General features: G+C 46.0%; 2 protein-coding genes across 6 annotated transcripts; one reads left to right on the top strand and one right to left on the bottom strand.

Annotated features, from left to right (window-relative positions):
- The first annotated feature begins 39269 nt into the window (after window positions 1-39269).
- EPHB6 (EPH receptor B6) lies at window positions 39270-55376 on the top strand. Of its 5 annotated transcripts, XM_079785779.1 has the most exons (18): window positions 39739-39872; window positions 40159-40356; window positions 47249-47447; window positions 47744-47808; window positions 48065-48818; window positions 49756-49911; window positions 50229-50579; window positions 50669-50793; window positions 50960-51122; window positions 51635-51749; window positions 51963-52015; window positions 52198-52317; window positions 52419-52666; window positions 52896-53069; window positions 53564-53713; window positions 54216-54409; window positions 54533-54688; window positions 54794-55376. In XM_079785779.1, exons 3-18 carry the CDS (start codon window positions 47348-47350, stop codon window positions 54900-54902), a joined length of 3033 nt encoding a protein of 1010 aa, XP_079641905.1. In that variant the 5' UTR covers window positions 39739-39872; window positions 40159-40356; window positions 47249-47347; the 3' UTR covers window positions 54903-55376. The 5 variants fall into 5 exon arrangements, with proteins under 5 accessions (XP_079641904.1, XP_079641903.1, XP_079641902.1 ...); XM_079785778.1 differs by lacking the exon at window positions 40159-40356 and having other exon boundaries at window positions 39270-39872; window positions 50681-50793; XM_079785777.1 differs by lacking the exon at window positions 40159-40356 and having other exon boundaries at window positions 39270-39872; window positions 52899-53069.
- A 148-nt stretch (window positions 55377-55524) lies between these two features.
- On the bottom strand, window positions 55525-70438 carry TRPV6 (transient receptor potential cation channel subfamily V member 6). Its single transcript, XM_079785781.1, has 15 exons — window positions 70114-70438; window positions 61893-61990; window positions 61610-61732; window positions 61028-61165; window positions 60677-60775; window positions 60352-60527; window positions 59702-59848; window positions 59406-59618; window positions 58855-58941; window positions 58689-58765; window positions 58289-58454; window positions 57877-57943; window positions 57240-57508; window positions 56117-56223; window positions 55525-55902 (listed from the first exon to the last, which is right to left on the bottom strand). The coding sequence occupies exons 1-15, from the start codon at window positions 70359-70361 to the stop codon at window positions 55626-55628; spliced, it is 2292 nt and encodes a 763-aa protein (XP_079641907.1). The 5' UTR covers window positions 70362-70438; the 3' UTR covers window positions 55525-55625.
- Window positions 70439-70675: the final 237 nt, after the last annotated feature.

Genomic DNA, 70675 nt, shown 5'->3' with positions numbered 1-70675 from the left:
GCTAAGAAAGGGTGGTGAAGATGAAGTCCTTATTGATGCCCTGCCTGGCTTCAGACTTGGGGCTGGTCACTGGCCCATGTGTTGTCCCAGTTTCCCTCACAACAACCCTAAAAGCAGGTATTAGTCTCCCCACTTCACAGGTAAAGAAACCATAGTCCATAGATCAACTGACTGGTAAGCTGGGAAACACTGGCACGTGCTGCTGAAGACGGAAATTCAGGAAACATTTTCAAGTCAAGACCAGGATGGTGTAATAGTCACAGGGTGACACTGGAGCAGCTGCTCCCAAACTCTGGTGCAGGACCCACAGCAAGAGTATGAAGAGACCTTGAGTCCTGCATGTATTTGTTTTCCAGTGCTGCTGTAACAAAGAACCACAACCTTGATGATTTAAAATAAAATTTATTCTCTCATAGCCCTGGAGCCATAAGTCCATAACCAAGGTGTCAGTAGTGCTGCACTCCCTTCAAAAGTTCTAGGGGATCCCAGCCAGTGGCCGGTGTGGCTCAGTGGTTGAGTGTCAACCTTTGAACCAGGAGGTCATGGTTCAATTCCTGGTCAGGGCACATGCCCAGGTTGTAGGCTCGATCCCCAGTGTGGGGTGTGCAGGAGGCAGCTGATCAATGATTCTCTCTCATCATTGATGTTCAACTCTCTCTTATCTCCCTTTCTCTCTGACATCATATATATATATATAATTGTTCCTTGCTTCTTCCCAATCCTACGATTGTGGCAGCCTCATTTCAACCTTCTGTCTGCCTTCATCACTTTCTTCCCTATGTATCTGTGTCTAAGTGTCCCTCTCCTTTTTCTTACTAAGGCAGAAGTTATTGGATTTAGGACACACTCTAACTACAGAAGAATTTCATCCTGAGATCCTTAACATTTATATATGCAAAAACCTTATTTACAAATTAGGTCACATTGGGTTGGCACAAATTAAGGGTGGACACTATTCACCCCACTACACTGAGTATCTAGGAACTGGAGGTGAGAGGGTTATCTGAATCATCTCACATGGGTCAGAAAAGGATGTGGCCCAGGGCAGGGCTGGCCTAGAAAAATCATCACATGACTATAACTTCCCATCAGTCACAATAATCTCTAGATTGCTCTAATTTCAGTACAGTTTTGTTCTTGTTGTTGCTTATTTGTTTTTGTAATAGCTAAAAAAAAGGTCCCAATACAAAGAAGACAGAGTTTAGGTCCTAGACTAGCACCCACAAAAAGCAGCACCTTCCATTCTTTAGACATGTGTGGTGGTTCCTCTCAAGTGTGGGATGGGGAGATGAGCGGCTGAAGGGACAGTCAATGCCTCAGAGAGAACAGGGCATTGCGTGGGCCAGAGGGAATGCACTGAGACAGGGGTGTTGGGAAATGGGGTATTGAGGGATGAGGGCATTGGGGATGGGTTATTGTGGGACTACATGTTGTGGGATAGGGTGTTGGGGATGATGTGTAGGGGGATGGAGTATTGGGGATTGTTGGGGGACAGGGGTTTGTTCCAGCAGATCTGTGAGGAGGGAGCTGAGCAAAAGTAGGGCAAACATCAAGGTGGAGGAGGGTTACCCTCACAGAAGAGAAATGGGGTCTGTGGGCTTGGTGATTGTGATCTTGGGGGTGCTAAAAACAGAGGCATCAGCAGGTGGAAGGATGTGGGAGAAGTTGCTGGTTTGCACCTGGGGTTTGTCAAGGTGAGGAAGGAAGGAATGGCTTCTGGAGGATGAATGACTCAATGCCAGAGACATAATAGAGGTGGAGAAAGTTACAAACTCCATCTGGTCCCCATCCAACATGCCACTTCAACCAGGGAAGGCTCCTTTCTTCAAATCTTTACAGCTTTGGAGAATTGGTATTTGAGACCTCTCTTGAAGCTCATGTGTACAGCAAGGATGTGTCTCAGACAGCACAGCCCCCAACATTCCACCCCCAGGCACTGGGAAGTTAGTTTATTCTGCATCTTCCTCTTTCTCTAGAATCTAAGTGGGTCCTTCTAGACCAATTCTGGGCATGCCGTCCATTCTTCCTCAGGTGAAACTGAGCACAGATAGGTTAGATATAGGGCAGTCATCTCATTTATTGCAAAATGGGGGTACTATTGAGAGGAAAATGGGATGCTGGGATAAAAGGGGTAAATCAGGACGGTCTTCATAAGTGGCCAGGACACATGGACACTCCAGTAAAAGGGAACCCCAGGGGGTTTCTGGGCCCAGACGTATACCTGGAATGAAAGGCATTAAAGCAATTTTTTATCTACTTGGTCGTATCAAGCTGTTCCAACCTCAGGCTGATCTAAGCTTCATCCCATTAAGAAAATCTGTGGGCAGAATGTAGTCTAGGCATAAACTTCACAAGTGACACCCAGTGCAGGAGTAGAACTTGCTTATTGATTGAAGAGACTTGAAGTCAAGCATCTCTAGAAGAATGCCCAGGGTCCCCCAAGTTATCACCATTCCATGGGGCACAGCTGGACTCACCATGGTAGCACCCCAGGAGAGGAACCTCAACCCTGCAGCCTTTAGACATTTATTCAGAAATTAGGAGACAGGAGGAATTCAACTGGTCAAGTAATAATGGGAACATTCTGGTGTGTGTATGTGTGGTGGTGGTGGTGGTGGGGGATTCCTATGGGGAGAGGCTAGTCAAGTCACTGTTACTTGCCCAAAAGAAGAATTTTCCTGTCAGCATCAGTATCTGCCAGAGACCTGCAACTGCAACTCTTCCTACTGCACAGCTCATGGCCAGGATGCATAAGCTTGGGTAGTGGTGATGGTGTTAGAAGAGGTTGGGCCCATCCAGAGACAAAGACTTTTTCTCTCTTAAGTAAGTGATTAAGGAAGAGTGGGTGAGAGAAAGAAAAAAAAAAGGATTTTGATGATTATATAAAGAAGAAGTGGTACATATATACAATGGAATATGACTCAACCATAAAAAAGAATGAAATCTTACCATTTGTGACAACATGGCAACATGGATGGATGTAGAGGGTATTCTGTTAAGAAAAATTTTTCAGACAGAGAAAGACAAATGCTGTAGAATTTCACTTATATGTGGAATAAAAAAAAAAACACACATGAAATAAATTAACAAATAAAATAGAAACAAACTAACAGAAACAGAGAGCAAACTGATTATCTCCAGATGGGAGGAGCATTGGAGGTGTGGGTGAAAACAAAAGTTGAAAAGGATTAAGAAGTACAAATCACCAGTTATAAAAATAGTCATGGGGATGTAAAGTACAATATAGGGAATATAGTCAATAATACTGTAATAACTGTGTATGGGGTCAGATGGGTATGAGACTTCTCGTGGTGATCACTTCATAAGTTATATAAATGTATAATCACCGTGAAACTAATTTAATATTGTATGTCAATTATAATTGAAAAAATAAATTTAGAAGAAAGAAAAAGGATTCTGGAACAAGAGAGGTTGGGATAAGAGTAAGGGATCCTGATAGAGATAGTAATATCTCCATTTTCTGCCCTGAGCCATTTCCCCATCTTCCTCCTCCCATGTGCCGCAAAGAATGGCAGCCCGGTGACCTCAGCCCAAGCAGTTTATGTAACACACAGCTTCGAATGTCCCATATAGGAGAAACTTCATGAGGTCTTTTTTCTTAGGGATGGATAACTTGTATTTGAGACCTCCCTTAAAACTGTATGTGCACAACAAAAACATGCTCATACCTAGATGTATTACATTTAAGGCTGTTAAGAGATGTTGATGGAGATCTCTGGAATGGCTAAGCACCCCAGGTCAGTTTTAGCATTGTCACTGACCCATAGATGACTCTGTCATCTGCAACCCCACTGACCTCTGCTTAAACTTTCATCACCAAGTTCCCTTTTACCATGTTCAGGTGGAAATCACCCTATGCCATATAAGACTGACAGTATAGAAGGCCACCACGCCTGGGCAATTTTAATTACAATTAATTCTTATTATTTGTGGCAAACTCCCATCCTTTCAAAAAGGTAATTTCTGGGCCCTGACACCCCACAATGTGAGACATTATCCATCCCATCTGGGCTGGGAGCACAAAGCACTTCCTGCCTTAATCTAGGGTCAAACATCCTCCCCTTCTATCTGGAGGACTTTCTTCTCTTGCACTGTGTTTATGGACCTGAAGTTCCTGGATTCTTAACATGCCCTTCCCCTCTGCCTCTCCTTAAGATGTACTGTGACAGTATTTGGCCATGCCCTAAATCGCTTCTCCCCCATCTCCATCCACAGTCTTTACCTCTGCAGCACTTGTACTTCTTGAGAGTTTCTTGGGGAAGATGAGGTCCCAGAGATGAGTGGATGGGTCTGTACATCAGCAATAAGGGCTTGAAAATGAGCGTCCAACTGTGACTATTCCCACAGAAGTTTCATCAGCCTGCTCTACCTTATCTCTCCTCTGTGAGTATGAGAAGTGGTCTTGATAGGAAGACGGCATTCCAGGGCTTCCTGTGGACCCCCTGCATCCTGGCCAGACTCACTGACATAAAGAAGTGGCTTTTAGCCTAGTCGGTGTGGCTCAGTGGTTGAACATTGACCTATGAAACAGGAGGTCACGGTTCAATTCCCTGTCAGGGCACATGCCCGGTTGCAGGCTCCATCCCTAGTGTGCGGCATGCAGGAGGTAGCCAATCAATAATTCTCTCTCATCATTGATGTTTCTATCTCTCTCTCCCTCTCCCTCTCCCTTCCCCTCTGTGGCTTTTAAAATAGTGACTTGATAGTGATCCTGGACATGACCCCTTCAGACCAGGACAAGGCCAGTCCAGCAATTACACCTCGGTCCTCTGCACCCCCACTACCATGGTGGTGCTTGATCTTAACTGGATGTTGAGTGGTAAAAAAAAACATGAGTTTCTGTCTTGAATCCCTCCCCAGTTATGCTCAACTTGCCCTTGGAGAGAAAACTCGACTTGTCTGGGTAGGCCATTTCATCACTGGACAGCTTTATGAAGAATTTTGCCCTAATTGGGTGTCCATAAAACTCTTTGTAGTGGCCCTCATTGGTCACAATTTTACTCCTATGAGAGCCCTTCCTAAGACACCTCCAGCCAAGGGTCCACAAATCTATGAGAGACAGAATCAGCAGAAGCTTCAAAAGCTTGAGTTTTGAAAAAGCAGGCAGTAGATAGATGAGAACACTATATAAAGAATATGGACTTTATTAAAGACTCATTTCAAAGAATGAGAACAATTCACTCATTACTAATTCACTCATTAGTAAAATTAGAGTAGGCCATTAGATTTCCAAATAACACCCTGAACTATGCCAGATTATCTTTTTTAAGATAAACCTATAATAATGTTGTACATAGTATAATAAAGCAAATTTGTGAATCTTACAGAAACCTAACAAAATGCATGTTAGCATTACTATCAATCAAAATAAAATCATATATTTTCCTGTAATCCTATAAAAGAAGAGAAAGAGATGCAATCAGGCTTACATAAGTGGCATTGTGGTCTGTTTGGATTCTACACTGGTCTTTTAATTGTAATTATGCCTTTATGTTTGAAACTATGTAAAAGAAATCAAATTGGCCCTACTATATTATTTACCAAGTAAGTTAGAAAAATTTGAATTTCAACAACATTTACAACAAATAAATAGAACTGTAGCATTCAAAAATTATATATATATAATGCCAAAGAAACCTAGGCTCAAACCTTAGATCCACCACTTATTAGCTATGTGGGCCTGGGGCAAGTGAGCTGCTCTGAAACCCAGCCTTCCTTCCTACAAAATGGCCTCAATCACAAGCTCAACATCACAATAAGTGATTTGATCTTATTTAATCCACACAACATGTAAAGCTGTTATAACAGCATCAATAAACATCTGCTGCTATTATTACAATTAGTATTAGCCTAAAGATTATTTTCAAGCCAAACTTGTCCAGTTCTCTCACTTTTTGTTTCATATGGCATGGTTTTGAGGACTCCCAGCTCCCACAGCCCAGCCACTCTGTTCTGAAAACATTTTCTAAAAGTCCAGACAGGAGACTCTGACACAGAGGGCAAGAAGGAGCTTAACCTTCTTATCCTCAGTATCTTCTACATTGGGTCCAAGTTAGGGCAGCTTTTCCATGTCTGTACTCACATCACCCCATTGACTCACAGGGCTCACTTTTCACTCCAACCCTGATCATTTTTACATGCACTGCAATGTGTTCAATACGTGAGCAACATGGGCCCCTTCCGGTGTTTAGAAGGTTGGTTTTCTCTCTTTGGGAGGGTGGCTGGGGTGGGGAGGGCTTGTTTAATTTTATCATATTTCTTCAGCTCATCTCTCCAACCTATCTCATTTTTGCAGGATTCTGATTCTGTGGTTCATCGTATTTACCCCCCAGCCTCATGCCTCCTCATATATGCTTGACATGACTTATTTATTCTTATACAAGTAGTCCCTAAAATTTATAGGAAGATCTCAACTTCACGTTTCCTAAATGTTGTCTGAGACCCAAGAGCTGCTGAAACTCAGAGAACAGTTTCTGGTCCTCAGTTGCATGGCCCTGGACAGCTCACTTTTCTTCTCTGGGCTTCTAGAGTCCCCTCTGTAAAGTGAGGAGGTGGGCAAAGTGATCTCTAAGGAATCGTGTAGTTCTGCTCTTCAGATTCAGTGATGCAACATCTGCAGGCCTTAAAGCCCCATAAGGGAGGCTACTCAACTGGGACTCTAAGCTCTTCCCCAAGACAAATCATTCACAGCCTCAGAGAATGGCAATAAAGGGACAGTGCGGACCCCACCAGATCCCACAGCTAGGAAAGAGATCCAGGGCCATGGATGAGTAGACAAAAACCATGTTTAAAGGAGAATGGCCTTGAATCAAAGGCCAAGAAGCAAGGAGCTGCATGTTGGGTTCTTCAGGGGACAACCAGGGAAGGGATGGGGTGTCTGAGCCCAGTGCTGAGTGCTGGGCTGCTTATCTCTGAGTAACATCAGCATAGAGAATAACAGCCACCCACCTGCCCTTAGTGCCATCTCGGGAACTCACAACAGGATGTGGTTTGGCATTTACCAGGTCCTGCCTCTGGAGTGCCTGTGAAAGTCCCTCCCGCCCCAACCCCCTCCTGAGCAGCCTGAGAACCACATGACCACATCCTGCCCGACCTCTTCCGTGCTGCTCTCTTTACTGGGGCCCTGGTGAGCCCTGCAATGGAAGGAGAGGAGAGGGTCTCTCTCTCTCAAGAGGGATCTGGGCAGACCACCCCACCCCCAACTTAACTTCTACACCTGCTGGAGGTCACACTGAGATCTGAGGCTGCAGCGACACCTTGGAGATAATGAGGAGTGCAAAACAGCTGCAGAAACTGCTCTGACCCAGTTGAGGTCCCTTCAGGCCCCAATCATTCAGGCACCTCCCTTCTCCCATCTGCCCCCTAAATGCCTCGCCCCCCCCCCACTCACCCTCCCACTTCCTTCCACTCATCTAGTGAGAGCTGCTAATGAGTCACCCACAGGAACCGCTAGATAATGAACAGAATGACAATCGGACAGTCCCCCCTGGATATCTGAGCTATGTCTGTGTGCTGTACTGACTGGGTTTCTTTCAGTGTCACCCATGCTAAGGCCTGGTGGATGTTCTGTGCCATCGGGGTGAGAGGAGGAGAAGACATAATGCAGGAGAGAATGGAAAACCAGAGTCTGAACATCCCAAAGAGGGAGAGGGAATAACATGATATATATAACCTGCCATGCCTGCTTTGTGCAGCTCACAATCTGTCTCACACTCAACCCAAAGCTTAGAATCCCAGTCAAAACTATGAAGTAGCCAATTGCTGTGTCACTGGCTTCCCAGCCTGGGGCATTTCCATCTTCCCCAAGCTGTCCAGAAGCCCAGGGTTTCTCTCTCTAAGTGGCTGAAATCCAGGCAAGATGGCCTGAAGGAGTTTGTTCCAGCATGTAGCCCTGGATCCCATGTGTGGGACTAGTTGTCTGGGCTCACCTACAAAGTCAGAGCCAAGGGCCAGTGCAGTAAGATCTCCTAACCTAAAGCGACGCCTCAGCTGCCCAAAGGGGCAAGTGAGATTGACAAGTTCCTGGCCAGACAGATCATATCTGAGTGGCATGAGTCATCCTGAGCTGCTTTCCTTTGTTTCCCGAAAGGATGAGGACTATAGATGTTTTCTGGGTCATCAGCACCATGGAAACCATAAGAGAACAGGACTCATGAACAGAGCAGGCAACATTGAGAATATTAGCTTGTCCTGATGAACTTAGATGGCTTTAGGCCTTTCCTTGCCTAGCTCTCCTTACCTAGTATTGTCCTGTGTCTCCGTCACCCTGTTTCATGACCAGGACTATTTCTGGACTGCTTTTTTTTTTTTGAACTTAGGATATTCACGGGACCTCGGTTTGAGTTTGAGATTAAACTCAAACCGACTTTCCTGCAGAGATCATTTTGTTTTAAAGCTAGCCTCCCAAAAGACTAAACCTTGCTAAAATTCTCTCTCCTTAGTGAAGTTTTCCAGAACTTTGCTGAATTTCTTACAGAATGAAAAATCTGTTTTAACTCTCCTGTCAACCCCACTTGAATAGTGGAGATTACCTGGACCATCTCTCTCTGTTCAGAAGGACTCTGAGGCTGCATGAAATCCCCCGAGAAAGACCAGTGGCCAATATCTGAATGGGCACAACACACGGTACAAGTTTCATGGGTTTGCCACCCAAGTGTATTTAGCGTTTTAAAATATTTACTGCATACTTTAAATTTAAATTTTTAAAAATATAAGCCTTTCTTTTGGGTGAGTTGTAATTAAATTATTTTGTAAACTCAAAGAGAAGAAAGTAATATCTAGCTGTTGAAAATTAGACCCTGTAATAGGGCTTTATAAGGTGAACACCATCTTATTTAATACACTGAACAATCCAATAAGGGAAGTTAGACAGATGAAGAAAATGAGGCCTAGAGAGATTAGATAATTAGCCCAATGTTAAAACTTCTAGTAAATTTAGACTAAAAAACCCGGTGCCTTAAAAATACAGAGATGAAAAAGCCAGCAAGGTTTTTAGGGGGAGAATAGAGAAATTAGCAGATGAAGCATAAGGAACTATCCTTCCACTACCCCTAATGCCAATAATAAGGGAGGCCTGGGAAGTAAAGGGACATATATGAGAACTTTCTCTATTACCCACTCAATTTTTATGTTAATCTAAAACTCTTTGAAATACCGAAGTCTATTAACTAAAAGTAATCAGACAGCATTGTTTCCAGGAGGGATCTGTCTCTGCTAATGTTCAAAAATCAGCTAATACTAAACCTTAGCTTGAGGCATTGCTTACTATTCAATGAGTTGTAAATTACTTCTGTGATCACAGCACTACAGAGAGGGGGGAAAAAGGTAAGCCAAATGCCTTGATGAAACCATGCTGTGGCCATGCCCAGCACAGCTTGAATTACTTCATTTTCCTTTTTAATCCTTGTGATGGCTCAGAGTGCCCACTACACAATGGCTGCTTAATACATAGTTGATCCTGATGGCGCAATAGGAACCCTTGGGCACTGTTAAATATTGTCTTGATCACTTTGTGTCTCTGTCTCAGACTTTCCTCCGCAGAGTAAATGATATTGGAAGTAAACAGGTCTGAATTGTCCTAATGAAGTGATGCCAGAAACAAGAGTATTTTAAGCCTTTTGTGCCCCCTCGTGGAGCAGAAGTGACATTATGAAAGAAAACCTTTTTGAGAAGAATGAGGACAATGACTGAGGGATGAGGAAGGAAGCTCTGTTGCCAAGGTAACCGCGGCATCTCTTTCCAGTCATCTTCATAAGCCTTTTCTCTCCTTCGTTCCTACCCAAGTAATTTCTCCTTTTTAGGGCTTTGCCATCACACAGGCCTGCCTCTCCTTTAGCCTCTCTTTGATCACTATCTGCTTCTCTGCTCCTTCCTTTGCTAAAGGAGAAGGGATGAGAAACAATAGAATGGGAATATTTAAAAAGCCTGAAATGCAAAACAATAATAAAAATCTCTAAGTGCATGTTCCTGATACTGACAGAAGCACACTTGTAGACGCATGAGAACAGTCCACGAACACGTTGCCCTTCCCTGGCTCAGGTCTCATCCAAGCTTCCACAAGATACTGTCCAGGTGATGAAAATTAACCAAATGAGTCACCTGAATTGGCATCCTCCTATTTGTTCACCAGTCCACCACAACACCACATCCAGTTACAGGTATATGCTTCCTCTCTCACCTGCATGTGCACCAGCTCACTCCCCAGTGCAGACCAACAGCAGCCAGGGAGAATAGCATGCTCTTAGGACTGCAGTATGGCAGCCACAGGCTAGACATCCCCACATTGGGAACTTGACTGTGTGGATGAAATTCTGCACATGTAAATCATTTTGTTCTCCCTGAGAACTTAGTAATGTTCTTTTGGGGAACCTGCCTTGATTCAGTTGCTCCCACATTGGCTGACCATCAGAAATCCAGTGACAAATACTCTCCATCCAGTCCCCGAGTGAGGGCTTCCGGAGAGTGTGGTGAGGACTCAGGGGAGGGTGGGGTTTTTGCACAGAGGTCTGCCCCACTCAGCTCAGTGTGATACTCCAAGCACAGAGATAGAAGCCAGAGTCGCTGAGGAGGAGCTTCTTAGAACGCAGGACGAAGTGGCCATCCTGGGGTCTGGAGGCCTCGAAGTTCTCAGATGCCTGAGAGTCTACCTGGCCAATAACGGTGGAGTAGAAGAGCATCTGGAGGCCCCCTCCTTCAGTCTGCCGGTACCAGTATAGGTTGGGGTTTGATGTCCCCTTCACTGTGCACTCCAGGGAGAGTGGGCTCCCCATAAGCTGCACCTTGGTAGATGGCCATTGATGGATGGTCTGCGCTCTGACACCTGTGGGGAGTGGAAAAGGCCATTGGGAGTGAAGAATCCAGCCCAGCTTGCTTTCCATCCAGACAGAGGGGTGGCTCAAGCCCTTCCATGGCTCAGGCATACAGTATCAATCACAGGGAGTCGGTTGGGAGGGCCAAGGGGGCAGAGGGTCACTGGGCAAGGGGACACTAGAGAGCAAATGCCTTTCCAGTAGACAGAGGTAACCAAGATCCAGCACACCAGCCGTAAAGTCCCATATTCATTCCAGACAATTAAAGGAATGTACTAAAGAGAATCAAACCAATAGCTGAGGCTCTGGATTCATGGGGTTGGGTGAGAGTGAGGACTTAAAGGGAGGCTTACCAGAGAGGCGAGTACCCCCTAAGAAAGTGCCCAAGAGAAGGGCAAGGAGAGAGCAGAGCATGGTTCAAGCCAGCCTTCAGTTGAACAAGCCTGGTAGACAGGGCCAGACAGGTGGCCAGGCCCCTCCCTCTTGGAGATCTGTGACCACAGAGCAGAGGGATCATTTCCCCTCAAGCTGGGGAGGAAATGAGGCCAGTCTCCTTTTAAGTGTGTGATGAATCACCCCCACCCTCCCTGGGAACCAGCTTTACCCTGCACTGGTATCTGTATTAAAATCTTGCTGAAGTCCTGGTATGTAAATAGATTTAATGACTCAATAGTTACCTGTAAATAAGAAATTACTCTCAGGCTCCCCCAGGAGACCACCAAGACTAACCACCAGAGAAACTGATTCTGGCAGGATGGTGAAAAGTGATTTTAGTCTATCTAAAGTTGGAAACCAGATATAGGACATGTCCACTGGGTAGCTGGAAAAAAAGCAAATCAAGGCTCAAGGGATTTAGGTCTTCAGGTTTTCAAAGCAAAAGAGCTCAGCTCTGAGGGAAGGAGGAGAGCTGCTGTAACATCCAACCAAAGGATCTGCGTGCTCTTCATCCTGGCAGACAGGATCTGAGACCTGGATGGCTAGATCAACTCCTGAACTGATCAAAGCTGGACTCTATGTTCCTTGTGCCTCTGATTTATCCTCTTAATGCAACGTGAGGTAGAGACACATCCTGGGGCCTTGGAACCAAATAGATCTGGGTTCTAACCATAACTCTGCTTCTTGCTGGTTAGGAACCCTCAGCAAACACTGATCTTCAATTTTCTCATCTGTGAAATTAATATAAGGATTATAATACCTATAGATGGTTGAAAGGTGCACTTTGCTTGGTGCACTGTATGCACTCATAAATGTTGGCTGTTTTTTAGACTCCAGGGAAAGCCTGTGCTTACAGCAAAGAGTAGAAGGTTTATAATGGGATAGGGTGGAGGGTGGGACTGAGGGGATGGCAGAGACACCAGAATCATTGCCAGGCCATCAGTTTATAACAGCTAAGGATGAGAATCTGCTAGGCAGCTGGTATAACTTCATGCTGTTGAAATGAGACATAAGAACCCAAGATGCCTGGAGGACAGCCAACATGTCCCTGGGAACTTACCCTTCTCTCTGCCTTTGCCATGCTCTGTCCTCTGAGGATTCCTTTTCAAAACAATTACTCAGTGTGTGTTGGACATGGTGAAGTGGTGTGAGGTGAGTACCTGGGAAAGAGTCTCAGTAGAAGTGATCTAACAAGGAGAATGAGCCTAAAGCAAGCCAGGAGTTTGTGGTGCATTCCCATTTCATCAGTGCCTGGTGATGTATTTGTTATTGTTGCTGATGCTAACAATTCAAAGTTAGTGTTGGGGTTCTTGCTGCCAACAGAGTTTGCACTGGAGCACTTCTTTTGTTTGCATTTGAATGCACTATATTTGTAGGAGAGTGTTTTATTTTTTTTCCAAATTTAATGAATCCTCTTATAATATTTACTTAAAAGATGACAAAGCAAGTGGCAAGCATAGTATGCATCCCCTGAGCATTTAGAACATAGGATGAAAAATAGCTTTTGGCAGTTTTTCAGTCTCAGTTTTTAGAAATCTGCTAATAGGACTCATTATAATATCTATATATGTATGACTAGAGGGAGTCAGCCTAAGATGATAGGTGCCCACATACACACACACAATCTCTTTTCTCATTTTCTTTCCCTTTCTATCTGTCCTCCTTTCTCTTTGCTCCTGGAATTTTTGTTGACTTAGTCCTGAGCAGGAATGGGGGTGGAGGGAGGGTAGATAGGAGATGGCAGCAGATACAAGGAGGAGGGAATTGCTCTTGCTCTTGATGGAACCATGCCATGCTTCCATTGGGCTGGCAGATTTTCACACCAGCAAAGGCCATGTGGGTCTTGCATAGCCTAGGAGAGCTGATGTCACTCATCAGCTGCATTGGCCAGTGTCATCACCAAGCAGAGAGTACAATACAATCTTCCTCTCTAGAGATGGCTCAGCAGATTAGAGGGTGAAGAAAAATATCAGACAGATCAGAATAGCCAGCTGGCTCCTGACTCCCTGATCACTGTCACAACTCAATAGCTTGGAGCTCCTTCCATGTGGCTGATGCCTTAGAAAATACCTCCTCATTCTCCATCCCTATCTGCTGCTTATTCATTTAATACGTTCAAGTCACTCATATATTGAAATGTTAGGCTCTGATCCCTCTGCTTTGTGGCAGCAGACCTCCAAGAGGGAAGAATCCAGCCATAGGTCTGGCCAGGTGAGTAGGTGGCAGCCAGACAAGTGGAACTGAAGGCTGGTTTGAACTATGCTCTGCTCCCTTCTTGCCCTTCTCCTGGTCACTTTCTTAGGTGAGTGTCCACATCTCAAGCAATTTTTTTATTACCATGTTGGGCTTCTCTCTCCATCCTAGATTCATATATATATATATATATATATATATATATATATATATATATACTAGAGGCCCAGTGCACGAAAATCGTGCACGGAGGGGGGGGGGGTGTCCCTCAGCCCAGCCTACATCCTCTCCAATCTGGGACCCCTTGAGAGATGTCCGACTGCCCGTTTAGGCCCGATCCCCAGTGGGATCGGGCCTAAACGGGTAGTCAGACATCCCTCTCACAATCCAGGACTGCTGGCTCCCAATTGCTCGCCTGCCTGCCTTCCTGATTGCCCCTAAATTGCTTCTGCCTGCCAGCCTGATCACCCCCTAACCACTCCCAGGCCAGCCTGATTGATGTCTAACTGCTCCCCTGCCAGCCTGTTTGCCCCCAACTTCCCTCCTCTGCCAGCCTAGTCACCCCTAACTGCCATTCCCTGCAGGTTTGATTGCCTCCAACTGCCCTCCCTTGCAGGCCTGGTGCCTCCCAACTGCCCTCCCCTGCTGGCCATCTTGTGATGGCCATCTTATGTCCACATAGGGACAGGATCTTTGACCACATGGGGGCATCCATATTGTGTGTTGGATTGATGGTCAATCTGCATATTACTCTTTTATTAGATAGGAAGATAGAGGCCTGGTTCGTGGGTGGGGGCCAGCTGGTTTGCCCTGAAGGGTGTCCTGGATCAGGGTGGGGTTCCCTTGGGTCGTGGAGAGGCCTGAGCAAGGGGCCTATGGTGTTTTGCAGGCCAGCCAAGCTGCTGGTGACCCAAGCAGAGGCCCTGGTATCTGGAATTTATTTACCTTCTACAATTGAAACTTTGTAGCCTGGAGCAGAGCCAAGCCTCCTGCTGGATCCGTGGCTGCCTCTTGGATTTGTTTACCTTCTATAATTGAAACTTTGTATCCTTGAGTGGAGGCCTGGGCCGGCCAGAGTGTGTGGAAAGCTTAGCTTCTTCTGTTGCCGGGGAAACCCAATGGTAGCCATCTTAGCCGGGATTAATTTGCATACTCGCCCTGATTGGCTGGTGGGTGTGGCTTGGCTGGTGGGTGGGGCTTATGTAGCGGAGTGATGGTTAATTTGCATATTATCCTTTTATTAGAGAGGATATATATATATTTCAGAGAGGAATGGAGAGGGAGAGAGAGATAGAAACATCAATGATGAGAGAGAATCATTGATCAGCTGCACATCCCCCGCTGGGGATGGAGCCTGCAACCCAAGCATCATCCCTGACCAGGAATCGAACCTTGACCTCCTGGTTCATAGGTCGATGCTTAACTGAGCCATGCCAGCTGGGCCATCCTAGATTCTTAATGAATCACAACTGACAAGATAAAGCTTCATCTATAAAGAGAATAGAGCACTATGTGGTACTATGGAAATATTCCCAAAATATGCTGTTAAGCAAAACAAACAAGCTGCCAATAATATGTATAAAGCAATGTGATTTATATCAAAACACGCATGCAAAACAGTTTATATGTCTACTTATACACACACACACAGATATACACATTCATTTATTCAACCAGTAGTAATTGGGCGCTATCCATTCCCATATAGCTTATTTTAGTAAAAAATGCAAACGTATAGAGAAAAAAGGACTGGAAAAATGAACACCAGATTGATGGCAATGGTTATTTCTAAGAAATAAAGCAGGAGAGGGAAGTAACAAGAGAACCTTTGTTTGATTTTCAGTGTTTTTTTGGGTAGACACAAATAGTATAATGTATACTGAGTACCCTTGACTGAGCCTCAGTCTCACCCCCCTTCACTTATTTGAGCTGGTGAGTACAGTCATTAGACTCAAACTCCATCTTCCTTCCTCCCGTCCATAATAAATATATATTGAGAACAGCATCAAAGAAAGTTGCAGAGTAGTACAGAGACAAAGATCAGAATGTCCAGTGAAAGATGAATAAGTGAGATAAACAGAAGACATGATCCCAGAGAGGAAGAGAGAATATGTGAATTGGAAATGCTGACAGAAAAGATGTTGAGAAAGAACTGTCTTGTAAGATAAAGGCATTCAGTGCTTGGCCCAAGTGGTGTAAGATCTGGACTCCTGAGGGCTCCTCAACAGATAGCCTGAGCTCATAAATAAATGCCAGGAGGGGGACTAGAGAAAAGAACAAGAATTGGTTATTGAATCATCTTAGGATGTGAAAATGGGTCAGCAGAGGATGTTAAGCTATAGATTTCAAGAGGGCTGTGGACATAAAAGGCAAAGACTTCAAATAATGACGAGCAGAGGAAGGGTGGCAGAAATGGCCCAAAGTACAGTTGGGCCCACCACCACCCACCAAGGCCCCCCCTCTGGTGTTAGTTTTGGAGAAATCTCAGATAAATCCAAAAGCGGAAGGAGGAATTTCTAAAGAGGAGGGCTAGATAGGGCAAGGATGTGAAGCTAAAAATAAAAGTTGTGAAAACAGTATGTACACTAACTGCATAATAGCAACAATTGTGGTGATGAGACTGGATACTGCCAACAGGGTGCCTAGGGTGAAAGGGTGGTGCTCTGGGCTCTGGGTGTGGTTAATTGGGAACATTTGGGCAGATGGCAAAAAGGAGAGCCATTGAGGGAAAAGTCAGAATGAGAACCGGGGTATCGGGTTGCTGTCGCTCCCAGATCAAGGGGTTTCAAAGTGGGAAAATCAAGTTGAAGAGGGTAGAGGTCAATGAACCTGCACAATCACACTTTCCTATGCACATCCGGAGATTCCAAATGGGAGGCTGGTAATGAGTCATATCAATAGCAGCAATTATTTGACAGGTAAGGTATGTTTATTCTTGACTATGTTACTAAGAGCAGTGAGGATGTGAGAAAGCATCATTTACATCTTTGTTTAAAATCTTGCTGTGCTCTGTTAAAAGCTGTGTGCTAGACTATAACTGAGTTCTCTCTTACTAAAGGAAGTTGAGACAGAATCAGTTTGGAAGGTTTCCTAAAAGTCGACAGTTGCTAAAGAAAGTGTCTCATGAAAAGAAAACAATAAATTTCCTATGAAAATTTAAGAAATTCTCAAAAGAAGCTTAAAAATTAATGGACTAGGCCCTGCACACTGGAAGGTCAAGGGTTTGAGCCCTAGTCAAGGGCATATACATGGGTTACAGGTCCGGTCCCCACCCCAGTTTGGGGTATGTGTGGGAGGCAACCCATCGATATGTCTCTGAAACATTGATATTTCTCTTTCTCTCTCCCAAATCCTCTCCTCCTCCCCCCTCACTTCCAATCTCTCTAAAACAATGGGAAAAAATACCCTCACTCCTTAGGTGAGGATTAAAAAAAATAATAAAATAAATAATAATAATGAACTAAAGAGATGCAGGGAATGGGCAATTTCTTTTTCCTAAGAGATAACATATTATGAATACTTGAGTCCAGGTGCAATTTAGTTGTTTTCATATATTATCACCCTTAAAGTAAAGCTGAGAGGTAGTTGGTATTCGTCCCATTTAACAAATGAGGGCATTGAGGCTTAGAGCAGCTAAATCACTTGCCCAAGGTCACACAACACAGGCAACATCTGGGCTTCATGTCATGTGGACCGACTACAAAGCTCATGAGTTTAATGTGCTCCACTCCATTACTTTTCGTCCTAGAGGGAGAACAGCCAGGATCTGCATGGCTGCTGTGCAGACCCTGGCATTTCCCCCTAATGTCTATCAGTGTGATCCTTTCTCAGACACTGTGCTTGGTGTTGAAATGTTTAACAGCTTTATCCTGACAAAGACCTCATAGTGTAGATGCTTTCATTATTACCTCTATTCCACAGATAAGAAAGCACAGATGGGTTAGACAATTCTGCCCAGGGTCACAAGATTAGTAAGTAGTTAGTTGAGCCGAGATACCAACCCAGGCAGTCTGGCTCCAAAACTCTTAATGATGATGTTGTGTCATATCAGGGAAAATGGTTGGTTTTACTTCCCCCATGGATAGACAAACAATAGAAAGCTGGGCTCAGAGGAAAGAGATGAAATGTAAAAAATTTTTTCCTCTTCATAAGACTGTTGAGTAGACAAAAGAACAACCTGAGGTTTCTGTTAGTATGTACATTTGCAGTCTCAAGAATTTCAAATATTTAAAAGACAATGAGGATTTCACAGAAATTGAGAATTTTAGGACTCCCTAAGTGGCTTTCAAAACAAAGGGCCTGGAAGCAAGGCCAACTATGGTCAAAGGAAAAGTTGTGAAGGAATCAGGAAAAAAGAGAAGAGAAAAAAATCAAGTAAGTTGACTCAAAGTACAAAAATAGTATTAATAATAATCAACTTTTATTGAGTGTTTATCATTACCGGACATTGTTGTAGACAGCATGTTCCCCTGATCCAGAATGATTAGCAATGTGATCAGAATATCCCCCAGAACATGTTAGAAGACCTCTTTAAATGGCATTCATTTTTAAAACCTAATTAACTAAATAAAGGCTTATTCTTTGAATGATTCTAGGAATAAAACAAGATTCCAAGAACATAGCCAGAGAAACAAATGGTTTGGAGAACTGTTATAGCAAAACAAGACAAGCAAAGACACAACACACACACACACACACACACACACACACACACACACACACACACACACAGGAGTTGGCTCCTGAATGTTTCATAAAAGCCCAAGATGTGGCCACTACCTTTAGGTTTAATGAAGCTATAATTATGAAAAAAATCAGAAGAAGCCCATATTATGGTATTTTCACTAATAGCAGTGGCTTGTCCATGTTAGGTGAACTTCTTAACAATGTCCCAAGTCTGAGGAAAGTAGAAAATAAGAAGATAGAAGCTTAAAGAAAGAAGCTGGTACAGAACAACTGGTCTACACTTACAAAATTTCAATATCATGAAAAACCAAGAGAGAAGGAATTCAAAGATATTGTCACTTGTACATGCCATATCATTTATATATGGCATATATTTGACATTTATGTATGTTACATATCTAACATTATGAAAAAATTAAAATCTGTTATAGAGACAAGAAAGCAAATAAAGAGGGTAAGAAACTAAGTGTAGAGGCAAAAACTTGTGAGACAGGCAGCATTCATAAGGTGTGCTAAATTCAGATAAGTTAGTAATCTTTGAGACACATATAACTAGATAAAACCCAGCCTGAATGTGCCAAACATAGATAGAGATGGATGGGGGCAGGGGAGGGAGGTAAAGGAAAGAAGAGAGGGAGGGAATGAAAGGAAGGAAGGAAGGAAGGAAGGAAGGAAGGAAGGAAGGAAGGAAGGAAGGAAGGAAGGAAGGAAAGAAGGGAAGGAGGGAGGGAGGGAGGGAGGGAAGGAGGGAGGAAAGTTGTTTTGAGTGCTGGTCATTATGCAGATTCTGCAACTGCCCTGAACTGCTTACATTCAGGCTTTTATGTGAAAGAGAAATAAACTTCTATCTCATCAAAAAACACCCTGCAGTCTTTTTACCAGCTCTAGATTGCTTCACTCAGGGCTTCTTTTATGTAAATGGAAAAAACTCCACTCTTTTTGTTTGTTTGTTTTAAGCCATGATTATTGAACATCTCTTACCAGCCGAAGAATGCATAACCTTATTGATATAAGCTCAAAAGGGACATCTTGTTTTGGATACTTTGGTCATTGGCTTCCTAAGGCAGCACATGGAAGATGCCCAGAGTTTATTTCAGGGCATAGATGAAGGAAACAAAGCAGGACACAGGATGCAGGACTGCGTGAGTGGATCTGGTGATACTTATTCCTAATCAAACGTATTTTAGACCGGAATGTGATGTAAAACAATGGCTTCATTTCCCTGACTAGGGTGTTCTCCAGGACAGGAAAAGCAGAGGGAAAGGGAAAAAATAGGAAAAAGAAAATAAGACTCTTAATGTAAAATGCTTCATGTAGCCAACATGTTATCCAAATGATCATAAATTTACAGAAAAAGTCAAGGCAGAGGCACATCCCGACACCTATTCCACCTGTTCAACCCAAGTTCTCTCTTTTTTTTTAAAAAAAAAAAATATTTTATTGATTTTTTACAGAGAGGAAGGGAGAGGGACAGAGAGTTAGAAACATCGATGAGAGAAAAACATTGATCAGCTGCCTCCTGCACACCTTCTACTGGGGATGTGCCCACAACCAAGGTACATGCCCTTGACCAGAATCGAATCTAAGACCCTTCAATCTGCATGCCGACGCTCTATCCACTGAGCCAAACCTGTTAGGGCCCAAGTTCTCTTTATCTTATCATTTCTGGACCTAATTTTCCAAGTCTATATAATAAAAGGCTAATATTCAAATTGACCGAATGGCAGAACAACCGGTCACTATGATGCACACTGACCACCAGGGGCAGACGCTCAATGCAGGAGCTGCCCCCTGGGGGTCTGTGCACTTCCACAGGAGGAGCGCCACTTAGCCAGAAGTCGGGCTCATGGCTGGTGAGCGCAGCGGCAGTGGTGGGAGCCTCTCCCACCTCTGTGGCAGTGCTAAGCCATCAGTCGGACATCCCCCAAGGGCTCTCGGACTGCAAGAGAGTGCAGGCTCTGCTAAGGGACCCCCCTGAGTGCACGAATTTTGTGCACCGGGCCTCTAGTACTTTTATATTCACCTTTCTGCATCCAAGATCATTCCTTTAAATATTCACAATGTAAATTATGCTAGTTCTTTTCTCTTTACTATTTTCAAAATTCTGTTTCTTCCTTTCTGCCAACTTGTTATCAAAATCCCAGAGTTCCTAAGTGAACCAGACATGTGTCCTCTCTGTACCTGGGTCATATTCATGTAAACACTCGTTGGGAGTGGGGATGAGCAGAAAATCACTTAACCACTGGGATAGTGTACAGGGAGGGGATGACAGCAGTCTTGAAAAGAAATTGCTCACACAGAGATGCTCAGATAAATCTGTAATCAAAAGAAAATCTGAATGCTTGGCCAAGGAGAAGTAAATTCCCTGAGGCCAATCCTTTGTTGGTTTCTTTGAACTTCCTTAGTAATTGGTCATTCCTATCACCTGCCCCCAAGCTCAGATGCTATCCACATGATTACTTGCTTTCCCTGTGTCCTAGCTGGGGCCTTGGATTTGGAATACACTTGCATTCAAAAGACCTGGATTAGAAAGAGAAAGAACAATAATACTTAACACTTTTATATTATATATATCACTTCTGTGTTATTTATATATATATATATATATATATATATATATATATATATATATATATATATATGAAAGTAAAGAGATGAAAAAATATATTTCATGAAAATGGAAATGGAAAAAAAAATCTGAGGTAGCAATACATATACCATGCAAAATAGACTTTAAAACAAAGGCTATAACAACAGACAATGAAGAATGCAGCAATTTCATTTCTGGGTATTTATCTGATGAAACCCAAAACCCTAATGTGAAAAGAAATATGCATCCATATGTTTGTTGCAGCATTATTTACAATAGCCAAGATATGGAAGCAACCTATGTGTCCATTAATAGATGAATAGATAAAGAAGTGATGCACATATACAAAAGAATGTGAAACAGCCATTAAAAAAGAAAGAAAGAAATATGCTACAATATGGGTGGACCTAGAGGGTATTCTGCTGAGTGAAATGAGTCAGACAGAGAAAGACAAATACCATATGATTTCACTTATATATGGAATCTAAAAAAACAAAATAAATGGACAAGCAAAACAGAAACAAACTCAAATATTGAGAGCATTTTGATGGTTGTCAGAAGAGAATGGAGTTGGGGGGATGGGAGAAAAAGGCAAAGGGATTAGGAAGTACAAATTGGTAGTCACAAAATAGTCATGGGGATATAAAATATAGCGTAGGGAATATAGTCAATAATATTGTAATAACTATGTATGGTGTTGGATGGGTACTGGATTTATCAGGGTGATCACTTTGTAAGTTATATGAATGTCTAATCACTATGTTGTACATCTGAAACTAATATACTGTATATCACCTGTAATTAAAAAATAAAAAATTATTTAAAAAAGAACAATACCGAAACAAGCTACATGTTCAACCTGTGGAAGTTTATTGGTAAATTTTGGTATATACAAAATGGAATGTTTTGCATATTTCAAAACTGGTTTTACTAGTATATTATTTAACTAGAGGCCCGATGCATGAAGATTTGTGCAAAAATGGGCCTTCCTTCCCCTGGCTGCTGGCACTGCCTTCACTCCTGCCTGGAGCTGCTTTCTGTCTTCCCACACTGCCCAGAGGCCCGGAGCTGCTGGGGCGGTGTGGAACACCTGTGTTGTCACCATGGAGATGACGCGAGCATCCCGCCCCACCCCACCCCACCCCCGACCACTCGGTGCCTCTGTATGCAAATTAACCAGCCATCTTTGTTGGGTTAATTTGCATGCTCACTCCTGATTGGCTGGTGGGCGTTGCGAAGGTACAGTCAATTTGCATCTTTCTCTTTTCTTAGTGTAGATAATACAGAAAATAGCTCTGTTGACATGGAAAATCATTTATTACTAAGTAAAAAGTGTATAACTTTAATTCAAGATAATGGATTGAAGAAAATAATTTACCTCCCCTCACTCAAAAAAGAAGCAACTATTGGGCTATAAATATTGGCAAAGAAGCATAAAAGAGAAGGAATTAATATGGTTGCTGACTACTGGAAGGAACGTATCGGCAACACAAGGTTTTATGCATTATTGAAACATCAAAGATGGCTATGGCCCAAATGAAATATAAATCAGAGTGGAGAGAGACAGAGCTCAGTACAGGTAGGGGATAAAGCAGTAGGTGAGGCTGTTCCATTTTGCAGAGTAACTCAGGTCCAAAGGAATATGGTCAGATTATGAGAAAGAACTTAACACAAGACAGCGGGTTGAAGAACTGTAATGACTGCTGAGTCAGAGCCTCCTTTCTAATCTTCACATGTATAAATGATACCATTGTAATTAGCTAGTTATTAATAATAAAGGAGAATCAAAGGGAGAAGCAAGACATTATAGAATATCATTAGGGTAGCTTCACCAGGAAGTTGCAATTTTGCACACCCCATGGAACCACTCGCCTATTCCCTGCAAAACTCTGGGGGAAAAGATCCAACAAAGGCAAGATAGACACATGCCCAGTAAAGTTGAGGTGACATAGGGAAGGTACTTGCCTGTCAATCAAACCTGGGGACAGAGATGGTTGACCAGAATGGGCATGGCCACTGAAGCATGAGAAAAATTGTGAATACATAATTCTCTAAACAAAGGAGTTCGCTCTCTCTTGTTGCTCTTGTTGTGCTTGACTGTTGCACTCTTGGCTTCCTTGTATTTGCCTGTGTTTCCTCCATAGCCATGTTGACCTGCAGACCCCACATGCAATAATGGACTAATGGACTGCAGGGGGAAACACAAGGTAAGCTAGCCTGATGCTGGATTGGACTTGGCCCTAGCATGGAAAGGAAACTCTGGACACTGACTCTGACTTTAGCTCTACTAAAGCCCCAGCTACATTTCTTCTATGGCAGGACAAAGGGAAATGAGACTTTGGAAACTCAGGGTTGTAATTCCATGCCAATAAAAATCACTCATTCTCCTATGTGAGTCTTAGAAAATTCTTTTTCTCAGGATATTGCAAGAAATCTACCCCCACTAGCAACTAGGAGATATAAGGACCTCTTCCCTCTGGTAATAAAGTCTATAACATGGAACTGGAAAAACACCTTTCAAAGAAATGAAACTATTAACCTAAGAGGGGGAATGGCTTTCAGAGAAGAGGTTGTCCCAGCCTGCTTATCTTAGAGTGAAGCCTGCTAGTCCACAGACCACACCCACAAACAGAGAGCCTGAGTCAGTCTTCTCATGCAGTGAAGAGGCTACTTCTATCAGAGGAAATGTTAGTCATTTACAGGTAATAATCAACATTGTTTATTCATAAATATGATTGACAACCAAGTTATCAGCAGACATTTTTTTTTAAGAAAACAGCCATGGCAAAGACAAAGCTATAGATCTATCAAACCATTTTATTATCCTCTTGAGAGTGCAAGAAAATGACATTTCCCAGCTCCTTGCACCTAGATGGGGCCAGAGGACTGCCAGTTCTGAAGAGTGGAATGTGAGCAGCAACATGGCCCACTTCCAGACTTGGCCAAAAACACCAAATCTTCAACACATGTGTCTCCTGTTTTCCACCGTTAGTGACAACCATGGGGAAACCTTGGGTAGTGGTATCCCAGATCTCTGGGTCACCTCTCATAGGAGAGAGCTGCCCAGGTGAGCTTCCTGACTACAAAGATATGTATTGGCTTTTATGCAAAGATCCTATCTAATAAAACAGTAATATGCAAATTGACCATACCTTCGCTATGCCCACAGCCAATCAGAGCAAACAAGATGGCGGTTAATTTGCATATGCTGAGGGAGGGAGGAGTGAAGAAAACAGAAAGCATGGCGGCTGCGTGGGTGGGCAGCGGCGCAGCTGTGGAGCACGAGGCCATGGTGGCCTCTGAGGCAGTGGCGGGCAGTGTGAGTGGTGGCAATGCAGCCACAGTGGTGGTGGTGAGCACGGCGCGCAGTGGAGGCAGCAGGCGGGGCGTGACAGGTGGTGTGCAAGGCCGCGGTGGCCTTAGAGGTGGTGGTGGCTGCTGGCGGGGCGTGGTGGGGCAGGGTGATCAGAGGCGGCAGCGCACGGCCACAGAGGCAGCTGCGTCAGTGGGCGCAGAGGGTGGGGAGTGCGGGGCGAGGCGGGCTGGGTTGGGTGGGCGGGGCGGGACGGGCAGGAGGTGCCCTGCCCGTTCGGCCCGCCCGCCACAGTGGGAGAGGTCGGGGGGCGGGAGGGAAGCCCGCCAGAAGTCTTGCAGGAAATATTCCTGCAACGGGTCCCTAGTGAAAAAACAAAACACCAAATCAGGTTAAGCCACTAAGAATTGGGGGCTTGTTTGTTATAACAGGTATCATTAATTACTCTTACTTATGTAGTAACATAAATGGGAGAGATCAAAGTCATAAAAAAAAAATATTGACCGCAGAAGAAACAGATAATTCAGTGAAAAGTTAAGGATCTTAATTGAATTCTAAATCTCCTTTTTTGTCCTTTTCAGAAAAGTTTGAGGACATAGTGTATTCATTGATTAAGAGAAGGATAAAGACAAATTTATAAAACAAATAATAAAAGGAAGTTCATGGAAGTTAAAAATGATTACTTAAATGAAAATTCCAGGAGAAAAGCCTAAATATAGATTCCAAACACACACACACACACACACACACACACACACTCACATGCACAAAGATGGCAAACATGAGAGCAAAAGTTAAGCACTAATGGGTAGGTATTTTTGACATGTTTTTATAAAGTGGTCACTATTCCAACTTGAGTGAATGATCCCCATTGCCAAAGGGAAATTTGGTGGCTGTTGCACAGTGGTGACAAGCAGGCTTCTGCCTGGAACCCAGAGCATTCTCCGGGGTGCCTCTGAGTGCTCCTCTGTCCAATATTCCTACATAATGAAAACAACAGCAACCCAGGGAAGCTAGGACCCCACAGATGCAGAAGCTCTGGGAATGAAGGTGCCATTCATCGGACCACAAAATAACTCCATTCTGCTAAGCTGCTGGTAGAGGGCAGAGTTAAAGTGGAATGAGAAGAGGAAGAAATGTGACTGCAGGACCAGCTCAAAATGGTCCTGTTTAAAGAGATTCTCAGTTGCTTTTCAAAGACTACAGACAAAAACTGTAAGTCATCCAGCCAAAGCATGTACAGGGGAGAGAACTTTGACCTCCAGCTGTACCCAGAACCAAAGTCTACCCCCTCCCAAGGAACCAAAGGATCAAGACACAACCGGGACTAATGCTGGGTGCTGGCACCACAGAAGTCAAGGTCTATTGTCCAGAAAGATGCAGTGTTGATGCCCCTTTATTATAAGTCAGGCGTCCTCAAACTATGGCCCGCGGGCCACATGCGGGTGTTTTTGCTGTTTTGTTTTTTTACTTCAAAATAAGATATGTGCAGTGTGCATAGGAATTTGTTCATAGTTTTTTTAAAACTATAGTCCGACCTTCCAACGGTCTGAGGGACAGTGAACTGGCCCTCTGTTTAAAAAGTTTGAGGACCCCTGCTAAGTGGTCAAGTTCAAACGTCCTCCAATTAAAATTCACCCCATCAGCACTTCCACATACCTGCTTTCCTAACCCCTTAAAAAAACCTTAAACTAGTCCAGAGAGCAAGATGGATCTGAGGCACCATTAAGTCTCCCATCTCCTCAATTGGCACCTTCTCGATCAATAAACCTTTCCTTATTCCAAACTTTGTTTTGAATTTTGGCCTTTCGAATAGTCAGGCACATGAACTTGGGTTTCGGTAATAGATGTTCACAATGACTATTAATTTAGACCTCATGACCAGCTACAGAAGCAAGGACTGAGGCAACCATATTTTGTGCTATTTATATTTAGTGCTTTCCTTTCCTCCCTCCCTTGCAACATACTCATAATGGGAGGAGCCCGGGAATAGTAGCCCGAGTTTTAGGTTTCAAGTGGGTCCTACTCAAACCACTGTTCAGTAACCACCTTTTCTGATCCTTTGACTCTCGTATCCAGCTGAACAATCTCTGTGGTCTCCACACACCCGCAGAGCATATTAGTAACATTCGCAGCTATAACGAGCAAACTCTAAACTTCATAATGGCACGGCCGACCAGGGTAGAAGTTTACTTCTTGCTTGTATAAAGTCCTAAATGGGTGTTCCTGGTTGACGGAAATCACCTCTTCAGGGAATAATTTAGAGACCAACGAGTTATTGTTGTTTTTCTCATCTGCCCTCTTCAAAATGTAACCTCCAAGGTCTACTGTTCTGTATCAAGTCAGCAAAGAGAAAAGAGAACAAAGATAAAGCTTACCTGTCTATTAAATTTCTTGACTGGGAGATCATACAGTTATTTCTAATTGCAAACCCTGAAAGAAAGTAGTCACAGGACATTCTCTGGGTCTCTCCCTCCAGTTTTACTGTGTCTTTTCTGTTTCCTCATTCTCCCCCTCCGCTGTCTCAGATTCCACACGAAATCCTCCAGATGGGCCTCCAAGCAACTCAGTCTTTTTCGTCCTTCCTTCAAATATACATGTCTGTCGGTACTGAGGCCATATCTACCAATACATTATTTAGTATTCTTTTTAGGTTACACTCTTGTTTTATTAGTAAACTAGAAAGAACGTGATCCATTAATATCTCAAATAAAACAAAAATAATTGTTACTGGATTTTACCAGAAGACTCCTGGGAAGCAAGCAGAAGGTCCTGCCCCAGGGAAAGTAACATTTATGACCATAATGGACTCTCTCTTTTCTGTCAAAATAGAAGCCTGGAAGATCCTGCCCTGAGGCCATCACCAATGGGTCTAATGTCATTACCCACCATGCTCCCTCCCACCAGAGTCACTGATGATGACGAGGCAGGAGACCTGAAGAAGTATAGCTGCCAGCCGACCCTCTTTTGATCAACATAATTTATTGGGAAGAAAGAGATGCCCTGGCTTGAAGATAGGCTGTCAACATGACAACACACTAACTATCTGGACAAGGAAGTTCATGACCAACAGACTAACTCAGTGGAAACAAAGGGACATTGACGTCCTTCACCCTGGAAAGGTAACAGTACTTAAGACAGAAATTCAGGAAAAACTGGCCAAAATGTATAAGACTGCACCAGGCGTCATCTTTGTGTTTAGATTCAGAACCTATTTGGTGGTGGCAAGACAACTGGCTTGGGTATGATTTATGATTCCTTGGATTACATACACAAAAATAAGTAAATGAACCAAAATATAGATTTTCAGGACATGGCTTGTATGAGAAGAAGACCTCAAGAACACAGAGAAAGGAACACAGGAACAGGACGAAGAAAGCCAGGGGGACTGCAAAGGCCAACGCTGGTGCTGCAAAAAGTGAGCTGAAAATCGGACAACAGAAGGAGTCAAGATTCTTCAGTAACTTTATCTGTGGTGACTGTGCAGATTTTGCTTGAGAGGATTAATAAACTAAGAACTTTAAAAAAACAAACAAACAAAGAAATTGTGATCCCTTTGACTACTTTCTTTTTCCTTTGGTATCCTGAAATTTTCATCTACTTGCTATTTTAAAAGTAGTTAAACACAAAACCCTGCACACTCACTCCTTTATTATGTAAATCAATTCAATCCTGCTCTAGCCCCCATACCCAAATAACAAATGCATGCAATACTCAGAAAAAAAAAGGGGGTGGGGGGAGCATTTTTCTGTACCTGAGCATTCACGCTGCAATCACCCTCACTCCAAATATCTTACCGACACATTTCCTCCAAACACAGCAAAAGTTCCTCAAGGAGAATTTTCAAACTGATGCCAAGAGGAAAAAAACCCAAAAACATTCTCTATCATATTATACTATTTCTACTGCTTGAATGCTGTCTCTCTGCCAACCAGAGTCTTAGCAGCCTTTTTTTTTCTTTTAAATTATTCAGCGGTATTTAGCAGATGGAAAAACTCTGGATCAGAGAAAGGCGCACATCATAATTATACACAAACTCACCAGAGGCCCAACAAAAAGTCTTAAAGGCCTTAATTATTTATTTACAAAGACAAAATTGTTTCCATTTGGAAAAAAAGGACTAAGTAACAAAACTGGTGACTATACTTCTTACTAACAAAGCAGATTAAGTAGGAATAGACACCTAGTAAAATAACTTCAATATAATCAATGTAACTATAGAAATTCCCTATTTTAAATAGTATTAAATCTACCAGCCTCACCACTACCATCATTACTGTTAAAAAACAAAACAAAAAAACACACAAAAAAAAATCCACAAAACAACAATGGTGGGGAGAGTATTTGGAAGATGCTTTATAAAAATACTTATAGAATAAAATTTTGTCAGTATTCTTCTGGGTTGAATACTGAATGAATCAAAAGCATTCACCAAAAAATTGTTTTAGCTTTTCTAGTCCTTTGCCTTTTCATTTAAATTTTAGAGTGATCTGTTCTCTATTGGCAAAATCATGTTTGCTGGGAAGGAATTTGATAGGAGCTATATTATGGTTTGATATTATCATTACTATATTGAGTCTTTCAATCCATGAACACAATATGTCTGCTACTTGTTTTTATAAATAAAGTATGATTGGAATACAGCCGAATACATTGATATAATTTATCATGAAAAAAAAAACATTTTCCAAAGAAGCTATCCTGAAATCTTAAACTTTTTAGTCAAATGAGGAAACAAAAATAAAAATGGAATCAAATCTAACTTTTTTTCATTCACCCTTTGAACTATTAGCAATTGCATGAAAAGTTATTGCAAATTATTAGATAGAAAAGTCCATAATGCTAACCCACTCTGCTAGTGTATTTGAAGCCCCTTGCAAGATAGGTAGATTCTCATAGGCAACTTTGTTTACTCACCATGATTATCAATCTTCAGAGTAAAATGCCTGAAATGAAAATATGTTGTTGTGTTACTGTGCCCCTTCCTAATTCCTACCAGAGTCAAATAAAGGAAAATGGCAGTTCTTAGAGACCACTGGAAATGATCATTCCTTCTGCAATCTATAATTCGATCATGGATAATTATGTGATGTAACAATAGAATAATTAGACATGTTTCTCTATCTGTGTTTATGTGTGGCCTAGTCATGCCACATTTGCTAAATTATACTAGTATATATTTTTAATTTATCTTTATTGTTGAAAGTATTACAGATGTTCCCCTTTCCCCCCATTAACCCCTTATAGCCTACCCCCCACCCCAGGCCTTCACCACCCTATTGTCTGAGTCCATGGGTTGTGCATACATGCATATAAGTTCTTTGATTAATCTCTTTTCACCCACTCACCTACCCTTGCTTTCCCTCTGAGATTCAACAGTCTTTTTCATGCTTCTATGTCTCTGGATCTATTTTGTTCATCAGCTTATTTTGTTCTTTAGATTCTACATATGAGTGAGATTATGTGATGCTTGTCTTTCCCTGATGCTTATTTTGCTTAGCATAATACTCTCCAGGTCCTTTTATGCTGTCTCAAAGGGTAAGAGATCATTCTTTTTTTACTGCTGCATAGTATTCCATGATGTAGATGTACCACAGCTTTTTTATCCACTGATCTACTGATGGGCACTTGGGCTATTTCCAGATCTTAGCTATTTTAAATTGCTCTGCTGTGAACAGAGGGATGCATATATTCTTTCTGATTGGTGTTTCAGGTTTCTTAGAATATATTTCTAGAAGTGGGATCACTGAGTCAAATGGCAGTTCCATTTTTAATTTTTTGAGGAAACTCCATACTGTTTTCCATAGTGACTGCACTAGTCTGCATTCCCACCAGCAGTGTATTAGGGTTCCCTTTTCTCCGCATCCTCACCAGCACTTGTCATTTGTTGATTTGTTGATGGTAGCCATTCTGACAGGTGTGAGGTGATACCTCATTGTTTTAATTTGCATCTCTGATGATTAGTGACTTTGAGCATTTTTTCATAGTCTCTTGGCCACGGGTATATCCCCTTTGGAGAAGTGTCTATTTAGGTCCTTTGTCCATTTTTTAATTGGATTGTTTGTCTTCCTTTTGTTAAGTTGTATGAGTTCCTTATTTATTTTGGATACTAACCCCTAAATTATATATTTAATAATCTATTAAAATTAGGTAACTCTGTAAATGTCACGGCTAGGGATGATTTAGATAATTGCAAAGGAACTCAAGATGATACTTTAAGTTTCCTTCCTACTACTGAAAAAGTAATTCAATAACAACTTTTATACTCAATTATTTCAATAGGCTAGACTCTGTTGGAAGATGTGTAAGTGAATTTGATTTGGAAATCATTATGGAGCATATAATCCTGGGGAAGAGAAAGACATTTCCCCAAAATGACAAAAGTAAATACATATTTACAAACTAAGATGAATATAATGAAAGAAAAAGCACAATGAGTGAGTATAATATGATTTCAGAAGGTTTCTCTGAAATAGCAATCTGTAAGCTGAGATTGTGTTTTACATTTTGGTGCACCATACATAACATAATATTTATAATTTTAACCACAATTTAGTGGTATTAAGTATGTTCTAAAAGCTGTGAACCACGACATTTACCCCAAACATTTTCATTTTCCCCAACAAAAACTCTGTTTCCATTAAACAATAATTATCCATCTCTTTCAGCTCCTGATAGCCTCTATTCTATTTTCTATCGCTATTAATTTGCCTATTCTAGGTACCTCATAAAACTAAACTTATACATTATTTGTCCTACATCTGGCTTATTTCACTAAGCAACAATAGTTTTCAAGGCCCAGCCATGTTGTAGCTTATATCAAAATGTTATTCCCCTTTCTGGTTGAATAATATTCCATTATATGTATAAATCACATTTTGTTTATCCAATCATCTGTTGATGGACATTTGGGTTGTTACCACCCTTTGGCTATTGTGAATAATGCTGCTAAGAACAAATATCTGCTCTAGACCATGCTTTCCATTATTTTGGAATCACACCTAAGAGTGAGAGTGCTGGGTCATGTGGTAATTCTATGTTTAACTTTTTAGAAAATGATTAAACTGTTTTCCACAGCTGCTGTGCCATGTTACATTCCCACCAACAATACATGAGAGTTCTAATTTCTCTACATCCGTAGCAAAACGTGTTATTTTCCATTTTTAAATCCTAGCCATCCTAGTAAGTGTGAAGTGGCAGCTCATTGTGGTTTGGATTTACATGAGCATATCTGGTCATTTATATATCTTCATTGGAGAAATGTCTAGTCAAGTCTTTTGCCCATTTTTGAATTGGGCTTTTCATTTTCATTGTTGATTTTTAGGAGGTTTTTAAAAATATATATTCTGGATATTAATCACTTATCATATATGTTATAGGCAAATAATTTCTCCCATTTTGTGAGTTGGCTTTTTGGTTTCTTGATAACATTCTTTAATGCACAAAAGTTCTTAACTTTGATTAAGTCATATTTTTTTTCTTTTGGTGCTGGTGCTTTTGGTGGTATATCTATGAAGTTATTGCCAAACTCAATGCCCTGAAGATTTTCCCCAATGTTTTTTACTAGGAGTTTTATAATTTTACTCATAAGGTTAGGTCTTTGACCCATTTTGAGTTAAGTTTCATTTACAGTATTAGGTCAGGATTCAACCTCCAGTTTTTCCAGGAGTACCATCTGTTGAAGTCTGTCCTTTCCTCATTCAATGATCTTGGAACACTAACCAAAAATCAAATGACCATATATTTCAGGGTTTATCTCTGGGCTATGAGCCGAGATTTAAAGAATAAACAGGAGTTAAATAGATCACAAAAGAGAGAAAAGTCCTTCTAAATAGAAAGATGAGTTTGGGCCACAAAAGTAAGTATTAACTTTCTTCTCCAGGAATGTAGCATGACTATCTCATTCTCCTATTTCTCTTACACATGATGCATTAAATTAATCTCTCATTACAAATCTCTTTGGGGGGGTGGAGATTCTGAGTTATGTACTCAGAATAACACAGAATGGCACTAAATCCAATCTCCTTATTATCTTGAAACCAATGTGAGTCATAAGTATGCCACTTTTTTTTTTTCTAGTATCCAACAGGTAGCAGTGATTCATGAAAGCACAATTTACAAGGTCAAACATTAATTCTCATGGGTAGTCCAGAACAAAATTACAAGGAGGAAGAACCTAATTATCTAATAATTAGTGAAGCCCACCTTGCCCATAATACAATTAGTAATTACATTATTATAAAGAGTAGCTTTAGAAAAGCTCCTTCTAGGCAATTAAAAGGTTTGTGGGCGGGAAGAAAGAGAAAGTTGGTGATGTCTGAAGTGATTTCATGAGAGTAAACATGGGAAATTTCTGTAATTTATATTAGTTTTATTTAATATCTTACATTATCTGTCAAATGTTCCTGCTTTATTAATCTACTTTGAAGGAAAAGAATGAATGTGACCCCATTAAGAAATGTGCTCTATTTTCCAATATGAAAATAAATAATTTCATGTTTTCATTTAAAGTGATTAACGTTTTTAAGCCTATATTTTTGTTGAACTTGAATGTGATGATACCATGATTTTTTTAAATCATCTCCCACTTTCGCACCACATTCCTTTGGGTTTATAATAAATAAAAAGTGAGCTCATTTCTTAGTTTTCTCTCTTTTCATGATTGCTGCTTTAGCTATACAAAGACTCAGATGAAGCTTTGAAATTATTGTTTGCAAGATCCTAGTCAATTTTGTAGACATGTCAACATTGTCTTTCCCTTTCTCCTTACATTGTAGAGAGGCAAGGAAAGAGAGGTAGAAGAAGAGAGATCAGGAACAGGGGAAGGATGGTAATGTCCTTCTTCTAATTATATGTGCGTGTGTTTGTGTGCGTGTGTTTAAACTCCATATTTAAATATTTCAAAATTATATATTTAATTTTAACAGTATTATTTAGTACTGTCATTAATGGTCCCACTTTTATTTAAGAAATGAAAGGGTCTAATGTATCCCCCACCAATACTGTCTCATTGATATAAGCATTTCTAGAAATGCAAAAGTGAGCCTTTTGATTGCTTGCTACATGAAGACATTTCACAACATACTTATTCCATTGACTTACCATAGAATTTGTTCTAGAATATTATGCCCATTAGGACATTGTACTGTACTTGGTTTGAAATCTGTCACTTTAATTATGCTTTCCATATTTTAATGCTTCCTTGTTGTCTTCTATTATTTTGCCTTAGGATGAATGAACTATATCCATTTGCTTTTAGCTTTTATCTGTGATTTTTAAGGTTAACACCCTATTTTAAAGATAATCTTACATGATTATCTTAAAACATTAAATTTCTTTTTACTCAATTATTCCAACAATAATCATTGACTTCCTTTGATGGAAGTCAAAGATGCTAACATTGCTGACCTCCCCATCTTTGCTATTTCCCTTTGTATTATGCTAATCTAAAGTTAAAATCTTCTTTTAAAAAACTTTTTTTTTCAGTATTTACATTAAGCATTTTACCTTTACTCCCACAATTACCCTCAATTACTTAATTTTCCTCTTTTTATTGCTTAGTAATTTGCAGGTTTGTGTTTTTCATTTTATTTATCCTATAATTTTAGATAGTTTTGGTGATTATAACCACTTTTCCTCAATCACAATTTGCCTAATGAAGAATACAATTGCTTATTCATCTCTTAATTGCCCAGAGTACATTTGCAATGTGTCTTACTGGAAAACAGACTTGAGTGGTAAATGTTCTAAGAATTTGCAGATCTGAGAATGACTTTATCTTACTTTTGAAAAGAATAAGCACTTGGCTGGGGATATAATATTTGAGTCTATATCCAATAGGGAAGTATGAAGCTACAGGTAATAACAACAACAAATCACAATTACATGCGTTTATTTTTCTTGTGTAACAAGAAGTGTATGTGGTTGCTGGTTTGGGCTCAGCTACCAATATGGCCATCACATCTATGGTAGGCAGAATAATGGTCCCCCAAAATATCCACGTTCTAATTCTTGGAATCTGTTGTGTTAGTTGACATGATAAAGGGGAATTAAGATTGCAGAAGAATTGAGGTTGCTAAGGGACTGGCCTTGAGAGGTCAAGATCACCCTGGATTATCTAGATGGGCCCAATATAATCACAAGGGTCCTTATATGTGGAGAGGGAGGCTGACTTCTTCACCCAACATTTGAAGACAGAGAAGGTTGAGTTAATTAAGGAATGCAGTGACCTCTAGAGGTCGCACTAGAAAAGAAAGGCGAACATTCTCCTAGGAGCCCCCAGAAGGAAAACAGTCCTGCCTACACCTTGATTTTTTTGAGCCCAGTTATATGCATTTCACACTTCAGACCTCCAGACCTGTAAGATAATACATTTGTGTTGTTTTCAGCCACTATATATATTTTTTGTGGCATTGAAGAAACCGGTTCAATATCCCAGGGATGACTACAAAGCAAGACAAAGAAGAGAGGACCACATCAACTAAATTTGAGTGTTGTTGTTGTTGTTAGTTTTTTTGTTGTTGTTGTTTTTTTATCAGAAATCAAATGCCCCCAAAAGAATTCTCTTTTTTTCTGGTGGAGCAGAATTAGGTCCGGTATCCACTCCTAACTGGAAGAAAGACTAGGAGGGCAATTATTTAGCATCTCAGCCTCAACATTCTGGGGAGCCAAGGACAAGAGTTGAGAATGGCTTTTCAGAAGCTGATCAATAATGTTTTATCCTTTTCTCCTGAAATCCTAAATTATTAATTAATCAGTTCCCTAGAGAAGAAATATGAATGCATTTTGATTTTTAACTCCTGAGTGGATGTGTAAATTTATAAGGTACTAACTGAAAAACTTTTTCCAAAATATATCTTGGTATTGATTTTTGCATATCAGTTTTGCTTAGAAGATGGCAAAACCTCTAGATTTTCAGTTTCATGACTTTTTGAGTTAGTTTAACTATTTAATAAATATTTGTTAAATACTTAATATGTACCAGATGCTAAAATAATTTTTTTTATTTTGTCTTTTTCTTTTCCCCGCCCCCCCCCCTTCTGTGTATTTGATCTTTCTCATTCTGAAAGTATTTTCATTTTAAGGTTAAAATTCCCTATTGCAATTGCAGGCCTTTTACCTTCTCTGTTATTTAAAAATAATCTATTTATGTCTCACATCTTGAATGTCTCCCAGGTTCATGTTACATTTCACTAGTTTATTATATTCCACTGTTTTATATTTCCTGGAGTTTTGTCATTTTTTTTTCTTTCTACATGACTGATGTTTTATTATGGCTATTGTACTTGCTTTTCTTTTTTTTTCACTGCCTTTTATTCCAACCTTTAAAAATAGTTTTCATATCTGTTTTTACTAGTAACTCTCTAAGAATTTAAGTGGAACTTTTTCTTAAAACTCTTACATCTTGACTCCATTTCCACATGGCCTCATATTTTTTAAAAATCCCAAGTTTTATTGCTGTTGTTGCTTACTCATGCTTGATGTTGACTTGTTCGCTTTGATATTGGTGCTTAAAAGTCTTATGGGGTAGATTCTAGAATCTTGCATGAATGGAGAAAGAGAAGGGAACGTCCAGCAGCTGAAGAACAAGGAAATGCTACAGTCACATCCAGAGCAAGAGGCAGATCTTGGAGCAAGGCAGGTCACCCTCCTTTTTGGAGGAATGTGAATGTTTTCAAAGAACCCTATCTGGGACCAGAGCTGGAGAACACGACAGCATTTGACAGAAGAACAGCTCATGGGACCACTTGCTCCATGTGGTACATCATCGTATCTCCTGTCTGGATCTGAAGGGAGCTGACACAGCACAGAGAAGAGAAGAAGCAGAGTGGAGTGGAGCACTTATCAACCCTGTCCTGCCAAACTCTTATTAAGATCAAGGATGTTTTCAACTCTTAGTGTTTATATGAGTAACTGCACAAGGTTTGTTATTTTTCTTTTGAGTTGGTGTCATAGTTATTTTAGTGAGAGAAGGCTTCTGTCATTTCCATTCATTCTACTAACCTCCTGGGAATCATCTTTGAAGATTAAAAAAAAAATGTATTAAAGATGATGGTCCGGAACGGGGAGGGGTGGGAATACCAGCAAGGAATCCTATGAAAGGCCTTCATCTTTGTAGATTGCAGGAAAAGATATAGATAAGTGTGATCAACCAGAGGCTGCTGGTTACCTGTCTAATATTCTTTCTCTCCTCTTACTAACCAAAGTTTAATTTTATTTAGTGCAACATGCAATTTCCAGTCATTTTCAGATAGGGGTCACCATATGACACAGTCTTGGCCAATAATATATAAGGATATGTCACAGGGTGGAGCTTCCAGAAAGGTTCTTTAAATGGTGCCAACTCAGCTGAAGCTATGCCCTATATTCTGTGCCTATCTCCTTTTTCTTGAGTGACACTAATAGACATTACAGCTGGAACTCTGGCTGACAAGCTGGAAACCAGGGAACAAGGCCTCACTCTAAAGATGGAGAGCAGAAACCCCAGTCTCAGACCTGGGCTTTCATAACAGTCCTAAGTTAATCAATTTGTTGAAACCACTGTTATACAACTTTTGTTACATGCAGCTGACTGTCAATGTCTATCTGATAAAACATTCTGTTATGAGAGAAGAGCTTTCCTCGGCCTCTCTGTGCACTAATACTTCCGAATGTCTTTTCCTTATTGCTTGGTTAAAGTCATGTCAAAATATAGCCTCTCCTGGGTCAATTCAAAGATCGCTCATGTTCATCAAGCATCCAGGATATCAATCACTATTGGTCTACAAATCAGTGGCAAACTAAGTTTGTCCTCAAAACAAACCAGTACTGTATGAGAAGACTAGAATACGCTCTAGAAGTTTCAAAACAGAAAAAAAAAAAAGGTTCAGTTGTATAAATGAGCATCTGACACTTTTATTGGATAAAATGCTTGGAGATCAGACTCCAACTTTTGGGAAGTCAGGCTTGGCCTAGAGGCCCTAGGGCTTCCAGCCAGTTCAGGTAATGGCCTGGACCCCTGCGAGGTTGTACATCTGGAGATATAATTAATGTTATGGAATGAGATATCTGGGGGCTTAGCAAATTCCTTTATTGCTTTTTACTAGAATTCTTATCACTGAAGTTACTTATAAAGTTCCATGTTTATAATAACATCAGCTTACATTAGCCATTCTAAAGGGAAATAAGGAAGAAGGCAATTGCACACCCTGGGGGAGAGATAGATGCTGAAGAGAGAAAAGCCCAAGGAAGCAAAAACAGAAAAAAAAAAAAAAAGCAGAACCAATCAGAGACATCCCAAACCACCTGGAGTTTTTCTGCACAGGAGCTTCTTTATGGCTCCAAATTTACATTATAGGTGGTTGCATCCCAAGACAATGAATTCTGGGAGCCACAAACTTTGTCCTGCCTTTCAATATTGTTATATTTTATTTACTTATTCTCTAACACTTCTAAGTACGTAATAGGTGCCAGTTACTGAACAAATTGTAGCAAAGATTTATGTTCAACTTGAACAAGGAATTCATTACTTGGCTTTTTAATAGCTGCAGAGAGCAGCATAACTTAGTAATGCATTCTGTGCTATCCACCTACCTTTCAAATCCACTTTGATAACACATAGGAAATTATGATACAGGGCCAATTATAATTGCAAATTTAAACCTCTTTGCCTCCAGAGTACAATGGAGCTTTCTTTGAAAACTGGATGCCTCTCAAATTTTATCAACGAAAGAAAAATAACTAATTAAGCCTTGGACAACGAAAACTTAATTTCATATTATAGGCACCTAATGGGCAGTATAAACAATAAGGCATGTCAGACAATAGAAAGGAATACAGGCATTTTTACCATAATGTCAGTACATGATGTGTTGCAAATTACTACTGGAATGTCTGGGTTGTATAAAGTAATGTCTATGTTTTGGTTTGGTCAATACTTTTATTTTTAAACACAACTTAATTACATGCTTTAAAACAATGTTTCCAATATACCCACAGCTTCCTGGCAATCAGTCATATTGTTAATACATCAAGGATCATGAGTTGTATAATACCACATATAATGTCAATTCACGTTTCACAAAATTCTGGCAAAGCCTTGGAGATAACATTCAGAAATGAAGTCAATTCTCCACCAGTGAGTCTCAGAACAAAGGGAAGAAGCAGGAGTGCAAGAGGCACCGGTGCAAGTGGGCTTATTACTCTTCAAGTGCAGAGTCCTCCCACATCGTTAGGTTTATTAATTAACTCCAGATATTGGGAGTGAACACCCGCCTTGCCAAGCGGGGACTTGCTCAGCCGCCTTCATCTTTCCTTCCATCACTCATTCAGTCAATTCATTAAAGCCTGTTTGTTTCTCCCAGGTGCCTCCTAATGAGTTTCATTGTTTTGTTTATTGGGCTTGTTGGCTCACAGATCCCTTTCACAATTTTCCTCGGTTTCTGATGGCTCCTTTAAGTACCAGTTTGGACCAGCCCATTTGCGACTAGTGCTTTAATAAACGTAAAAGTGTCTTGACTAAGAGGGACTTTGGAGAATAAGATGGGACAGAATGACAAGGGGAGGAGGGAAGAAAAGGCCAGAGCGAATTCCACCAGGTGCCTGTGTTCTTTGAAGAAACCAGCAGGTGGTAGCAACACCTCGCTGGAGGTCCCAGGTTAGCGCTGCGGAACCCAAACAATAGACCCCCCATTGCTGCCCAGGGTTTGAGGAGAGGCGAGGGGGTGGGCGGAAACACCTTTCCTGGCGGCGCCCCCTCCGTTCCCCACCCCTTCCATCCAAGAACTCGCTGAGTCCCTTCCATCGCTTCTCATCCCCGTGGGGGAGGTTCTCTCTGGGGAGCGGGCGAGGGAGGCGGCACCCAGAGGTGCAGCGACTTGCCCGGCCGTGCAAAGCCAGGCACCGACACCAGGACTTCCCGTAAGACCCAGGCTGCCCTGCCCTTTGGGGAGGGTAGAGTTTGAAGCCCCAACCAGGACAGAGATCCAGGGTCACAAGCAGGGAGAAGAGTTTAAAGTCAGGCTGGATCAGAGGCACCTTCATGCCCACGCGCCCCCTCCCTAGCTGCCTAGGCACTCCACAACCCTGCACCCTTTGAGATTTCTGTTTGTCTTTCCCTCCTCCCCCGGCTTTTCCTTTTTTTTTTTTTTTTCCCTCAGCTCACGCCCACCTGAGTTCAAACCTGAGTAGGAACTAAGACAGCGGGTTTAGTTCCTAGAGTTGAAATAGAGAAGCAGGGAGGGGGAGAGGCGCGGCGGTCTGGCCAGGTTGCCTCCCTGCCCGCCCCGACCACCTGCCCCTCTCTCCCGGGGCCCGGGCCCCACCGGTCCCAGGGGTTTTAACGCATCTTCCAGGTGCTCGGATCCCCGCCTCCGCCAGGCCCCTCACGCGTGCCGCCCTCCAAGCCCACGTCCCTCCGCCCCGCGCGCTCGCCGCCTGGGCCGGGAGGGCGGGCTCGGCTCCCGGGAAGAGGGGAGAGCGAGGGCGGCCGCAGGGGCCGGAGAGGGGCGGGCCGGGCTGGGAGAGACGCGGAGGGGCGGGCTGGGCTGCGCTTGCTCCAGCCGCCTCTTGGGAGCAGAGCTGCGGGCGGCGGGACCCGCGACCCAGCTGGGCGACAGCGAGCGCAACTGGGGCCCCCCCGCACGAACCCCGGTGCCCCCACCCTCAGAGCAGCGGCCCCGCCGCCAGCCCCCGCCTCCCGGCTGCCCCGAGCCCCAGAGACGCGCCTCGCGGGCGCACCCGGGCAGCCGAGAGCGGGGTCCCCGCACCCGAGCGGAGGCGCGGGCGGCGCCGGGCGAACGCCGGGCCTTGGGGGGCGCAGACCTGCGGAGCCTGCGGCCTGCGAAAGGTAAGCCCCAGGGTCGTCGGCGGTTGTGGAGGGTGGGAGTCGTGCCTGGGGACAGGGGAATTAAGGTTTGCAAAATAGAGGGTCCCTCCAGCCAGGGCCTCTGCAGATGCTCGGGAGGCCTCCTGGGGGGGGAGGGGGGGCGGGTTGCCGAGTACCCCTCCCTAGGCGAGAGCCGAGTTCGCTAGGGGGTGCGGAACTAGCCCACCTGGCTCCCTTGCCCTCTTAAGTAGCCTCATTGACACCCCCATTACCCTAGTTGCTACAGCCATCCCCACTGTGTTTGCAGACACTCCTTCAGCTCTGACATGGGGGTCCTGCTTTAGGGGTCCTCGCAGAGCCTGGGCTCCCAGCCTTCTGCAGAGGTTTGCCCACCCCTCCAGTGGCATCTCTCCAATCCTGGTGGAGCTGGGAGGAGCAAGGAGGTTAATCCCACACCTGCCCCCAGCTCCCCACAGCTCTCCAGCCCCCCACCGCATCACCACAGGTAAGTAAGCCTTGCGGTGGCAAAGGTTTGGTTCCTGCTCCCCAGCCCAGACCCCAAGTTGCACCAAAAGTCTACTGCTTGCTGCTGCCCCAGCCCCGCCCCCTCTCTTTCTGTCTGGGAGCTTGGCCTGGCTGGCCACCACCCACCAATCTTGGCTGTCTGGTACCCTCTCTCCTCCCATCCCTGGGGGAGCTGGCGTGGGCCCAGCATAGCCTAGATGTTGTAATGTCCCTGGCAGTGCCCGTGGAGAAAAGCTGCTGGGCCTGTTCCCAATCAGTTAACCTGGGCCAGGCCCTCCACTGCCAGGGGAACTTGACTCAGGCTCTGGAAGGGGAGATGCTGGTTCGGTGGGAAAGGGGCTGTGGGACTGGGCACTGCGGGGAAACTGTCCAAGGAATGGGACACTGGGGGATTGAGCCGTACTGAGAGCCGTTCAGAGGGGCCACTTGGCTCCTTCAGGGCAACGGACCTTTTTTTGTCACAGGAAGATTAGGGTGGGGGTTCCTCTGTACCTACCTAGTGGCCTAGGCGGGGAGGACTCCTCTGGGGTCTTTCGGTTCATTTAGGGTGCAAGAAGATGGCTGGCAATGACAGCTGTGTCACCAGGATGCTGGGGAGCAACAGGCAGCCATGGCTGAGCATGGGAAGGGCAGGACCATGCCTCCTCTGGGCCAGTTGTTCTCTCTCCCAGCTCATCGCCATCTCCTGAGCTGGGCCCCGTGTTCCCACTGCACTCCTTACTAGGTGGAGGGAAGGAGGAGCAGAGTTGGGAGGAAGGGGGTTGGCCACCTCTGGTTTCCCTTTCTCTATTTCCCTGCTTACTTCCCTCTCCCGGCCCAGGTGTTTCTACAGAAGCTACTCCTGGGGCAGAGAGCAGTTCACAGGCTGACTAGGGGTGGAGTAGGGCTCATGGGCATCTGAAGGCCCGATCTGCACTGATGGGCATGTACACACACACACACACACACACACACACACACACCTCCCAGCACCTACCATCCACACCCATCTCACCTCATACACACTCCCTTACACTCTTACACTTGCTCTTACAAGCACTGGTCCTGGCACTCATGTGCTTTCTGCCACAATTTCCACTTACTCATCCCTGTGCACACGTACCATTGCCCCAACACCCTCCCTTATGCTCTTTTCCAGAGTCATGCATGTCCCCAGTCAGTGCACAGCCAGAAAGGCTCATTCTAAGTGGCCATCTGGCTAAACCCAGACACTGCCTGCATCTGAAGAGCCTCCCCCAGCTCCACAGTGGGAGGCACATTCATCTGCATCTTCATGCTCTAGGGGACATTCTCAGGGCTGGAGGCCTCAAGGGACATAGGACTGTCCTCTGCTAGGTAATCCACAAATTGGCTTCTCCAGCCAGGACAGAGAGGCTGGAGCCCTGGAGGACAGCCACCTCTTCACTGTCTGCTGTGGATGCTGCCTTAAAGGCCAATGGGATCCCTTACAAGGCAGGAGGCCAGAGCTCCAAGAGAGGGTGACTGAGACCAGGTCCAAGGTGGAGATTAAAGGGGAGAGGCTGGAGCATTAAGCTGAGCAAGGATTATACTGGAATTTCCTGGGCGTTTAAACAGCTGCTGAAGAGGACAGAGGGCAGAGCCTGTGTGCTGACCCCTCCCACGCTGACCTTGTGGCTAACAGGTGTGAGGACCAGCTCAGCAACCACACCAGACACGAAACCATTGGTCCCTTTGCCCTTGGGATCACCATTCACCCCGCAGGCCCCTGCAGCCTGTTTTGCTTCATGTTTCTGTCTGAGCTCAGTATACAGCAATGCCCCCTGAGCGTGTCCCAAGTGTCCAGTCCCCTCTGGTCCCTTCTTTCCTTTTGAAGTCACGGTTCTGACATCCTGTAAGAGAAGTGTGATGTTATCAGTGAAACAATGTGAACTTCTTGGGAGAGAAGCTTAAAGAAAATCCAGGGATAAAAGTTCTTTGCTTTTCTTGTTGACATTTCTTTGCTCATTCATTCCCAGCTCCTTCTGCCTCTCCATCTCTGCTTTCTTCTTGTGGTTGAAAATTTCTAGGTATTTTGAAATGTAGAGGGTAAAAAGGAGGGAGGATAAAATCTACACTAATAAAAGAGAAAGATGCAAATTGACAGTACCTTCATGACACCCACCAGCCAATCAGGAGTGAGTATGCAAATTAACCCAACAAAGCTGGTGGGTTAATTTGCATACACAGGTGCCAATGGCTGGGAGTAGGGCGGGATGCTTGTGTCGTCACCATGTCGATGACACAGGTGTTCCACACTGCCCCAGCAGCTCCGGGCCTCTGGGCAGTGTGGGAAGGCGGAAAGGCGGCTCCAGCCTGAGCTAAGGAGGTGCCGTAGCCGGGGAAAGAAGGCCCATTCTTGAATCTTTGTGTATCGGGCCTCTGGTATAAGTATAAGCTACAGTAGTCTAGGTTTTATGACTACTTCCCCTTTTTGTTTAGATTTTAATTATGAGATTCTTGCTTTAATTATAAAAATAAGATATGCTCACTACAATAAGAAAAGTAATTCAAATATATGTAAGACAAAGTTAATGCCTTCCCCTCAATTCCTATCCTACAGTAACCAATTTTAATGGCCCAATATATCTCCTGCCATACCTTCTTCCAAACTTATTTAACTTATATTATTTAATTTTTAAAAAATCTACTTTGTGGATTGAGTTATGTAACTATATTAAGTCAGCTTGGTTTGTTCATAATATTATCACATTTAGCATACTTTTAAAATTCTTACAGACTTACTCCTGTTTAAATCTTGCAGTTTTATAGATAACTGAAATTGTAGGCTCTGATTTATAAGCTAAGATTCTGCACATCTTTAATCTTTGCCAGCTTCTGAAACAAAATATAATCTTGATGCCTAAAAAACTGTCATATTTTTGTAAACCAAAGACATGTAGTGGGCTTGTGGATGTAGAGTCTGTACTATATGAAAAAGGTACGAAGTGATATAGCCATTAAAGGAGCTGAGAGGAGAAAACCAAAAAATGGGAAGTTACAGAAGGCACTTTTTGTCACAGGAAACTGTCTAATCCATCTCTTTTTCTGAGCTATCATTTGACAGCTATATTTCTGCTGCTTCTGGTGTTTGATATTTTTAAAAGCATGTACACATCTGAAATTTGAAAGTTTTCCTTATTGGGATAAGTTTTTTGCTCTTTCATGGATTAGAGGATTTCTAAACACTGGCCAATTCCTTTCACTAGTTGGAGAGGATAGAGGAGTCTCCAGCAGGCCACAAGGAAGAGGACCAGAAAGATGTCCTAGTCCTTAGCCATTTGAAAACCAAATTCTAAGTCCTGCTTGTTTAGTATTCCAGGCACGTGCATGGAGCTTCCATGTTCTTGTCACTTACATTTCTGAGTTTGGAACTTGTCTCAAAAGAATCTGCAGTGGTAGGAATTCACTGACAGCAATTGCTTTCATATCTTAATAAAGTTTCTTCTTTCTTCTATTTATTTTAGCCATAGAGATGCGCTCCAATTCTTTTCAGCTATTAAAAATGAAAAGACTTGAACTCATCTGGTTCCTTTGATAAGCAAAACTGACCTAACAGCCTAGTCTCACTCAGATATACTTTTTTTTTTTTTTCTAGAAGGAACCTCTTTATAATCTTCAATTTTCTGAATTCAAATCTAAAAGATGTCCTCATCAAATAGCCAAACTACACTTCTGGTTACTTTATTATCTTCAATAATTTATTTTTAATGAATATTTTTGTTCTTAGTAAAATTTTTAAAAATTACTGAAGTAACAATCCATTTTATTCTTTCCTTTCTGATTCCTCTTGAGGACAGAAGCTGAGTGGCTTTAACATGTCTCATAATTGCTTTTGCTCTTTTCTGGAATTTCTGGAGAGAGGCCAGCTTCATGTTGCCATTACGATGCCTGCTAAAGCGATGCATGCACGCCCCACAACAACCACAGCCACTGTGTTATTTGTATTGTGTGTCATCACAGCAAATGCTTTGCCATTCTCCATCTTCCAGAATGTTCCATATTGTACGCCTGGTATTATCTGCATTGCATCTTTTCTTTCTTTGCTGCCCTCCTCCTCCCCCCTCCCAAAAAAATAAAAAAGCATTGCGATGTATCTAAAGTGTTTTTTATCCCTTCTCCATGATTATTTAGCTAGTTTATCAGTTTGGGAAGACCCAGTGCTTCTAGTTTCTTCTTTATACAGATTCCAGAATCCATCCATGCTCTGACTGAAAGAGGCTATTTTAAAGAATAACTGCTGGGCAAATGGCATAATGCCTTCATTGTTTAAAGATATTCTGCAGGAATTTTCAGTTTTTAATAAGAGTGTTCCTAAAGACTGTCTGACTCTGGGCAGATTCCGGTTGGTTTTGGTGAGTCAGGCATGTCTCCAAGTTAAGCCATTGAGAGTTTGGGGGTGCACCTTCCCTGTGAATTAGTTCAGGGTAGTCATTAAACAGCCCGTGGTGATGGGGCCATGCTTTTCACTTCATGATCTCCCTGTTCTCCTTGGAAGCATGCATTTAATTTGCACATGGTTCTAGTAGCATTTATGACAGTATTGGCAAAGAACCTTTGTTTCCCCCCAACTTTACTGAAATACAGTTGACATATACCAGTAACATTGTGTAAGTTTAAGCTGTGCAATGTGATGATTTGAAAATGCTTCTTTATTGCCTCCATATGCACTATGTTGAACTCTCTAGGTAAATGTCAATGCTGGTTGGCAGGTACCCACCACACATGAGCTCATACAGATGTAGAAACAGTGTCTTTTCATGATAACCACGTGGAGATAACACTGAAGATTTCATCTTACTGTATAGCCAGCATTACCAGAAAAAAAGTAGATTTGTAGAAATCAAATCATATTTATCAAAGTTGAATATAGTTTTATTTTAGCATCATTGTGAAATGTGTTGTTTTCAACAGCACTGTGGATCCCAGGGCTACAAATATCCAGGAGAACACATGTTCCAACTTTCAATTGGCTTTCATTCTTCGTTCTTTCTTTCTTTCTTCCTTTCTCTCTCTCTCTCAGTCCTGTGCCTTTTGAGCAACATGCCTGTTTTCTTCTCAGAAATAAATGGGATCTGCTGCTCTTGTCTGTGCCACTCAGGGACTTTTGAGCCATGAGGACAGAGATAGGTCACCACTAATCTCTAGACCAAGAAGCAGGAAATTCTGAGCCTGTTTGTTGTCACTGTGACCCTGGAAGCAGTCATGCCCCCGGGTCCTGGGCTTGTGGGCTGCAGTGCATGCTTCTGAGGGCTCAATGGCGTTTTATATGAAAGGGCCGCTTATTACATAGTCATTCATTTTGAGGGCATGCACACTTTTTTGATTCATTTTACTAAACAGCTATTAAACAGATTTAAAGAAATTGATTTTTAATAAATGATTTATTGAAAAGATAGTATATATACAAGATTTTTTAAACACAAAAATTAAAGGGAATACAGTGGGTATGAGTCATGCTTGCACCAGCTTCCATCCTGTCCTTCCAGCTTTCTCCTTACATTTTGTCTCTTCATCATAAAGGACCACCCATGGATATGGGCATCTTTAAATTTCTAACCAGGAGCATGCTTTATACTGTTCCTCACTGGACTTTCACTTGGAAATTATTTTCATAACAGTACACAAACAGTAGTTCTTATTCTTTTTGAAGGTTGTGCCATAAATTTTTAAAAATTTTTCAATTACATTTGACATATAATATCATATTAGTTCCAGGTGTACAACATAGTAATTAGACATTTATATACCTTATGAAGTAATCTCTTGATTAGTCTAGTACCCATCTGACACCAGACATAGTTATTACAATATTATTGACTACATTCCCTATGCTGTACTTTACATTCCCATAAACCATCTTTCTAATGATGTATAGTAACTTTATAGTCTTTTCCTTTACAAACAGTTCTGCAATAAATATCCTTGTTTGAACATCTGTGCAAACAGATCCAAGTATATGGTTCCTGGAGGACAAATTCATAGAAGTGAAGCTGCTAGGCAGACATCACCAATTGTCCTTCCAAGAGACTGTTCCAAAATTCCTGAACCCCTACCTACGCGCAGGAATTTTCACAGAGCCCATTTTCCATGCCTTCTCCAACTCACTGCGTTATTAATCTCATAGGACAGAATGGCATGCCCCTGTTATTTCAACATGCCTTCCTTTCATTGTGAGCAAACTAGAAGCATCTTTGCATATATTTAAGTCATGCATTAATTTTCTCCCCTTGTGGAGAGAGGGCCTCAGTATGCCAGACCTCCATAGCTCTCTCCCTCCTGGATACTGGCTCATTTCTTAGACAGTCTTCACTCCTATGTCTCTGTGCATCTGTTCTGGCACCCACCCTCCCATCATACCCCACAGCTCTCCTTCAGCGGTCCCTCTCGCTTCACTGCCTTTCTGAGATGCCTGGCATATCCAAGTCTAACAGGGGTTGGGAGTGTGGAGAGGGAGGGTTGTGTGTCCCCAGTGAAAGAGTAGCTTTTAACTCACTTGCTTTTAATGAGAAGAATCTCCCGATTCCCAGTACAAGGAGGCTGGAGGAAGGAGGAAGAGAAGAGAGTAAATGAAGAGAAAGAACTGGAATAGCTCCTTCCAGAAGAAAAGACTAAGAATGGCCCAGAACTAACTACCCTGTGCTCTAAAAGGGAGGAGGGTCATGGGGGACAGGAGCCACCTGGCACATGGCCCTCCAAGATGGTGGGTCTGGCACCAGTTAGATCAGGAGAGAGTCAGATCCTGCTCTCACCCCAAGGTCATGGGTCCTGGGACAGTTTGAGAGCTATAGGAGACACAGAGTTAGGCTTTGGAGCCTGGGCCATAATGAAGAAAAGCATTTACCTCCTCGGCCTCTCTGGTCCTGTCTCCCTAGGAAGCAAGTTTGGCTGCAGTCCCCAGTCTTGCAAAGCAGCAGCCCTGCCTGGGCACAGGGTGGCAGCCAGGGCAATGGTGGGAGCCCCGAAGATGCCCCATGGCTGCTGAGGGTGCTGCCCAGTCAGGGAGTGGAGTGGCGGGCATGGTGTGCAGCCTCCGGGTCCTGCTCCTGGTGTCCTCTGTTCTGGCTCTGGAAGGTAAGAGGGAGGGGGTACCAGAGAACCCCCACTTGCTATTACAGACCCAGCACAGGTGGGAAATGGGAAAGATTCAGAGAAGGCAGAAAAAGACCGAGGACATCAAGGCGGGGAAAGGAGTGGGGAGGGTTTCAGAGAAAGGCTCCCCAGTCAGCTGTGCTCCTGCTGGTGAATTACAGGGACCAGGGCGGGGGGTTCTGTTTTTATTCCAGGAATGAGTGGGGGGGGGGGGGTGGTAAAGTAAGCTGTGCTGGTGGAGCCTTGGCCACTGCTTGTCCCTTCTTATCTCTGGGCAGATGTATTGCTGGACACCAGCGGAGAGACGTCTGAGATAGGCTGGCTCACCTACCCACCAGGTGGGGTGAGTGTCACTTTCATTCTGAACCTGTGGCCCCACCCTCACCCTTCTCCCTGGAGGGTGGAACTGGGGAAGGAACCCCTGGGTAGGACTAATGAAATAAGATTTTTCCCTCCAGAGGAACAGGGCTTTGGGGTATCCTTTACCCTGCTTTGCATGTCGTTAATTTTAAGTCTCAGAGGAAGAGATATGCCCCCTTCCTGCACCCTCCAAGTCCTGAGCTGCTAACACCCATCTCCCCGCCCTCCCCTCCCTGCAGTGGGACGAAGTGAGCGTTCTGGATGACCAGCGACGCCTGACTCGGACCTTCGAGGCCTGTCACGTGGCAGGATCCCCGCCGGGCACCGGGCAGGACAACTGGCTGCAGACACACTTTGTAGAGCGGCGCAGCGCCCAGAGGGCACACATCCGACTCCACTTCTCCGTGCGGGCTTGCTCCAGCCTGGGGGTGGCTGGGGGTACCTGTCGGGAGACCTTCACGCTGTACTACCGCCAGGCGGAGGAGCCCGATGGCCCCGACAGTGCTTCAGCCTGGCACCTCAAACGCTGGACCAAGGTGGACACGATTGCAGCGGACGAGAGCTTTCCTGCCCCCTCTGCCTGGGCAGTGGAGCCCCATGGGCCGGGGCCGAGGGCTGGGCTGCAGCTGAACGTCAAAGAGCGGAGCTTCGGCCCCCTGACCCAGCGTGGCTTCTACGTGGCCTTCCAGGACACCGGGGCCTGCCTGGCCCTCGTGGCCATCAAGCTCTTCTACCATGCCTGCCCCTCCGTGCTCCGTGCCTTCACCTCTTTCCCGGAGACCCAGGCCAGCGGGGCCGGCGGGGCCTCCCTGGTGGCAGCCATGGGCACCTGTGTGGCTCATGCTGAGCCAGAGGAGGATGGAGGTGGCGGCCAGGCCAGGGGCAGCCCCCCCAGGCTGCATTGCAATGGAGAGGGCAAGTGGATGGTCGCAGTCGGAGGCTGCCGCTGCCAACCTGGGTACCAGCCTGCACGTGGAGACAAGGCCTGCCAAGGTGAGACCCTAGCCCCCATATGCTTGTCCAAGATCTCCCACCTGCCCTGACCTTTCGGCTCCTTTCCCGAACACCCCAAACTTCATTTTGTCTCCCAAAGGTTAGGATTTCAGTGGTCAGCAAACCGCGGCTCGCGAGCCACATGCGGCTCTTTGGCCCCTTGAGTGTTCTAACACCACTTCTTCAAAATAGACTTGCCCAGCAGAAAACTGACTTCTGCGCATGGGCCACGAGGTTTCAATCGCACTGTATGTGCGCGCCCGCACATGGTATTTTGTGGAAGAGCCACACTCAAGGGGCCAAAGAGCCGCATGTGGCTCGTGAGCCGCAGTTTGCCGACCACTGGATTAAGCTACTTGAGGGAAGGACTCCTCTTTATTTCCTAAAGCACACAAACTAACTCTCATCCACTCATCTGAAATTTTTAGCCCCTTCTGGAGACTTCCGCAGCTGTTGCGGAGGCTCCTAGAGGTGCAGGCCTGAGAAGTGATGGTGATCAGAAGGAGTTGAATTCCTGGGTTATCTTAGGATGGGGTCCTTTGTCTGTATTTGCCCTGTATTTGGGGTGGGCTCATCCCAGGTCCAGGTGCCAGGATGTAGGTGGGAAGCAGTGAATCCCAGCTGGGGACTAAGGAGAATGATTCTGCCACAGGTGGAGGTTGCAGACCTCTGCAGAGGGAGGTTATGCAATCAGCCTACAGACACCTGCCTCTGGTGCTTGGCCTGCCCATAACCCCCGCCCACCGCACTGTTTCCATCAGTGGAAATGCAATTCCACCCCAGTTAAGTGGCAGAAATAATCTCTGCCTGAGGGAGGGAAAGAGGGAGCAGAGAGCTGGGGGTTCCATCTCAGGAGAAAGGAGGAACCAGCCGGTGTGGGGGGCTCAGGAGGGGGGTACTGAGTGAGCTGAAGCCTCCACTCTTCTCTGTTCCTCAGCCTGCCCAGAGGGGTCCTACAAGGCCTTGGCCGGGAACAACCCCTGCTCCCTGTGCCCTGCCCGCAGCCATGCCTCCGAGCCTGCAGCCCCCATTTGCCCCTGCCTTGAGGGTTTCTTTCGGGCCAGTTCTGACCCCCCACAGGCTCCCTGCACTGGTAAGTCCCCCACCTATCTCAGCGGTAGAAACAGGACACGGAGTGGGGCGGGAAGAGGAGGATCCCGAGGGTGGCAGGTGGGGCTGTTGTGCATTGGCGGTGACTTTTCTTCCTCCTGTGTCCTTGGTTTCCTCCCCTACCTGCCTTACCTGCCTCTCTCTCCCTGCCCCATCCCATCTGGTCCACCTCCTGCCTCTTTCCTCTCACCTGCCTCCTCTGCTTTTTGGCTCCACCCTATGCTGTGTGTCTCCGCCCCTGCCTCCTCCCTCCCTCAATCACTCCGTTCTGTGGTCCTTCCGGCCCCTTCCCGCACCCAGGCCCTCCATCGGCTCCCCGGGAGCTTTGGTTCGAGGTGCAAGGCTCAGCGCTCATGCTGCACTGGCGCCTGCCCCAGGAGCTCGGGGGGCGCGGGGACCTGCTCTTCAACGTCGTGTGCAAGGAGTGCGGAAGCACCAGGGAGCCCGGCCGCGGGGGCGCTTGTCACCGCTGTAGGGATGAGGTGCACTTCGACCCCCGCCAGAGGGGCCTGACTGAGAGCCGGGTGTTAGTGGGGGGGCTCCGGGCACACGTACCCTACATCTTGGAGGTGCAGGCCGTCAACGGAGTTTCAGAGCTCAGCCCCGACCCTCCCCAGGCTGCATCCATTAATGTCAGCACCAGCCACGCAGGTGAGCCTTTTCCTCCCCAAAGGCCTTACCTCGCCTCCTTAGAGCGCCTCCCCCACTCCCGCTTTCCGCCTATTGACTCCCCACCCCAGTTCCCTCTGCAGTCCCAGTGATGCACCAGGTGAGCCGGGCATCCAACAGCATCACAGTGTCCTGGCCGCAGCCAGACCAGACCAATGGGAACATCCTGGACTATCAGCTGCGTTACTATGACCAGGTGGGGAGTGGGTGGGGCATCCCAGTAGGGCTGGAGGGAACTTGCAGCGTCCCACCCTGGGGAGTGGGGGTTCCAGGTGCCCAGGAGCCCTGAGGAAAGTGGGAGTGGCCGGAGGCCTTGGAGGGCTGGAACTGGCAGACAGGGAGTGAGTGGCTGTCACCCCCAGGCAGAAGATGAATCCCACTCCTTCACCCTGACCAGCGAGACCAACACAGCAACCGTGACACAGCTGAGCCCCGGCCACATCTATGGCTTCCAGGTTCGGGCTCGGACAGCTGCAGGCCATGGCCCCTTTGGAGGCAAGGTCTATTTCCAGACGCTGCCTCAAGGTGAGAGGAAGCCTGGACGGAGGGCACCAGGGGTAGTGAGGAGAGGCCAGGGCCCTGCAGGCCAAAGGCTGTGAGGGGAGTTCCTGGCTGAACTCCCATCTTTGGCTCTGTGGGTGTGTGTAGGTGAGTGTGGGTGGGTGTGGGTATGGGTGTGGGTGGGTGTGGGTGAGTGTGGGTCGGTGTAGGTAGGTGTGGGTGTGTATGGGTGAGTATGGGTGTGTGAGTGGGTATGTGAATGGGTGTGTGAGTGGGTGTGTGGGTGGTTGTGGGTGAGTGTGGGTGTGTGAGTGGGTGAGTGTGGGTGAGTGGGTAGGTGTGGGTGGGTGTGGTGGGTGTGGGTGGGTATGGATGGGTGTGGGTGAGTGTGAGTGAGTGTGGGTGTGTGTGGGTGAATGTGGGTGTGTGGGGGTGAATGTGGGTGAGTGGGTGTGGGTAGGTGTGGGTGAGTGTGGGTGGATGTACATTCATGTGAGGCCTTGATCTCCTATGATCTTGGGCCACTGGTTCCTCAGGTGAGCTGTCCGCCCAGCTTCCGGAAAGACTCTCCTTGGTGATTGGGTCCATCCTGGGGGCTTTGGCCTTCCTCCTGCTGGCTGCCATCACCGTGCTGGCTGTTGTCTTCCAGAGGTGAGCCCCCCTCACCATGTCCCCACACCAGCACTCTGCCTCACACCCTCAGCCCTGGAAGCCCAAGGCCCACTGCAGAAACCCCCACACCCAGCGCTTTCTTGGGACCCATGCAGAGGTGGGAAGGAGGGACCTGGTCTCAGGCTAGCCAGCAGCCTGTGTGGGGGGAGGGGGAGGAGGAGTGTCATTCCAGGACTCTGGTTTGACCATCAGGAAGCGGCATGCGACAGGCTACACGGAGCAACTGCAGCAGTATAGCAGCCCAGGTGAGAGGTTTGGGGGAATGGGGCCCAGTGGGGGGTGCAGAGATGAAGAGCTGGGAGCTCAGGCCAGGAGCACACCAGCCAAGGTGGGCTCCCCTGAGGTTGAGGGGACCAGGGCATGCCTGCAGTGTGTGAGCGGTCTAGCCTTGCACCACACCCTCATAATGTACCCCACGCACCTACAGGGCTTGGGGTAAAGTATTACATCGACCCATCCACATATGAGGACCCCTGCCAGGCCATCCGAGAATTTGCCCGGGAGGTGGACCCCACCTATATCAAGATTGAAGAGGTCATTGGGGCAGGTACTTCAACTGCAGAGAGGGTGGGCCTGGCAGGATTCCTTTTAACCGTGAGCCCGCGGTCCTTCCTTGACCACTGCCCAACCTACACCTGTCCCCCCCAGGCTCCTTCGGAGAAGTGCGCCGGGGTCGGCTGCAGCCCAGGGGCAGGCGGGAGCAGGCTGTGGCCATCCAGGCCCTGTGGACTGGAGGTGCCGAGAGCCTGCAGATGACCTTTCTCAGCCAGGCCGCAGTGCTAGGCCAGTTCCAGCACCCCAACATCCTTCGGTTGGAGGGTGTGGTCACCAAAAGCCGGCCCCTCATGGTGCTGACTGAGCTCATGGAGCTGGGTCCCCTGGACAGCTTCCTCAGGGTCAGTTGGCCTGGGGGAAGGTGGAGGGCCCTGGGGTCTGGGAAAGTGTGCAGTTCTAGACTGTTCCAGGGGCAGAGCCCTATACTTTTGCTCCCTCCTACCCACCTCCAGTGGCCTTCATTCCCAGGCCATTTTCTGATTCCCAAATCCTGTACCCTCTCATGCTAATGTCTGCTGTGCATGTGTGGAGGTTCCCATGTAGTTGCTGACGTCTGCTCCCTCCCCTCAGCAGCGGGAGGGCCAGTTCAGCAGCCTGCAGCTGGTGGCCATGCAGCGGGGAGTGGCTGCCGCCATGCAGTACCTGTCCAGTTTTGCCTTCGTCCACCGAGCGCTCTCTGCCCACAGTGTGTTGGTGAATAGCCACCTGGTGTGCAAAGTGGCCAGGCTTGGTCAGAGCCCTCAGGTGAGAACAGCCTGGGGCTCTGCATTCTTCAGCAGGTGCTGGAGGATGAGCCAGAACCTGGGGTTGGGGACCTTGGGCGGCATGTCATTGTGTATGAAGGGATGAAGCTCACCTGTGCTTCATCCAGGATAGAAGCCTGGGCAAAGGGGGCATTGAAGGATTTCAAGGCTTGAGAAGGGGAAGGTGGGAGACCTCAGAAACCTAGAACCACTTCCTGCCTTTCCCCTAATGAGCACAGGTACTCTAGAGTCAGAGCAGCTGGGCCCAAATTCTGAGCACTCCACCCTAAGCTCCGTGACTTTGCTCAAGTTCTTATCGCTTGATGCCTTGGCCTCTACAAAATGAAGATATCATCTACCCTGCAGGGTAGTTGTGAGGATTAAGAGAGATGCTTGATTAAGACCTTTGACTCAGTCCCAGCACAGAGTAGTTGCTCAATAAATGTGACTGTTGTTGTGATTATCGCTATTGGTACTTTTAACCCTACCCCTCAGGGCCCAAGTTGTATGCTTCGCTGGGCAGCCCCAGAGGTCATTGCACATGGAAAACATACGACCTCCAGCGATGTCTGGAGCTTTGGGATAGTGATGTGGGAAGTGATGAGTTATGGAGAACGGCCCTACTGGGACATGAGTGACCAGGAGGTGAGCTCTTGACCTAGACATTGAGGCTTCCCCACCCCTGATCCTTCCCACCCACCAGCCTCATGGACTCTCACATTCTAAGACCTCCATTCTGGCCCTAACCAGTTTGGCTCAGTGAATAAAGCATCGGCCTGCAGACTGAAGGGTCCCAGGTTCGATTCCGGTCAAGGGCATGTACCTTGGTTGCAGGCATATCCCCAATGGGGGGTGTGCAGGAGGCAGCTGATCGATGTTTCTCTCTCATCGATGTTTCTAACTCTCCATCCCTCTCTCTTCCTCTCTGTAAAAAATCAATAAAATATATATTTTTAAAGTTTTTTAAAGACCTCCATTCTGTGATCCATTCCCTCCCTAAGATCTCATGGCTCTTGCTTCCTGTATTTTTAAATTCCTTCACCTGTGTGCCCTCATGCTCTACCTGATCTCAGCCCACCCTCTTACTTAACAATATACTCTTTCCACTTACAAGTTTCCCTTACCATATTCTTCCTCTAATCCCCAGGTGCTAAATGCAATACAGCAGGAGTTCCGGCTGCCCCCACCTCCTGGCTGTCCTCCTGGACTACATCTACTTATGCTGGACACTTGGCAGAAGGACCGTACCCAACGTCCCCACTTTGACCAGTTAGTGGCTGCATTTGACAAGATGATTCGCAAGCCAGACACTCTGCAGGCTGGCGGGAGCTCTGGGGACAGGTCTGGAGCTTGGGACTGGAGCCTGGGAAAGCCAGGGAGGGTCGATGCAAACCAAAAAGAAAACTGAGGATCTGGGGCTAGGATGAAAAAGGGACTTTGACCTGCCTACACCTCCCCCCTTAGACCATCCCAGGCCCTCCTGAACCCTGTGTCCTTGGACTTTCCTACTCTGGATTCACCTCAAGCCTGGCTTTCTGCCATTGGACTGGAGTGTTACCAGGACAACTTTTCCAGGGGTGGCCTCTGCACCTTCAATGATGTGGCTCAGCTCAGCCTGGAGTAAGCAGGGAGAGGTGGGTGGGGGAGCCTCTGGGCCCTAGGCCAGGGTCGTGCCTGGGATCTTAGAGACGCTAGCTCAGATTTGACCCACTCCTTCCCCACCAGAGACCTGCCTGCCCTGGGCATCACCCTGGCTGGCCACCAGAAGAAACTGCTACACAACGTCCAGCTCCTGCAGCGGCACCTGAGGCAGCCAGGCTCAGTGGAGGTCTGAGGTCCTGGCAGGAAGCTGTGACTGACGATGCTTAGGACACAGCCGGGACACAGGCCCAAGGAGGGATGTGGGAGACATGAGCAGTCTCCATCTTGGCCTCTCATGCCCAGTATGCTCAACCCAACCCTCAGGATGCTTCCTTCTCCTGCCCTCTGTCCCTTCCCACACTCCTTCCCCACATTAAAGGGAAAGAAGGGATTTTGCAAGTTGGAGGTGTGGTGAGGCCTCAGTCTGCAAGGAACCCCCCACCCGACCCCCTCCCCAAGGTGACACTGCACAGCAGGGAGCAGAGTAGGGAACAATTTATTGGAAGATAGAAGGTGACAAGACTCAACCAGGGTCACTCCAGAGCATTGTCTGTCCCCACTCACACACTTTCTCCACACGTCTCCCCAAAACTCCCTAGAGCACCTGGACAGGGCTCACCCCTCCCGCTCTGACATGGGGTGAAGACTGGGTGCAAAGGTGACAAGCCTGTCCTTAAAGTGCTTTGCTGTGACAGTGCAGCAGGACTCCATTAAAGCCCAAAACAGGGCACCAGCCACCTCCCAGCTTTGTTTGCTCCAGAGCCCAGTGAGGAATAGAGGCCTGGGCACAGGGATTCCCAACTATTCTACTCCTTTCCCCCTTGACCTGGGAGGTTAGACCTCTAGGTATTTTTGGTTTTGCAATGTTCCCAGGAACATGAAAGCAACTGCTAGGAACCTAAGCAAGAACACATGCTCAGATCTGATATTCAAAGCCCTCCTCTTCCAGACCCCTGTTGACCGCCCCCATCAATTCTGTCTTCAGGGTCCCTTGCCGAAGTTTCTCCCAGTTGGTGCTGCTGCGGGAAGTGCTTCGAGACACCGAGGGGGTAGGAAGGGACAAGTTGGGGCCAGAGGAGTGACGTGGTTGGAGTTTTTCTGAATCCTTGTCCAAGTCATCGGATCCCCGGTTGTAGAAGGCCCGTGCATAGTGCCGGGCTCGCTGCTGGTAGAAGTCCTGCTTGTCTTCCACCCTGGGAAGGACGGATGACTTGAGAGGTGGCCAAGGGCCACGGGCTAGATCTGCTGGTCTCCTGTGCACATCCCACCCCACCATGATGGGCCTTTTCCTTGTCTGCTGCTGGTGTGGCAGGTGGTCCCAGCCCCTTAGCAGCTAGGCCATGGGGACTAGCAAGGGCACAGGACCCCTGAGATCACAAGAATGCCAAGCCCCTCACTGTCACTCACCGGAGGAACCAGCGGTCTCCCAGCCCGTAATCTCCCCCAAAGATCCCCGAGCGAGGCCACAGGCAGCGAGGCAACTTCCGCTCCAGCATCACGGTGGTGGCCACAACCTGCATGTGGGGGCAGGGGAAGTAGGAAGAGGCTGGGTGTAGACTGAGATGAAGTGTAGGGATAAGGGAAGATGCTAGGCAGAGGGATGACAGTTAAGCAGCAGCTAGGAAACTCAGGAACTCTGGTTTCCTAGAAGACAAACAGCACTCTTAAGCTGAGGATAGTGATGTCAGCTTTGTCAATGGGACATGAGCCTCACAGTTCTATGCCTAGTGACCTGGCACCATGCCGATGTTGCAAGGGGTTGGTAACTTTGCTCCAAGAATAATGGGAAGGTGAGCAAAGCAAGGATACAGGATATTTTGACCCTATAGACATATAGGCCATTTATGAATGCAAACATCCTACTGAGACATCTAATATCAGTACATTTGCCTGGAAAAAAATATTTTCCTGAGAAAACCTCATTTAGCCACTTCATTTTTCTTATAAACTCTATTTTCTACACAGCACCATTAAATGCTATCCAATTTTCAGGATTTCCATTTTTATTTTGTGGAAATTATTTTTGTTGAGATAAATTATTTTTTGCATAAATTTTAAAGTGATGATTTGATTCATTTAATGGCCTCTTGTCCCCATCATGATGCTCTGAAGATATTTTCTGCTACTACAAGGGGGTTTTTGTGGCATTATTTTTAACATGTCAAATTTTCCTGGGTCAAATTTTGAAGACTGAAATACTGCCAAAAGGATGGAATACTCCAGTTTTTATTCAGTAGCAAAATTTGCAGAATGCCATTTTAGCCACTATTAGCTTTATTCTTTAATTTTTATTGTTTTAGAAAATGCATGTTTTAATTTTTGAGCAAACTGTGAGGAATTCTTTCCAGTTATTTCAGTATTGCTCAATGGTATTGCTAATCTAGTTCTACTATACACTGCATTATTCTGTGTACTGTGCAAAAACTACCCAAACATGTGGGGTCAAAATATCCTGCTTCTATCTGAATTTGGCCTGGTCTTTGTGAAGGAATTACTTGGCACTAACCCTCCCAGCCACTAGGGGACTCACCTGAGCTCTCCAGAGCTCATCCCGCTCATGAGCCACCCTCCAGTGAGTGTCGCCCATCATGGCAATAAGGAGGTTGAGCATGAGCAGTGTTGCAATGATGGCAAAGGCAGCATAGGTGATGCTGTACATGAAGGGCAGATCCACGTCATAGTTGGCAGGGCCATCGATGATGGTGAGGAACATCTCAAAGGTGCTGAACAGTGCCATGGGGTAATTGTAGAAATGGCCCAGCTCATCGGGGTTCTCTGTCTGGAAGATGATATAGAAGGCTGCTCCACCCAAGGGGGGTGAGAGTTACCATGGTTAGAGTAACCATGGACATGACCAAACTCATCCAGCTCTTCTCTGCCCATTTCCCTCATCTCCATAGCACCATCCCAGCCCTTCATCACTCCATACTTTGGGTTCATAGATTGCCATATTTTCCATATGGCTTATCCTCCTGATCCCAAGAGCCAACTCTCCCGAACCCTCCCAGTTTTCCCTCATCTCCGAAGGATGTCCCATCCTCAGACACCATGGCCCCACTTACCTCCACTGCCTCCTACCTTTCCCCAAGTTTATCCCAGCAGTTCTGTGTTCTCGAAAATCCTCCAATCTCCCCCTCCCATGTTCCCCTTCTGAACAGATGATTTACCTGAGGTAAAGCCCAGGATGACCACAGCCATCAGCCAGCAGAATCTCATCAAGTCACCAAAAATCATCTAGAGAGGGAAGGGAGAACATCACACCTGTCACTTGAGCCACTGCTCCTCCCATGCTCGAACAGGATCTAACTGAAAATTCTCATAGCTCCACCCTATAAGACAGGACTGGCAGACTATGGTTGTAGGCCAGATCTGTTTGGCCTATTTTAGTATGGCCCTTGAGCTAAGAATAGTTTTTATATTTTTAAAGATTTGGGGGGGGGGGAGGAAAAGAATATACAACAGAAACCATAATGTGGCTCACAGTGCCCGAGATATTATCTATTATCTTGCTCTTGACAGAAATGTTTGCAGCCTCTTCCCTAGGACCTTTTTCTAGGAAGCGTGAAGGTAGACACAAACCTTCTGGATCATGATGGTGAAGGGGCCCAGCATCTGGAATCCTCGGGCGAAGTACATGACATTGCACCACCCCAGCACCAGGGCGAAGGACATGGGCACCACCTCCCCACTGGTGTTGGTGAGCCTCATCACCATGGTCACCAGCACCATGAAGGCATAGGTGATGCTGGGGGGAGAGCAGAGATGTGATGAGTGGGATTATCCTGGGAACCCAAGTGCAAGAGTGTGACTGAGACAGGACCCACACACTCAGATTCAGTCTTTGCAAGCTCAATACACAGGGTCACACACATCACTTATGAGGGCTCTGTGGGGTTAAGGTTCTGTAGGGGTCAGGAATCCAGGAGGTAAAACTGGAGCCCTAGTGAGGGAAGGGATGGGAGTGAGGAAGGAGACTCACATGAGGACATGGAATGGCCCCCCAAGGATGGTATGTCCAAAGAATTGAGTGACCCCCACCCTGAAGATGTCTGGAATCTAGAGAAACACAAAGGCACTTATTGGCCAGGGCTCAGGCTAGAACCTTGGATCAGACAGTCCCACCCCAGACCGAGTCCACACCATACCTCTACAATCAGAATGAACACAGCTCCAATGACAGTTATCAGTTCCCCCACCAAACGGATAGCATCCTGGGGGGTTACATAGGCCTCCTGAGGAGAGAAACATGGTCAGTACTCAGGGTTTTCATGCATCTGCCCTGCCTACTCCTGGTCAGAAGTCAAAGTCCCTTGTTTGATTTTTCCTTTAAAAAATATATTTTTTTAAATTGACTTTTAGAGAAAGGAAGGGTGAGAGAGAGAGAAACATCGATTTGAGAGCAAACCATCAATTTGGGCATGTTCACTGACCAGGAATTGAACTGGCAACCTTTCAGTGCACAGGGATGATGTCCAACCAAGTGAGCCAGTGCTTCATTCTTTTTAACCTGTTTGACTAGCTCCAACTCCACTCTGAGTGTATGTGTGTTTCTGCATGTGTGTATTTTGAGTTTGTGTCTATGTGTTTGAGACATGGGTGAGGAGAAAAGTGTGAGTTATAGGACAAGTGATAACAAGTCTGAGAAAGGGGAGAGAATGGATCCTGCCCAGAAACTCAGTTGCTTCTAGTGTGCCACCTGAAGGAGCTTCTGCTGCAGGAGGGTGTTGTCCCTGGGCTGTGTGCGGTTATCAGTCCTGGGCTTCAGGGGGCGGTAGATGCAGCACATGGTGAAGCAGATGATATAGAGCACATACAAGGCACCCAGCAGGCAAAAGTAGGGCCGCCCGTATCTCTTCCACTTGAGGCTCACCAGCTCCTTCACTGGTGTCTGGTCCAGGATCTGGCGAGCCTGCAGCAGGAATAGAACAGAACAAGTGGCTCTGAGATTCTGATGTCCCTCCCCAGCAGCTCTCTGACCTGAACTCTTATTACCTCCCGCTTCTTGGTGGTGACAATAAGTTCCAGCAGTGATGGCTCATCTCCCGAGGAATCGATCTCTGTGAGATCATAGAGGGTATAGGTTGTCAACCCAAATGTCCCCTGGCTGTGCTTCCACTTCTGCATCAGATGATTGAACATCTGGGGGAGAGGAGACACAGAGTCAAGAGGAACTGGTAAAGGGGAGGGTCACAGAGTGGGAGTGAGGAGCAGGTCCAGGAGAACAGCATCCCTGGAAAGGATGGCTGCTCTTCAGTCAATGATCACAGCCTTTGGGGCAGAAAGACCCATGTTTATGCTGACCCCTGGATTGCTTTCTGACCCCCTAGATTGCTTTACTCCCTCTAGAACTTGGGAAGAGGTGAGAATCTAGAGGACTGCTGCCTGTAGACTGGAAGTGTGGGTGGAGGTGGGCATTACAAACCACCATAGCGTGGGATCTAGACTATAGCTTCCAACACTCAGAAAAGAGATAGTGGGCAAGAAAGGATCAGGAACAAGGGAGATGGGCTGAGCAAACAATTCCAACCTGAAAATGGGAGCTAGGTAGCAAGAATGAATGTTTACATCTATTTCCTCAAAGGGCTAGAGGTATAGAATGGGGTCATTAGAAGGACACCATGGGGTTGGAGGGTGTCCCTCACCACAGTGTTGCCCTCCACTCCAGCCAGCTTGAAGGGGGTGAGACCCTGGTGATTGGGCACAAGGTCCAGGGACTGCAGGTGGTCCCCACGCCCATCATAGGACAGCAGCAGGTTGTACATCTGGCAGGCAAAGGTCTTGTTGGGCTGCAAGACGAGGATGTGCAACACTGTGTTTCCTGGGGAGGACACCAGTATCATGTGGCTACTGGCCCCTAGTCCCCGACGGTCCCCATGCCCACCCCACAGTGGGCCTGACCATTGTCCCAGACCCTACTCTCCCATCCCCTTCCTGTTCCCCAGATCCTTTCCACACTCCAGTGCTTACCCAGAGAGTCCTGGGCCCGGATGTTAGCTCCATGTTCAATGAGCAGACGCACGATCTCCTCACTGCCCACGCAGGCAGCAAAGGACAAAGGGTGCTCCCCTGGGGAGACAGAGGGCTCCATGGCATGAGTGCAGGCTGGGATGGGCACCTCCCCAGTGACTGCCTGTTCCTTCACACAGCTCAGCTCTGGACTTGGGGACACTTGTCAGCAGAACCAGAGGCAGGGATGGTGCAGAGGCCCAGGGAGAATGGGCTCTGGCCTTAAGCCCTATAAGGGCTAACCCCAGTCCACCACCACCCCTCAGGCACAGAGCTCTCCTCATCCCATCCTCCCCTGGCTCTGGTTCTCACCAAAGTAGATATGGTTGTGGGGGCTGAGGTGGAAAGCTGTGCCTGTAGCTCTGGCAGAGACGCTGGCCCCGTGGGCGAGCAGGGCTCGTACCAAGTTCACATTCTGGTTCATGATGGCCACATGCAGTGCAGTCTGACCTGGTTCAGAGAGAGCCCTCAGTCATGGGGTCTGTCCCCAGGATTGTGTAGGGTCATGTGTAGATAAGGATGGGCCTGATCATTGTCCCAGCCACTCCTCTCCCACTCCCTTCCTGTTTCCCAGGTTCTATACCATATCTACACATGATCCTGTACTAGGGCAGCCTGGGGGGTAGAGACAGGGAGCCTTGGGTCAGGCAAGGTTCCCAGGGTATCCAGCTGTTGCCCCCTTTTCCCCATTCTCTAGCTCTCTCCATTTTTGGGAGTTGGTGGTCTAATACCATGCCATGAGGATGACAAGGCAGAAGGGAAATGGAAAAAGGAATAGAGAGTAGTGGGGCTCAGGTTCCCTCTTTGGTTTCCCCAAATTATCCATCACAGAGTCTGACTTGAAATATCCAACAGGTCTCCCCTTCCCTCCATCCCTGGCCCCTGGTTCCTCACCCTCATACAGCTCAGATGTCATGGGTTCCAAAACCAGTTCTGGGGCAGCCTCCATCAGCACCATGGCGGCCTCCAGGTTGTCATAGAGGGCCGCTATGTGCAGCGCTGTCTCCCCCATGGCTCCTGAACAGAAAGAAGAGGCATGGGGCTTCTAAGGGCAGTGGAATGGGAACAATAGTGACTTAGGGGCCCACAACAGAAGGTCCTGGGCTATCCTGGGGAGCCACTCACACGCAGCTGACCTAGAAAGAGCGGGGTGCTGAGGGCTCTGTTCCTTTCTTACCTCTTTGGTGCACCTCACAGGCCTGATACTTGAGCAGCTTGTTGAGAGTCTGGACATCATTCTCTTTGGCAGCTAGAAGGAAAGGACTCTCCAAGATCCTACAAGGGAATGGGATCAGAAAGGTATCAACAGTGAACATGCCCAGTGGTGGCGTGATAGATAGATGAGGACTTTGCTTGATTGTATATAAACACATGGACCTCCGTGGCAATGAACCCCAAAGTTCCTGATGCAGGGAAGTGAGGCCTCTGGAGTGCAGAGTTGCCTGATCTCTTTTTTTTTTTTCCCCTGATCAGTTAGTTATCCCACAAATCAGTGACTGGTTTCTACATCCACCCCCACCACCACCCCGACCCCTGCTAGGTTGCGGGCACCAGAATGTGTGTGCATAGCAGACATGGAGGGGAGGAGCTCTACTTAGGCACTCGCTCACCTCCTGAACTATTGACTTCTGAAACAACCCTGATTCAGCCCTCACTGAGTGTCCTGAGATGACCCTCCATGATAAGCCTTGTTTTCAAGGACAAGGAATACAAGGCATTCCTCCCTCTTGTTTGTGGAGGAAGTAAACACACAGAGGTTAGCAGGTTTTCTCCTGTTGCATAGTGCTCTGCTTTCTGGACCTTCTCAGCGAAGCCCTTTGATCCTGGCTCTTCCCTCCCTGTACCAGCATCTTTAGGGCTCAACCCAAAAGGAATAGTGTAGCCTTTTTATTTTCCTGGCCCCTAAGTCAGATTATAGTCTCTTCCTACTTCCTATCTATTTCTCACTTGTTTTAAGCAAAAATCATCTCTGACTCCTCAAATCCTCTCTTGAATTTAATTCCTACAATTAACTCAAAAACATCTTTTTAAAAAATTTTTTTATTAAAACTTACTTCAACTAAGACACTTGGGACCCCTTTCATTCAATTTCTCTCTCGGCCCAGAGCCATGGGGTCTTTCAATGGAAGCAAATGAAATAACCATGTTTATTCAGAGATGGCCAATTATGTGACAAAGAGAGCCAGAAAGGTGCTCACACACCTGGTGGTGGCAGGAAACCCACTCCAGTGCTGGGGGTAGGAGAGCAATGGGAGAGGAGGAATGAGCCCCAGACACATCTCCCAGAAGGCTAGCCTCAGCCCCCTCATGCCACATAGGCAGCTCCCTGGCCCTGCCAATTCATCATCTCATTCAATCTCCACCAACTCATCCTGTCTGCTCTTCATTAATTTATGTCCTCATTCTCTAGCCCAAGATTAGCAAAGTACTCTCCTAACTAGTCTCCCCACACCCCATTTACCCCCAGTTTATCTTTTTTGATACTGCCAAGATACTCTCTTTAAATGGCAAATGCAATCACAGCTTACAAAAGTTCAATAGGTCTTTAAATGCCCAAGGAGAAGGGACCCTTTACAGTTTCTAGGCAACAATTTTCCATGCTCTTTTCCTTCCACTTACATCTACCCAGCATTTTGGGCTCACCACCTGTGCCATGCCCTGCTCTCACCTGACATGTACCCCCGACCCTGATAATTGTCTCTTCCATGTTGCTAGAATAAGTGCCCAGCCTACAGTAGCCATCCCCACTCTCTGTAGAATGAGTGAATAAGGAGCAGTGCTAAAAGATGGTTTGACCTCACTGTCCCTTCTTATTATCTTTACTAGAGGCCCAGTGTATGAAATTCATGCACTGAATTTGGGGCGGGGGGGTGTCCCTCAGCCCAGCCTGCACCCTCTCTACAGGGATCAGGCCTAAACTGGCAGTTGGACATCCCTCTTATAATCTGGGACTGCTGGCTCCCAACTGCTCGCCTGCCTGCCAGCCTGATCACCCCCAAACCACTCCCCTGCCAGCCTGATCAACACCTAACTGCTCCCCTGAAGGCCTGTTCACCCCCAACTGCCCTCCCCTGCAGACCTGGTCCCCCCAACTGCTCTCCCCTGCCAACCTGGTAACCCCAACTGCCCTCCCCTGCAGGCCTGGTTGCCCCCAACTGCCCTCTCTTGCAGGCCTGGTCCCTCTCAACTGCCCTCCCCTACTGGCCTGGTCGCTCACAACTATCCTCCCCTGCAAGCCCTCTTGTGGTGGCCATCTTTGACCACATGGGGGTGGCCATCCTGTGTGAGGGCATGAGGGTCAATTTGCATATTACCTCTTTATTATATAGGATTGGCCATCCCCATGCCAACTTTATGCTAACATATAATCTAAGCAAAATAAATAAATAAATAGTATTCTCGGTATGCAAACAGTTGCAAAACAAGTTTGCTATACTCTCCTTCACCACATCCACTACCTTCTCAACAATTTGGCCAAACCCCTCCTCTATAGATATACTAGAGTCAGCACTATGCAGGCACCAAATGGTCTCCCAGGAAGGTTTTCACTCTCTTCAGGCCTTACCTCCACTTAGCATGTGTGTTATAATTAGTATCTATCTCTTCCTCTGTACTAGGGGTCTTGAAGACAGTTACCAGTCACTTTCTCATCTCTGTATTCTTTCCCTGGCATCCTCCAATTAGCTTCTAGTTTTGTGTCTGGCTTTGACTAAATGTGTAGAAAGTTAACAGCAAAGCTAGAGCTGGGTCCCAGTGCTCTTCTTACCCAAGTTCCAGCTTTATCATAGCTCCCTACCTTTTAGGGTATGTATGGGGAGGCTAGTTAGTGGTAGGCCCAAATATATATATTTCTTTTGCTCCCTACACATCTCTGAAGCCAGTAAAAAACCTCCATAAACATCCTCTGTGTTCATTTCCTTGCCTCTGCTGACGGTCCTACTGGGCCTGGGAAAGTCAAAGAGTGACTGTCCGACACAGGCTTGCCAGGTCTACCATGTAAAAATATGCGATGCTCAGTTCAATTTGAATTTTAGACACACAACAAATAATTTTTAATGTAAGTTTGTCCCATGCAATATTTGTGACAAACTTATATGAACAACATATTATCTGAAATTGCAATTTAACTCATTGTCCTGGACTTATCTGGCAAGCACAGTCAGACCACACTCTGCGTGAAGAACCGGCTTAGAACCCAACCCAGCAGGGTTTGTAGAGAACTGGCTTCCTCTGGTTGGCAAACTCTAGAATCCGGCAAAAAGCCTGTCAGCCTGTCAATGGTTCTGAGGGAATCAGGCAAAGCCGTTACTTGCAATAGCATCACAGGACCACCAGGGGACAGCAGAGAAAGCCCTTGCTCACATTCTTGACAGGAAGGGGGTCCCCCAAAACACCTGACTATCCTTGGATCCCATAAAAAAGACGCAAAAGCAGACCCATCCAAAGATTCTTATGCCTGAAACACTGGTCATTTCTTTAATAGCAATCCAGCCCAGAAGTTTAGATCTGGAGCAAACTCTACACATCTTTACCAGATAGCTGCCAGACACATCCCCAGGGCAGGAAGAGGAGGAGATACGGAAGTATCTTCCCATTTGAATGGTTAGATTATACTCTCTCCCTTCCAGGGGAAAATGTCACTTTGTTTAGCAGAATACTTCACAATACTACTGGAATCCCCTAGTTACAAACAGTAATTTAGAGCAAGGGTTCTCAAACAGGGGTGATCCCCCGATCCCTCCCCAAGGAACCTGGCAATGTCTGGAGACATTTTTGATTGATGCAACTGGGGAAGGAGGTACTATTTTCTTTTGGTGGTTGGAGGATGGAATGTTGTTAAGCATCTTATATAAGCAGCTTACCATAATAAAGTATTTTCCTGCCCGTCATGTCAACAGTGCCAGTGTAGAGAAACCCCAACTTAGAGGTATAATTATTCATAAGCCATCTTTTAAAGAGAATGCTTCACATTCAAAAGGATGAGAAATGGCCTATGCATACATGTTTTCTCACACATCATTAAACAAAAAGGTGAAGAACCTTCTCTAAACAGAGAAGAACCTTCAGTGTTCATTGCCACTGATTAAGTAGCAACAAAAAATTATAGAGAAAATCTGCAATTATGACCATATGAAAGGTATCTGCAGGACTTAGAATGTTTTATTTTGTGGGACAGTTATTTATCAAATGGATAAATAGTTCTACATTAGACTGGTGCAAACCCTATTACAAGGTCTCTGGCATACAACCTAGCACATTCTTCATAAACAAATCACAGATCTCTCCCTCGGGGTTCCCTCCAGCCACCAAATGAGAATCTGCCACTTCTCCTAGTTCCCACCACTTGTGCTCTTCCCCTTCATTCTTGAACATGTGTGTATGTGTCTACCTGTGTGTGTGTGCATGCTCGTGTGTACGCAGGCTGCACAGGTGGAGTTTTGTATTGGGATGCTGGGAAACAAGGCAGGATCAAGAGCATCTGCAGGAGAATTCAGATCAGGATTTTAGAGCAGGGTAGTCCCTAGAAAACTAGTTTAATCTGTTCATTCAACAGATGGAGAAAGAGGCCTGGAGTCTGAGGTGACTTGTCCTAACAAGTCAGAGGCAGAGCTGGGACGAGCGCCCTATTTGTCATTTCTCTGTCCCCATTCTCAGTGTTAATCAGCATTTGAAATGGGATTAGAAGAGGCACAAGGGACTTTATGGACCTGCCTGGGTTTCACTGGTTTTGCCACAAGAACCCTCTCACAGGAGGCACGGGAGGCTGTCATTTGGGAAGGGCAGGGCACAGACAACACGGTGGCTCAGAGTTCAGTTCCAGAATGAATATGGTTCTGACAGGAGGAAATTGACAGCCCCTCTAAGTTCCTGCCATCACGGGAGGTGCTCTTTTACTGTGTGGATTTTATCACAATAATTCCATATGTCAAATGTGCTTTTCAGCTTCCAAAGCAGCGTCTCGCTTATGATCCCTCTTGCTCCTTACAGCCCTGCCACACAGTCTGAACAATGCTCTCACTTTTCAGTAAAGGAAACTGAGGCAGCAGAGCCAAATCATGGCTGGAAGATCACACAGAGTTAAAGGCAGAATGCTTCACCAAGAACCTAGCCTTAGGCGCTCACCACTAAATTATGTGGTTCTTCAAGTTTTATGACTCTTCCCGGGGGAGGGGGGCAGCCCAGAGCAGTGACCACAGATGAAGGAAACTGCAGCCACATATGGGGAGTAGACACACACTGACCACTCATGGGTCACCTCCCTCTAGGTCAAGTTCCTGACAACGGAATGAGGTTCAAAGCTTCCAGGAAAGTGGCTGTTTCCAGACTTGGAGTCGGGCCACCTTTCTATCTGCCAGAACTCCATCAAGCATGTCAGTAGCCCCGAGTGCCTGCGAGGACGCATGTGCGTGTGTTTACTGAGGCAGGGAGTCCGGAAATGCTGCTGGGAAGTCCCAGGGCTTGCTTTTCATGGACACGTCAGTTCACATATATTTACAGGTGACTATCTAAACAGAGAAGAACCTTCAGTGTTCATTGCCTTCCCGAAAACTAGTGGGAGGGAGACTGTGCCAGCAAGGGGGCCAGGTGTAAGGGTTAGGTTAGACAGCCTCTGGAGGCTGCCCAGCACACCCCACACCAGCTGAAATCAGACACCACAGCGTCCTCCTCTATGCTCCATGGCACTGTCCACACCCTTTTTAGAAGCTCACCAAGCATTGACAAGTAGATGCATATTGATGTATTTCACCCATGAGAATCTGAGCTCCCAGAGAGCAGGGAAGGAGCCATGTTCATTTTCTAAAAATATAGCAGAGTAGTTTCTGCTCAATGAATGTTAAGGGCACTGAACATCAGGAAAGTCAACTTAAGGCCCAGGGAGAGAGAGTTCAGGAGAAAGGGGAGAGTTCAGCTTGGATGGCAATGACAGGGATTCACCCAGAGTGGGCTGCATGACTGAGATACAAGAAAAGTCCACCGTGCCCAGCTGGTGCAGTTCAGTGGTTGAGCGTTGACCTAAGAACCAGGAGCTCACAGTTCAATTTCCGGTCAGGACACATGCCCGGGTTGCAGGCTCGATCTCCAGTGAGGGACGTGCAGGAGGCAGCCAATCAGTGATTCTCTCTCATCATTGATGTTTCTATCACACTCCCTCTTCCTTCCTCTCTGAAATCAATAAAAATATTTTTAAAAAAGCCCACTGAGAAGAATGCCGGGTTCCCCATCATCCTGGAGAGACCAGAAAGCCCTCCCTCCTCAATGGATGGTGCTACACCCTGTGGAATCCCCCCAGTCCCCTCTGAGCCCTGGGCACAAATCCCTAAGGTCACTGCTTGCTTTCTCTGGGCCTGCCTCCTTCACAGGGGATAAAGCCCTCCCTCCCATAGTGAGATCGGGGACTCTGAGATAAGATGGGTGCTGGTAACATTTTTGGCTACTTTCTTCCATCAGTGCACCCCCTGACCTGACTAAATTGTCCTCGTGTCCATGGATGTCTGGTATTTATCTAATTACCTGCATCTCCCCTTAGGCTAGGTGACTGCACTGCCTCATCCTCTCCCCTTCCTGGTTATTTCAGGGCCACCCAGAGGACAGTCAATAAAACTCCTGGCTCCTGGTTGGGAAGAAGAGGGCCAAGGATCTGTAGAATGGGGCAGGGAGATCAGGAATGGAGGGGAACCCCTCAAAGTGGTGACATCAGACCTTTGTAGTCTGAGACACAGGAGGAGGCCCCCAGATGGTCTTAAGAAGAAATAGAACAGAGAGGACAGGTGGAAGCAGCCCACGCGCAGGCAGGCTGTGGTCCTTCAGAGACTCTGTCTGCGCCTCGCTTGGGCGCACAGGGAACTTCCGCCACTCCTTCCCAAACCCCAGGCCTTTCTGCGCTCTGTGTCTGGCTCCCAGCCCTGGGGTCCTAAGAGTGGGAAGGGGATGAGTGGGACCAGTGATGGCCTCGTCTGCAACAACAACACCATTCTGTTGCCTCAAGATGTCATCAGCCAAACATGTGCTCAGCCCCAACTCTCCCAGGCCTGGGGGACAGAGGTGGGCGGTTGATGTGAGAGATGGGAAGCCAAAACTGGGGAAAAAAGGGGCGCAGAATCCTTGAGCTAAAGAAGAAAACTCACAGGGGCTCTATGTGACCTCTTAGCCTTCTCCCTCCTAGTCAGGCTCAGGCAAGCCCCTCCATTGGCATATGGACACAAAAAGTTTATGCTTTCCCCTATGAATAGACATATTATCTGCCTTCTTCGGAGCCCAGGGAAACCCCAACAGGAGGATTTCCTTCAGGCATGCTACTGCCTGGGTGGGGTGATCCAGGAGTCTTTGGAAGGAGACTATACACTGGGATGGCTTCAAGCTTCCTCCATGTCCCCTGCTCCCAACTCTAAACTGCCAGGGATGATGGGTGGGGACATTTTCAGAGGCTGGAAGCAACAAGTAAAATTTCTTTAGGGCTCCAACTCTAGAGCCTCTCAAATGCCACAATCTGGATGAGGGAGTGGGTGAGCATGGGTCCTAAGTATATTTTATCCAGTTTCCAGCACCCTCTCCCCCAATAGAGAATCATGGATTCTAGGCTAGGTCCCAGCTGTTCATCTTCAGACTCTCCCATCAATGGCTGATGCAGTTAATGCACAGGAATGATAACCATGATCACATTTTGGCTTTTTGGGGGGTTCCTAGGGTCTGCAGATCCTCTCATTCATTCATTCCCACATGCCTACATATGTGTGCTATATGTATCTGCCTGAGAGACTGTTCAAGGGGCAGGGAGTAGAGGTATGAGGCATTGCTCTGACCCACCGGCACACCTCTAGTGGATGTCACAATCTCTCCAAGACCCAGCAAGTTGCCTGGCCATTAGGAAAGTACAGTGGACCCTTGAACACCGTGGGTTTGAACTATGAGGATCCATCTATAATCAGATTTTTTCCCAATGGATTTTTTTTTTCATTCAATTGATAAGCACAGCTCAATTGACCCTGGCAGCTGAAACCCACTCAACGGTCAATTGGTGGTTGAGAATCCTTGTATGTGGAGGGCTGACATCAGTTATTCATGGCTTTTTGGCTGCACCCTTCAGCTCCCCTAACCCCCACATCGTTTAAGCATCAGCTGCACTCCCAAGAAGCTGCATAACTGACTGGGATCTTACAGATAGTGAGACCTGTGTGCACGCCAGCCCTCCTCTTCCACCTGGAGCCCTGGGGCCCCGCAGGCCAAGACTCTTGAGACAAAATGCTCCCAAGGGGCCAGGCGTGGAGTACAGTCTGTCCAGAAGAGGTGCCAAACAAAGACGGAGAAGGAGGAGGGGGAGGGTGGTTGAGGAAAGGGGAAGGAGGTGAGGGACACCTTGGCAGGGGGTGGGGGGGTGGCAGCAGCAGGTGGAGGCTTACCTCTTCTGCTGCAGCAGGTTCTGCTCATCTCGGCTCTGAGCCCAGGACTCCTGTCTCTGGAACCATCTGCAGAACTTTCTCCACAGGCAGAGAATGGGGCCTGTCTTCTTGGGCAGTGGCAACCCCATGTCCTGTAGGACAGGCTCCTTGTAGGGCTGAGGCAGAGACCAGACCCCGACTGAACTCCGCCTTGGGGCCACATTGGTCTCCCCAAGGGCCGGTCTGCCCTCTCCCTGCAGAGGCCCCATCTCCTACCTCCCTGGCCCGCACAGGAGTCTCGGGGAGGCGCCCCAGCCAGACTGCAGAGGGCTCTGAGTTTGTTACTCTTGGCAGAGCTGGGACTCCCTCATTGGGCTCCTCAGGCAGGAGCTCCTCAAAGCGCAAACTCCCTCCCTCCTCCCAAATTACCTGAGATTTAAAGAGACAGGCCAGCAGCCCTGCCTGCCACCTGGGGCCTTGCGTAAACTCCTTCACCTTGGTCTGGCTCCCTCCCCCCAGGCCAGTCCAGGGAAGGGAGCCCTTCTTAGAGACTGGAGAGATCTCCCTTGGACTTTGGGACACC

Source organism: Cnephaeus nilssonii, assembly GCF_951640355.1.
Source record: "Cnephaeus nilssonii genome assembly, chromosome: 12".
In the NCBI taxonomy this organism is placed as follows: Eukaryota; Metazoa; Chordata; class Mammalia; order Chiroptera; family Vespertilionidae; genus Cnephaeus; species Cnephaeus nilssonii.
This window is presented reverse-complemented; position numbering and strand designations above follow the sequence as displayed.

Excerpts from the sequence above, each read along its gene's own strand:
- TRPV6 (XM_079785781.1), bottom strand. The coding sequence starts at position 70,361 with ATGGGGCCTCTGCAGGGAGAGGGCAGACCGGCCCTTGGGGAGACCAAT. Across the intron at positions 61,733-61,892 it reads CTGTGAGGTGCACCAAAGAG|GAGCCATGGGGGAGACAGCG; the intron begins GTAAGAAAGGAA and ends CTTTCTGTTCAG. Across the intron at positions 57,944-58,288 it reads TCACCATCATGATCCAGAAG|ATGATTTTTGGTGACTTGAT; the intron begins GTTTGTGTCTAC and ends TTCCCTCTCTAG.
- EPHB6 (XM_079785776.1), top strand. The coding sequence starts at position 47,348 with ATGGCTGCTGAGGGTGCTGCCCAGTCAGGGAGTGGAGTGGCGGGCATG. Across the intron at positions 47,809-48,064 it reads TCACCTACCCACCAGGTGGG|TGGGACGAAGTGAGCGTTCT; the intron begins GTGAGTGTCACT and ends CCCTCCCTGCAG. Across the intron at positions 53,070-53,563 it reads GGCTTGGTCAGAGCCCTCAG|GGCCCAAGTTGTATGCTTCG; the intron begins GTGAGAACAGCC and ends CCTACCCCTCAG.